At 44.0% G+C, this 72,089-nt stretch overlaps 1 protein-coding gene across 1 annotated transcript; it reads right to left on the reverse strand.

Annotated features, from left to right (window-relative positions):
- Positions 1 to 4,523: 4,523 nt before the first annotated feature.
- Positions 4,524 to 32,065, reverse strand: LOC142365605 (neuronal regeneration-related protein-like). The gene is made up of 4 exons (XM_075446530.1): positions 31,864 to 32,065; positions 30,350 to 30,412; positions 9,643 to 9,720; positions 4,524 to 6,116 (listed from the first exon to the last, which is right to left on the reverse strand). Exons 2-4 carry the CDS (start codon positions 30,350 to 30,352, stop codon positions 5,985 to 5,987), a joined length of 213 nt encoding a protein of 70 aa, XP_075302645.1. The 5' UTR covers positions 30,353 to 30,412; positions 31,864 to 32,065; the 3' UTR covers positions 4,524 to 5,984.
- Between the last annotated feature and the right edge of the window lie 40,024 nt (positions 32,066 to 72,089).

The following is a 72,089-nucleotide window of genomic DNA, read 5'->3' on the forward strand; positions in this document are numbered from 1 at the left end:
TATGGTGGCTACACCAAAAGCGCACTGGTACCCGTTTGGGTCCTTGAAATACCCTATCCTGAGGTAGTCTGTGCCAAGGATGCACAGAGCCTTGGGGCCAATCACAATGGCATGCTTTTGCCACTCCTTCCCAGTTAGGCTCTCTTCAGCCTCCAATAGCTGTTGGGACCCCCCTGTCACTCCAGAAATACAGATGGGTTCTGCCCCTTTGTAGCTTGATCGCATTAGGGTACATTGTGCACCAGTGTCTACTAGAGCCTTATACTCCTGGGGGTCTGATGTGTCAGGCCATCGAATCCACACAGTCCAGTAAACCCAGTTGTTCCTTTCCTCCACCTGGCTGGAGGCAGGGCCCCTCTATTACTGGTCATAGTATTTTTTACCGAGGAATGAGTTTGTGTGGCAAGCGTGGGTTTGAACCCCATCCTTGGTACTCACTTCTTGTAAATATCATTCAAAAGTTCCTCCCCTAGGATCAGGATTAAGATCAGCCCTTCTACTTTGTCTGGGGAACTGCCCACTGTAAACTGGAGCAACATTTTTCCTGTGAGAACCCTAATTTGTGATTGTTTTTCCTTGTAACTCACATACCCGTGCTTTTAGCATTGAGGTAGGTTTTCCATCCCACCTCCTCATGTCCTCTCCACGGTCACACAGGTAAAACCACGGGGTGCCTTGTGGTGTGTACCTTCTCTCTTGGACAGGGGAATGCTTACTCCTAGTAGCTTAGACACTGGCCCATACAAGCAGGGAAATGGACCTGTCAAATTTTTCAAACAGTTTTTCGAACAGGTTTTCGGATTTTTTGGACAGTCTTTCCACAGTCGAGACGCAGGCCGGTAGGGAAGAAGAGAGATTGTCTTCATATTGCCGGAGTTGGCCAGCCACTACAGTCACCATTGGTCCCTCTTCTTCTCTGCAGTCCATTGTTGCCAGTGAGTTGGCATACGACGATGGTGCACTCTGTACAAACTTCCGCCACGTGGGTTGCACACATTGGACTTCATCTGGATCTGTGGGTGACTGCGGGTTGTCCAAGTCATAATAAATCATCTCCCACAGAGCTAATTCCCTCAGGTACTGGATACCTCTCTCCATGGTGGTCCACTTGCCTGGGTGGCATGTAATATTTTCCTTGAAGGGATAGCTGTCTTTCACAGCTGGCAGGAGTCACTGCCAAAGGCTGAGGACTTGTGCCTCTCTTCCAATCGCCCTGTCAATGCCCCCTTCTGATTAAGCCAGTGCCACAGAGTACGGCAAAGTGATACCCTTAATCCAAGGCCCAGAGACAATAAACTGTGCATAAACACTGCCAAACGGCATATACGGCAAGTAAGGTGCTATACAACACCCCGAGCAGCGATAGCGGAACTCGTGGATTCTTGCCCCCCAGCCAACCCCCATTTATATACTGAGCATGACATCTATGGCATTGAATATTTCTGTTGGCCAGCTTGGGTTAGCTGCCTGGCTACGCTCCCTCCCAGCTCTTGTATACCTGCTCATTAGCCAAACATGGGAAACTGAAATAAGTCCGTGATTTCTTAGCAACAACTAAAAACATCAGTGTATTATCAACATTCTTCTCATACTGAATCCAAAACACAGCAGCTACTGGGAAGCACATTAACTCTATCCCAGCTGAAACCAGGACATCTAGTAATGGCTAAACACCTGCCTGCCAATGGGAAGTAGTGAATGAATTCCTTATTTGACTTTGCTTGTGTGTGCAGCATTTCCTTTAACTGTTTAGTTCTTTTTTTCTCAACTCACAGGTTTTTTAACTGATAATACTTGCAGTTCTCTCCTGCTTTTTACTTAAAATGCGGTGCTCAATGCTAACAATAACTAGATCCTAATTAGTGATTTTATCTGCCTAGCGTCCTTTAGGGTTAGCAACTCCTAAGATTAGAGGTTTTAGAGTTAATCTCCAAGGTCTTTAGGTTTAGGGGTATAGGGAGTGTGTAGAAAGGCACTTCCGATGTCAGTGGGGGAGTTCTGGTATGGAGATAGAAATTTCTGGTTGGCAGAAGAGTACTTCTGGCATCAGACAGCAACTTCTGGTGTATAGGCATCAACTTCCAGTGTCAGGGAGGTCACTTCTAGTGTTCAGGGAGCAACTTCCAGTGATGTCATCTTTGATCTTTTAAATTTGCTTTGCTGAGGAACAAAGACTGATTTGCCAGATCCTACATGATATGTTATTAGAAGGTTTGTGAGATAGAACCAAAGTTTCCCAAACTAATCTACTTGATAATAATGCCTTAAAAATACTCTCACTAGTCTTTCTATTGCACAAATAATTATTTAACAAGGTCATTAACAGGGGAGTTTGTCATGCTGTACTGCATCAACTATCTGTGAGACACATTCACTGCTTTTTTTCAATTGTTTTAATCAGTTTTCCCCTCACAGGAAGCCTTCTCGACAATCAGAGGAGCACTAATCTGCTCTGTTCCCCTCCCTTGCCCTACCACCACCTCCCTAGATCAGTTTTTATAGTGTTGATTCTCAGATCCAGCTCAAGGTCTCTTTTTGGCATTGGGAAAAAATAAATGTTACTATCCCAAGGATGAGAATAATACAACTTCTTTTGCCCTCATTCTTGATGCCACAAAGTTCAGTTGTGATGTAGCTGCATTGGGCATACAGCTGGGAGAGATAAGTGGCATTTTGGGTTGAGGGAGGGGAGAGATAATTGGGGCAGGCTTTTGGGAAAGCTGTATGATGGGCAAGTTTTGCATATGGAGATCTTCCTTCTCCACTAAACCTCCAAGCCCTCGACCCATCTGATTTTACTCAACAGTAAGGGCCTGTCCCTTGGGACTTCATTTGCAGTGGCTGCAAAGATGATTTTGAGTCCAGAGTCAGTTTTGTACAACAGACAGGAGCAAACATGATTCATGTAGATAATATCCCAGACAGTCCAAACTGGACAGTTTCTTTGCAACCATGTTTAATAATTATTTTATAGATCATCACAAGGAAGAAGACATATATGAAATCCTACATGCATTCCTTTAAATGACCATACTGTGGGGGATTTTTTTAAGGTATCGTCACTCTGTAACCCTTCCCCCCCTCCAAAATCTTGTGAAGCTGATGGTTCATACATGCTACAGCCACTATTGGTGATACAATAGTATAGGTGACCTTTGAATGGTTAGGAAGCCTCTATCAATCATAATTAATCATCCTTGGCAAATTTCAGTCTCTATAATTGTTGTGGTTTAACCCCTGCCAGCAAATAAGCACCACACAGCTGCTCGCTCATTTCCCCCCTGGTGGGATGGGGAAGAGAATTGGAAGGGTAAAAGTGAAAAAACTCGTGGGTTGTGATAAAGACAGTCTAATAGGTAAAGCAAAAGCTGCACACACAAGCAAAGCAAAATAAGGAATTCATTCACTACTTCCCATCGGCAGGCAGGTGTTTAGAGCCATCTCCAGGAAAGCAGGGCTTCATCATGTGTAATGGTTACTTGGGAAGACAAATGCCATCACACTGAATGTCCCCCCCCTTCCTTCTTCTTCCCCACAGCCTTTATTGCTGAGCATGATGTCATATGGTATTGGGATATCCCTTTGGTCAGATGGGGTCATCTGTCCCAGCTGTGTCCCTTTCCAACTTTTTGTACACCTCCAACCTACTCGCTGGCAGGGTGGTGTGAGAAGCAGAAAAGGCCTTGATGCTGTGTAAGCACTGCTCAGCAATAACTAAAACATCCCTGTATTACCAATACTGTTTCCAGCACAAATCCAAAACATAGCCCCATACCAACTAGTATGAAGAAATCTAACTCTATCCCAGCCAAAACCAGTACAGACACAACCAAAGTCATCAAGCTAAACTCAATCCCAGTGTAAATTCACTTAGTGGGATAAATACTCATGGCATATGTAATTGCATTCTTTTGGTCTCATGACTGGAAAACTTCAGGGGCAGACCTACATCTGCTGTTAATTGGTAGATCTCTGCTTGTGTTTTAAAAAGATGCTGCTAAATTTGTGTTCTATGCTAAAATGAAACCAATATACATTCTAATCCTAACGCATATAGATATTACTGATAAAACTGCTTTTGAGAAAGATGCATACATCAACATTCTCTAAAAATAGCTTACACATAATAGAAAATAGGTCTGTTAATTCAGTTTCTATTATCAGGGATGGAAAATGAAATGTATTGTACTTGCCATGCATACAACCCCACAGTCTCCTCCTAGGATTACTAAAAGTGGCATCAGGTATCACATCTCACCCAGCTACTAACAAATCTTAAAAGAGATAACTCTGGCAGCTATAATTTCCCAGATCCACATCCGGTATTTAGGTTATCTTAATAGCTATTGTTCAGCAGACAACAATTCAAAAGGAATCACCTTTCACATTATCACATATTTCTGAAACTCAGAAGTCACGTAAAGAACAGATGCAAAGATATAGTGAAGGAGATCTCCCTTTACAGTAAGAAAACAGACATCATGGCTACCTTTAGAGCTTGCATATTTATTGAACAAATCCTACTAAAATAGCTAAAATACATTGGGTACTTGTAGTGCATTATTAAAGACCACATTGTTACAAAAGCCTGCATTTTCAGTGGTATACAACTGCAATTATATATAAATGCTACAAATGCTGAATCTTATTTCTTGTTCTATATATAGCACAGTAGATGCATCTAAACTACTGGAAAATAAAATATACAAGAAGAGGGATATAGAAAGTGGAGAAAGAAAAGAAATCTAGGAAGTGCAGTGCATGCATTGGTATTTAAGTCGGAAGCTAAACCAGAACAAATCTTGTCCTGTAAAATGAAGAGATAAAAGACAAGAATTATCTAAAAAATTAAGATGGGCTTTCAGACTGTGTCTAGCACAACAACATTCCATGAGTAGATGATACTATTTAGCTTTGTGGTTTTTATTGTTTGGTATTGTTAGTTCTCTGGCAGCAAGAACAAAAAAGTAAAATCCACATGTTGACAGTACTTTGGAAATGTACCCTTTCCCCTCATTATCCTCTATTTTATGGATTTGAAGAAGACGTTAAAACTTGTCCTTTCTTTCAAAAAGGCTTTAAAAAAGACCAAAAAAAAACTAAAAGAAATTTTGAAAGTGATGAAAAATTATTGCTTGTCTTTCTCCAAGTTAAGTAGATAGAAATCAGAAAGGAAATTTTAAGTCAATTACAGTTTTGTGATTGCTCCCACTATAACTGCATGTTTGTGAGTGTACCCTGATAGGGAATCAGTTCCTTGCTTGTACACTTTAAGTAGTTACTCACCTACATCACTGAATAAGAAAGCCACACTGAAGACACAAGTAAACAAATCAGTCCAGTCTAAAGAACAACATTCAGAAAAGCAAAGTACCAACATCTTCTCAGAACATGGAAATAAAAAAAATAATACTATCAGAGCTACCTTGCCAAGGAGCATACTTAAAGTCCAAAATAGCACCATTCATCAGTGTCTCAAATCCTGTGGCAGCATCACAATCACTTACCACAAGGAAACCATGAGTTTCATGCTACTTCTATACATCAAAATAGTACGTGGATAAAATATAGAGATATACAGAAAACTGATGAAAATAAACTACTAGGATTGTTACATCTAAATGAAAAGGAGAGGGGGACTCTCAGCCTCTGCAAGCAGTTAGGGATGGTGGAAACAGAGAGGGACAGCAGTTTACCAGTTGCATGTGAGCCATGGAGTTTGAGTAGTGGAAGACGTTGCTGTGGTAGAACCAGGCCTGAAGGCCCACCTGTAATGTTTGTAAACATCGATTCACTGTGTGAAATTGAGAGCTTTCTCTTGAGTCAGAATGTTAAAATCTATTTTGATGATACACATTTATTCCATTATTATTCTCTAAAGCAAGGCTCAGAGTCCCATAGTTTCTTCTTACACTTGATGATTTACACAGAAACAATTCCTGATATATGACACCATGATCTCATATGTAATACAAATGGAAGAGTTATGACTGAAAAGAGTAGAGGTAACTGATTATGGTGAAATTGTTTCCATAGCCATTTACTGGAGTCAGGAATGCCACTTCAGCCTCACTTTTCTTCTTGTGATTTACTTCCTTTGAGATAGGAAGATATCCCTGCAGATAGGAAAAACAACATTAGCTGTGCTTCTACAAAATCTGTCTGATGGGATCCTCGTTCCTTTTTCACATCCTAAGGTTTTTATAGTCCTGTAACTGTAGTTTAGATGTAAATACCTACTAAACATAGCTTTATCAGCTGTAAATATTAGTGGCACAGGGAGGAAAAGATTGTTTAAAAACTAGGCAAGCCTTGGAACATCTGAGGAATGTCTTGTCTTTGAGCTGAACAAGTGTGCCCTGGCAGCCAAAATACAAAGGACAACAAGCCCCCTCCACAGCTGAGCTGGGGAATTCTGCCATTTGTTGCAGCTGGGTTAGACCCCAAAAATCCTATCAAAGCTACAGGGGAACAAGCTATGGAGTGACAACCCTTTCCACAGCTCACCATCAATTGTGCATGCTACACTATTCCTCAAAATTATGTTTCTTGGTACCACCAAGCCAAGCAATTTCTGTGCCCTTCACAAGAGCTGGAACAGCTCAGGCCTAAAACTGCACCTGCACATTTTGCAGGTGCAGTTTTTTTGGCATACAAATATGCATGATAACTATCAATCATCCATTTTGCACACATGAAGCACGTAACACAGTCACAGTGTCTCAATATCATGAATGCAAAACTCATGGCCACAAATCTACAGATGGCATTGAGCCCTTTAAAGACATAACTAATGTGAGTAGCCAAAAAATTAACACTAATGGTATTATCTACCAATGAATTACTCTGCTTAATTGCTTTTTTTATATACCAAGGTCCATTTTATGACTCCACTTGGCCTCCAACATGGATAGCATGTCTTAGTTATGAAAGATTGCCTCATTATTAAGAGAAGCTTTCAGAGCTTAGACCTCTCACTTTTTAAACACCTTACATCTTAAGCAGCTAGCATACACTAATAAGTGACTTTCCTATAACACTTCATTGAAAGGGGCATTTATCCTTTTCCTATTGGTACTCTAAAGGTACCGTAGTGTATTATCACGGTCTCTGGACAAGTAAAGAAATGGTGCCATGTTAGTTAGCTCTCAGTTTTTTGTTAACCATACTTAAACATTCTGCCCCATTGGCTGAAGTCTATGCTTATTTAGCAAAGCACTTAAATATATGATTTGGTTTAAGCATCAGCAGAAGGACTAAAGGCTAAGCATGTGATTAAAACACTTTGCTGATGATATGTCACAATGGGATCTTAAAAACTTTGTATTTAACTATTAATATATTGTAAGTTGTTGAAAAAAATTTAGTGACTGCACAAAGCATATTGTCTCACAGAACTCCAGAAAATTCCATCCTTGTGATAATATCTTTTGCTTTTTTGTTGACTAAATTTGCTACTTGTGTATCATTACAGGAAATGAGAAAAAAACTAGAAACTTACACATGCAAACAGGCACACCACACAGACTAAAGATCTGGGCAAATTTCAAAATGCAGTGTAAGGTAGTTCATTTTCAGCTGTGAAAACAATCTCAGTCCTGAAATTCTGCCATACAATCATAAGATTAAAATTCCCATACGACCCTTCTAGGTCTGGAAATAAGTTGTCTTTAATAAATGGTGAAACACTGAAATGGGTTTCCCAGGCAGGTAGTGGAGGCCCATCCCTAGAAACATTCAAGGTCGGGTTGGACAGGGCTCTGATCAACCTGATCTAGTTAAAGATGTCCCTGTTCACTGCAGGAGGGTTGGGCTAGATGACCTTTAAAGGTCCCTTCCAACCCAAAGCATTCTATGATTCTATGATAAATATATAATTTTCTACTTGTTGGTTGCATCTTTTATATAAAATTAAGAGTTTAAAAAAATCTATTATTTTATTTTGTTTTTTCAGTAGTTCAACCTGTTTAGGTTAGCAATGAGTATACAAAACTATCAAACTGAAGGACTGGGTTCTTTATGAAGTCTTCTTAAGCATTTTACCCTGATTTATTTTATAAACTTGGTGAAAAAGCAGACACACAGTTTCTGTTAAAGCTGGAAGCTGGATTGTGTGCAACTAATATTCAAGTTGCTTTTGAAACTCAATTACGAAATAAAATTTGGAGCTAGTTCTAACAACTGTTCCTCCTGAGCATATGCCAAATATCTTTTGAAAAATTACATAAAACCTAGAACAAATGTATGGAATTTAAAAAGCAGGAATCCAATCACTTTAAAGCAAAAATTTATATTTTTCTGACTATTTCAGAAACCATTATCCCTTTTGATATACTTTTTCAAAGCTATGTACGACACTAAAACCATGGCTATTCATGAATCCAATATGATGCAGCATTGTTACTATGCTGCACATAGTTCACAGCTTTATAGGAATAAATGTTTCAGAAACATCTGTATATAATGATGAATGACAACTCAGGAAAAACTGCTAAGTTAAAAAGCGTAAATAAAAATCAACTAGTTAACATACAGCTGATTAGGAAATCAATTTAATATAAGTGTGACCCTATATATCACATTCATCTTAATCTAGCATTGCTATCAGCCTATTTAGCTGAACTTCTGAAATATTTTAAATTTCAAGAATGACAGTACTGTCATATATGTTAGTTTAAAACTAAGCATGCTCATACGAGTCTGCAAATCTGATACACACAAATGTAGCCTAGCTATGAATTTTAGGGCTTCGTTTATGAAGAAAAAGTGTGGAAATTATAGTGTTATCCAGACTGAATAGCAAAATTTTGTTAACAGGGATCTGCAGTCTAGATAGTAAATGAAATTTAATCAAAACAGTTTTCCATGTACTCTTTCCTTTGCTTACTTGCCAATTTTTTTGCCAGATTTTGAGTCATTAATCAACAAGGATATGAGAATAAAATACACATGTTCTGTGGTTCTGAGTATCGGTTTTATTTTCCTATTCAAATTTCATGTCTGATTTGGGGTTTATGAAATCAGTTATGGTGACAGAACAAAAACTTATCAATCTTGTCTGATATGCCACATCTTCTGCATTTATATTGACAGGATACTTCTTATCAAACTCAAATGAAGACTGCCATCTTTGTATGCTTGCTACTCAAGCAGAAACAAACAACTTAACAAAAGAAAAAGAAAATAAAGAACAAATCACCCCTTCCTTCCTCCTGCATTATCACTGACTTTTTCCTCTACATTGCTACATGAGAATTACTAAAATCAAGCATTCAAAACTCAGATGTTAAGCTATTTAAAATCATGAGACAGGCTTAAGAATCATGAACTTTTGAAAATTAGTATGTTTTCTTTTTGGTATGTAAGCCAGAAAGAGTCCATGTTTTCTGCAAGCCTGAAGGCTAAAAACATCGTTTTAAAATGAAAGCTTTCTTTAAAAGCTTTTTTAAAATGAAACCTTTCAAGGCTTTAAGAAAAAACACAATATCATGAAACTCATGATGAAATCATGAAAGCTGGCTACTCTCTTGAAGCAGTCATAAAATAAAATCTAATGAACTTTCACAGTGGGTTTTTTTTAGAGAAAACTTTCATCTTAGTAAACTATTTGTTAGATGAAAGAAAATACATAAATATCTTTACCTTTGGAAATTCCCCATTCCCTGGGCTGGTTGGAAAGAGTTTCTGGCTAACCCAAATTGTTAACCTTGGTTGATAAACCTGTAGTGACATAAATACATATAATTTCTTACTAACAAAAAGGTATCCATTAAATGCAATCAAATGGTGTTCATGTGACAGATCACATTACTAAAATCAAGTCTAATGTCAGCTGAGTTTGGGTCAGAGACCTAGAACTGTGTTTTATGCTCAGTATACATTTTTTGAGTACCCATGACAACAAGATCTGTCCCTAGAGTATTTCAGCTATATCGTATATGGCAATCTGCATTCAATAGGCTTTTTTAAAGAATATAGGATGTATCTTTTTGTAATATGGCTTTTAGAATCTCTTTAAGAAAATCTGTAATATGGCAGAATTTACACATATAAAAGGACGTCTGATATTGTTAAACTTATTTTAGTTTTTGTGAGACCACATGCATGCCCATTGTCTTCGGCCTCCAATTCCTGTTACACAACATCCCTTGTAAAGGACATTACAGACTTCTGTCTTATTGAGCTTCTGGAGGAAGAAAAACACAGATGATAAGGTTTTCTCCTTCTCACAGATGATAAGGTTTTCTCCTTCCCCTCTACACTGCCCTAGTGAGGCCCCATCTGGAGTACTCTGTCCAGTTCTGGGCTCCCCAGTTCAAGAAAGAGGAGGAGCTACTGGAGAGAGTCCAGCAGAAGGCTACAAGGATGATGAGGGGACTGGAACATCTCTCCTACGAGGAGAGGCTGAGGGAGCTGGGCTTGTTCAGCCTGGAGAAGAGAAGGCTGCGAGGGGAACTAATAAATGCTTATAAATATCTGAAGGGTGGGTGTCAGGAGGATGGGGCCAGGCTCTTTTCAGTGGTGCCCAGCGACAGGACAAGGGGCTATGGGCACAAATTGAAGCACAGGAAGTTCCGTCTGAACATGAGGAAGAACTTCTTCCCTCTGAGGGTGACAGAGCACTGGAACAGGCTGCCCAGGGAGGTTGTGGTTTCTCCTTCTCTGGAGATATTCAAGACCCGCCTGGACAAGGTCCTGTGCAGCCTGCTGTAGGTGACCCTGCTTCGGCAGGGGGGTTGGACTAGATGACCCACAGAGGTCCCTTCCAACCCCTAACATTCTGTGATTCTGTGATTCTGCGATTCTGTGAACAACTCCCACAATACACTCCTGAAACAGCTGTGCACAGCACCACTAGCAGACATAATTCACTGGAAAAACTAATGAAGATTATTAACTGTGCTGAAGACTGCAGGAGACAAGGGGAACACGCCTTTGATATTCCTTTCACAGTGAACTATGAACCGGAACTTACTACTTTCTGAGGTCATTGAAGATAGTTATAATCCTGTGTTAGTACATTATTTTTTTAGACATTAAAGGAATTCCAAAACATTATAAAGGACATGATAAAATAGCTGGCAGCAGGATTTAATGGTTATGGTACTGGCCTACAACTGCTTTATGACAAAATGTACTATGCAACCACAGGAGAGATGATCTGGGCTGATACATTCTACCTGAGACACTAAGGAAAGAGCCCACTTTCCCTAGGTCTACTCTGCAATCAAGAGGCACTCACCCATCAGAAAAATGGGTGAGATCCAAAGCAGGCCACTGACTGCAATGGGAACCTAGAGTGAATAAATGCCAGTTATGATGAATCTGAGCTGCAGATCTCCTGTGCTTCAGTTTCTCAGCTTCAGGATGGGGACTGGAGCATTTCCCCATCTCACTCTCAATAAACACTGGAGTGCTCAGGTACAAGTTGCATATGACACTGAAGATCTTAAATTTATTTTCCTGCTGGGTCTGCCTACTGGGCCTTTGGTTTGTGAATTAAACTCTTTCTACACAGTGGCTGAATGTCAAACTGTTTCAAGCTGAACTACTTTATGTTACACCCTGCAAACTTGTTTGTACTTTGGGACTCAAAATTTACCTTGTCACTTAAATTCCTGGTGAATTGGCTTTTATTCACGTGCTTGCCATTGTATCTACATTGAAACCAGAGAAATGTTTTGATTTTTGTGGAGTTACATGTTGACAATTACTAGTCACAACTGGACTAGATGCATCTTGGAGAAATTATTAGAGGATTATTTAAATAGCCTTTCCAAAGAAAATCCTGAACTGTACTGTAAAATAGGAAATAGAGGAGAGAAATTTAAAACACAGAGCCTAAGGTAGTGCCTATTCTGATTAACTCTCCTATGATTTTCCACAGTACAAAATGCAGCACTATCTACTGATCAAAGCATCAAATTTTATTTTATATTTTAGCTTACTACGTGATTTCAGGCAGGTCACCTAAGCTCTCTGGGTATGGCTGACATAGGGATAACTACTACACAGCACAGGATACTCTGTGAATTCATCAGTTAATGTTCAAATTGAATCTTTGAGACACTCAAATAAAAGATATCAAGTGAATCCTAAGCTCTCTTGTTATTTATAATTACTGATTAGCCATCCTGCAATTATGCCTTGATTTTGTTGTTTAGTCATACCCTTTGTATGAAAATGCATGATATGAATCAGCAATAATGGTTCAGCTCTACCACAGGACATGCTCAAACCTGCAAGCATACAAAAAGGCATATTTTCCTATAGAAGGAATGAATTAGCAACAGAATACAGTATTACTCATCATAATGAATATGAGCTTCTACATTTTCTGTGAAGTCTGACATGGATTCAAGTTATCCTATACACCTTGTCACCCCTATTAATAATTCAGTAGGAATAAAATAAACACCTGCAGTTAAATGACAAAAAGGAGCATCTAGACTTGAATTCATAAGAACTTAGAGGGACTACAGTTTGAGAATGGGTTTTTAGGGTGAGGTAAGGAAAAGGTGTAAACAACAAGATATACCAACAACTGTGTTGTTAAACAACAAAATATTCAGTTAGTGTCCTACTTTTTTCATACCTTCTTCAAAAACATCTACTGTGGCCACCATTGGGTGATAATCACATAGACCCACTTCACATGTAGTATCTGCTGTGCTAGAACTGTATCAAAGTCCTTAACCAGGCAGCCAAAGGACTGTAATTACCTGCCTATTGTACAACACTGAAAGGCTGGGTCATCATAGCTTGGATTTTGGCTAAATGAAGGAAGATTCTGGAATGGAAAAAAGATGCCAGTGTAGAAAAGTCCACTCAGGACTAGCTACAGTCCACAAGGAAAAATTAAAAAAAAAAAAAAGACGTCTTGCCATGCTACATCCTCTTTAAAATGCTGAAACTACTTAGATGTTCAGATATGCTGGTTACTAGGGTGTTATAAAGACATAGTGAGAACTTTTAGTCAGTTACAGCAGCTCAGAACAACTGATATTAATGGTTCAAGATGAGCCATATGGAGCGAAAAATTGTGAATGTTCCATTACAGAGTAGGATGTAGGGCTTAAAATATTCCAGCTGTTAGAATGAAGCAAACACTTCTAGATAAATGCTTTCATTGATACACACCATATTTTCTTAGTACTTCCTGTATGATTACTATGAAAGTACAGGCTTGGATAATAACAATTAACAAAAATAACAATATTGGAAAATAACAACAAATAACAAAAATAATCAGGATTCAAAAAAGAATTGGACAGATGGACTGAAAACTAAAGTACTTGCAAGTCTAGATAATGTATGAGCAGTATGCTGACTCAAACTGATAGCCTCAGTGTTTGATAATCATTAGTAAAAAAACAAGTTAGTAAACTTCATCCATAAGCTATTGAAGTGGATCACTCCTAAACATCTGACTAAAAAAATTATATGCCTTGGAAGCATTATTTTCTGGGAGAACATGTGATACACAAAAACATTCACTCCCATTTTAATGTCAGGGGAAAAGAAACCCACTGATCTGGCAAGTGCTGTGTGAGACTGTTCTGCAACAAAGCAGTTCTGCCTGAGAAATTGAGGCCAACTTCAAATAGGGAAGATGGTTTTAGCTTTTTTAGCCTCTGTTTTCTTAAAAGATTAAAAAAAAAATTAGGAATAAAAATCAGGAAAAACAAAAGTAGAGGAAAATAAATGCCCAGTTGATTTACCAGCTATTACAGCATCAGGACTGCAAAACTACTTACTGCTACTTTGTTCAAGATCAGAAGTATTTCTGAGAGTGTGATCTTCTTTTCTCTGTTCAACAAACTGAGAATCCTCTTTTTGCTATTGCAAGGGCTCTGTTTAACCAGCGTTTCAAAGCCCTAACACTTATTGCAGTCTACAACTTCCTCAAGGGGGTCAGCAGAGGGGGAGGTGCTGATCTCCTGTCTCTGGTGACCAGTGATAGGACATGAGGAAATGGAATGAAGCTGCATCAAGGGAAGTTTAGATTGGACATTAGGAAAAGGTTCTTCACTAAGAGGATGCTTGGTCACTGGAACAGGCTCCTCAGGGAAGTGGTCATGGCACCAAACCTATCACAGCTCAAGGAGTGTCTGGACGACACTCCTAGTCATATGGTTTAGTTTTAGGTAGTCCTGCGAGGAGCAGGGAGTTAGACTCAATGATCCTTATGGGTCCCTTCCAACTTGAGATATTCTACGATTCTATTCTTGCCTTTTGAGCTACTGGTCCTCTTATAAAGTTTCTTCCTCTTTATGAGCAATACAAAGGGAGCACAAATTTTTTCTCATCTTCAAAACTGATATGTAAAATAATTGTAAAAGAGCTGGACTAAATCTACTGTATCAGTCACAACAAAATACTAAAATTAGTTTATTGCTCCCTGTTCTTCATTTGTACACATCAAGAGCATCTTTCAAACACTCAGATATATCTATCATCGGGAAAAAGAACAGACTTAAGATATCACAAATGTAGGTTTTTAGTACAATGAGCACACTCCTGTTAAGCATTTCGAAGGGTTTTATATTTAAGAAACAAACAAGGAAACCCCCCACAGTTACTTTTTCTATCTTTTTTCTTTTCTTTTCTTGACTGAATTTATGTTCATCAAGTCTGTTTCTGATATGCAGGAGCTCAATTCCACTGTAGTCTGGAATTCTGACCTATGAGCTTGACAAAGGAAACCAGCTGTTCCAATTACAACAGAAATCACCTTTTGACAAGTTTCAGATAAGTTGTTTATCATGTAAACCAGTTCTCTTCAAAACAAAGAAACAAAAAACTGATGAAAAGTTCTCAAGAAATTCCTAGTTCCAAAATAAAAGGTCACCAACTCCAGTAATTCTTCACTAGCCTAATTAGAAAAAAAGAAAAAAAAGACAAGTTTTACTAGATGGATTAGTAGCTTAATAGCAGACACAAATGGCCATGTGCTGAGGAACAGAGGAGTAAAATGATACATGTATGTGTTGAAGAGAAGGAAAGAAAGTGGCAGCACACTTCTTTCATGGTATGCTCTTCCCCTCTGCAGTGCACTAAAACTTCACTGATGCAGTTTTGAGGACTAGGGGCCCTGTGCTTCTGTAGCAGCACATAATCCAGCATGGAGAGAAGCTGTCCTTGTAACCACAGTGATGGAATTAGTTAATCATAAAGCACGAACAATACTGCTATGTCCCTTGTACAGCCCTGCCCATCTGGACATTAGGTCTGGGAACAGAGGGTTTAGTCCCTAGGTAATCATTAACGTTAAACAATAATGGTGAAGGGGATTTTTTTAGAAATAGTGCTATTAAATGACTGCAAGTGTATTTGTGGTACCTATCTATTGTGTGAATTAACTGAAGCAAAAAGTCATACATCTCCCCCCCAAAGAAGGTAGTTTCAATTGAAATGAGCAGGTGCCTAGAACTGGTCAAGACGACCCGTGCCGCAGGGACAAGAGCCAGAAGAGGACTGAGTTTGCGCAGAAACTGTGATGAAGAGGATGAGCCTTCATCTTGGGACCCCTGACGACCACCAGTAGGAGGCACTGCGCAAGCGTGGGTGGGAGGAGTGTATGAAAATGGACTGATTTGACTATGAAAGAAAGGGCTTATGTAATCAGATGAATATGTATATTTTGATCTATATAAACTGCACGGAAAGGGTATGGGGTATGCACGTTCGGCGGAATTATCCCCCGTGCATCCGACGTCGCAATAAAGAATGCCTGCCTTTTAACACTACATTGGTGTTACGAGGTTTTATTCCCGGATTTTCGGTGACATCCTCATACCATGCTCCTGTGGGGACAAACCATATAGCCAGAAAGGAACACCACTCCTCATTTCTGTATCTGCATTCCTTTCAAGTAGTTAAAGAGGATTTTTTCATCACCTTTCCTTGTGTTGCAATGACGCAAATCAATGGTATTGAAGCTCCTGGAGAAAAGGTTGTAGATTTTTTCCTTTTTGGCTGGTCTCAGCATCACTGAAAGTGTCTAGCAGATTTTCTTTCCCAGTTAAATTGAGTCCTGATGAATTTTCTTGTGCAAAAAAATGTAGCATAGTTGCCTGCTAAGTGGAAATAGTTCCTTCTTTGCAATATGTTAAGTTTCTTTGTTACCAGCTGGTTTGAGCTGCAATGACTTTTTCCAGCATATAGTATCATCCACTTTTCAATCTCCCAAATGCATCCTACTACAGTAAAAAGTTCTATTTAAAACCAAGAGCCCACCATCACCATCCAGATGCGTAAACAGAGCCCTTACTAAAAATCTTGTTACATTGCTACTTGAATATCAGATAAATCACTCTCTTAAAAAAACTAATTAATTTTAAACAAAATTGGAAGAAAAACTTGTGCTAGGATCAACGCATGTTTTATCATTAACTTCAGTGAAAGAGGTAAACTAGTGCTCCCATCTACAGTAGTTTATTTTTAACATTGTGAGAGGAACATTATGAAAGCATATGATTAACATCCACCATGTTCCAAACCTAGTGTGCAAGATTTAATACATATAGCAACTGTCAGCTGAATAGTTGCTGCTTCTCAGAGTTTAGTTGGATCGCAGTCTGCTCTCAGTCAACTTTCGCCTTCTGAATCTTCTGGAGAAAGAAACACTAGTATAACATCAAGAGCGCTCATCATTACTCCTTATTTCAAAGACTAAGTCACTGAAGTTTTGATTCTTTATTATATTTAAGAAGCTGTAGTCACAGTCAAGTGGGATGTTGCTGTCTTGAAAGGCTGATTTAGAAACAGGCTCAGTGAGGAGGCTTTCCCTATTAAACTACCAAAACCCACAAGTTTCCCAAGTTAAAATGCAAACTTAATAAACCATTTAAAAACAATGTGAACAACTGGTTTAGCAGGTATGAGGTCTCCCAACTTTGCCAACTTGATTGTGTGGCTCTGCATCACAAGTCTGAGCCTCTGCTTGAGGTACAGCAAGTTATCTCAAAATAACCTGTCTTCACATTTTAAATACGCTGTTAATATTTATGCCAATAATTTAGCACTTGGTTTCTTCCACACAGCAGACAGATGTAGATAAATGGTTTGAGAGAACTGATGTACAATAATGCAATTGTTCTCTTCCTTTCTGGGATTGTTCCAAGTAGCCTACCTTTTTGGCTAGACTATACCTGCCATTACAGTAAGAATTAATGCATGGCAGTATATTGGCAAGACATGGCAGGAAAATTGCACACCTGAACTTCCACAGAATCAAATAATCACAAAGAATGGTTGAGGTTGGAAGGAACCTCTGGAGGTCATCTGGTCCACCCCCCCTACTCAAGCAGGGCCACCTAGAGCCAGTTGCCCAGGACTATGTCGGACAGTTTTGAATATCTCTAAGGAGGGAGACTCCACAACTTCTCTGGGCAACCTGTTTATGTTCAGACTGAATCTCCTGTTTGTGCCCATTGCCTCTTGTCCTGTCATCAGACACCACTGAAAAGAGCCTGGCTCCGTCTTCTTTGCACTCACCCTTCAGGTATTTATATACATTGATGAGATGCCCCTGATCCTTCTCTAGGCTAAACAGTCCCAGCTCTCTTAGCCTTTCCTCATATGTGAGGTGCTCCAGTCTCTTAACCATCTTTGTGGCACTTTTCTGGACTCTTTCCAGTAGGTCTATGTCTCTCTTGTACAGGGGAGCCCAGAACTGGACACAGTACTCCAGTTGTGGCCTCACCAGTGCTAAATAAAGGGGAAGGATTACCTCCCTTGATCTGCTGGCAATACTTTGTCTAACGCAGCCAACTGTCTAATGCAAACAACTGTGAACTACTTTATTCCACCAATAAATTTCAGTGTATGGACTCTGAAACTGTAAAACATTACAAAAATCAAAATACAAATAAGCCAAACTCAAAAACCAGTACAACCCAACACCTTTTTGTCTTAATTTTGTTTGCCTGTGTACTACAATGGCAGCTTTTCTTATTTTACTTAAGATATTAACATATGCACACGGAAAAACAATTATAACAGGCCTGAGTACTAAAATAATATTTAAGTCTTCAGTCAATTACTTGTGAGTTCATCATTCGCTCTTCAAGCATAAGCAGGTAATGAAATGTTTAATTAGTAACTATTTGTATTTACACAGATGCAGATGCAGAACCAAGTCTCTTGTTACAAATTTAGGTGAACACAGTATGGCAGCAAAATTCAGGATGAAAGGCTGCATGCTCAAGTTCTTAGGTAGTTTCATACTCAAGACTGACAAATTACTGGGTGCAACAGAGGAGGAAGAAAAAGCACTGTCAGAGTAACCATAGGCTGACCAAAAGTCTATTAACTCAGTATTCTCACTCCACTAATTTTGTTCCTAAGGGAAAGACCGGCAAGAACAGTGGTCAGTAATGGAATCCCAAAGAAAGAGTAAGAACAGAGAAAACGAAGACTAACGCTTCTCCTGTATGCTCTCCCAGTTCCCTACTTCCAGACTTGGGGTATACAAAACATATACACCAAGCTAAATCCCAAAGTAAGTTTCATTTTTTTCTGGTTTATTTCCTATAAATTTTCTAAATTAATAGACTGGATATTGTAGAAAGGCAACGAGGCTGGTGAGGGGTCTAGAGAACAGGTCTTACGAGGAGAGGCTGAGGGAACTGGGGCTGTTTAGTCTGGAGGAGGCTGAGGGGGGACCTTCTCGCTCTCTACAACTACCTGAAAGGAAGTTGTAGTGAGGCAGGTGTTGGTCTCTTCTCCCAGGTAACTAGCGATAGGATGAGAGGCAATGGCCTCAAGTTGTATCAGGGGAGGTTTAGATTGAATATTAGGAAAAATTTCTTTACTGAAAGAGTGGTCAGGCATTGGAACAGGCTGGCCAGGGAAGTGGTGGAGTCACTGTCCCTGGAGGTGTTCAAAAAACATGTAGATATGGCACTTGGGGATATGGTTCAGTAGGCATGGTGGTGTTGGTTGGATGGTTGGACTTGATGATCTTAGAGGTCTTTTCCAACCTATGATTCTATGATTCTTGTAACTTACAGAAGAATTCATACACTGTTTTTGATTAAAACTTTTGTGGTTTTATTTTAATTTTGTTTAAATTTCTCACACATACCAAAGATGACTAGAAATCCACACTGATGTTGTTCTTTAAGTGGCAGCAATCACACTGCCTCTGATGACTACTTTCCTGCAGAGCCCAGCAGTTAGTCTTACCCTTCATGGGATACCAACCTCTTGCCCAATCAGTATATTTCAGGCAAGTATTAAAGGCCCTAGTGGTACTCTTGGAAATGAGAGACGGAACCACAGCCAGTACTTACCACATTAAAAGAGACGTAATGGCCACAGCTGATGATACTGTAATGGGTGCTTGAAAGCATTATGACACATTTACCTGCACAGTCACCATATTACCATCATTTAATGCATACTGCTTTACTGTTACTCTAAATATAAAAGCACAATCTAAACGTTATCATATATATTATGTGTGTTGTAAATAATAAAATACTTATGGATTCTGGAATTTATCTAATCAGGTGACATAAAGGAAAATAACTTTACCTAGCAAGTATTATTTTGTTTCTGTTCTTGTTGCTTTATTTAATTACTTAGCTGAGAAATTAAGGGTAAGAAAATTTACTAATATTTCTGGAGGCTTTTTTTCTGCCAGCAGTAATAGACTTATTTACCCTTTAATGGTGGTAGATTTGTCATAGATATATTCTTGTCAAAATAAAGAAAGATTTGTTCCCCTCTAACTTAATCTTTCTGTGTAGCTGTATGATGCCAATGTGTGTTTTCTAAACATCAACATTTTAAGAATTTAAGAATTCTTTCTGATAATGTGCATATTAAGCCAAGGTTTATACTACCTTCAGTGAGAATATACAAATTTCTTTGAACTTTTTTTAACATATATCCCACAAAGATGTGCTCTGCAAGTAGAGAGACAAGAAGGTTACAGGTAACAAAACTAATCCAGAAACATTTCTTCTTGCAGGATGAAAAAAATGTTACATATTCTGAAGATGTTTTTTTAATGCAGTATTTACAGAAGGAAACATCAGCAACTCACACAGGAACATGTACATAGGGATTCATTCATTAGTGCTACAGTGAATTTGCCGGATCAGAAGCCTAAATAGAATTTCATGTAATATTCAAACAATGATTTGTAGTATCATTCCACATTAAATATTCGAAAACAACATTTTTTTGCACCTTTACAGATTGCACCCTCAACCAATATGGTTTAATAAAGCATAAGAGTGAAAAAAATCTTTTTAATAAAAGGAAAAGATAAACATTTTAAAATATTTTATTAAAATATCCTGTCCCAGTCAATGATACTAACTGAATTATTTTTATGAAGTTGTTCTAGGACTGTTAGGTGTAATCTCTCTCTCTTTAGGCATACACTCAATGCTCAGAACTCAGGTGTGGGGCATTAGCATTATGATGCAACAAATTTGTTTATTGGTGAAAGCTTTTGCTCTCAACACTTGAAAAGCAGTGTCATGACTGCATACTATTACAAGTTGTATATAAATTATTATTTCTGATTTTTTAAGATTTCAGCCTTTGTGAAAAAGGTTCAATAAAGATTTGTCTTGGAAAAAGATAAAGTATTATTTAAACCTCCAATTCCATGTGTCAGCACTGTCCTGTTCAGATACAGATGCAGAATTATAAAATGTTAGCATCTGGAGTGTGCATGTTTGTGACTGTGTACATATAGCTACTTTACTTTTAAATGTGCATATGAATTCCACCACAGAAATACCCACAATATCTGCTTTGGACAATGACTTTTTTTTTAAACTCTACTTCAAATTGTTCTAGCCATAATCAAGTAAAGGTGCTTTTTCTGCACAACTGAACAGCTGAATTAGCAAAAGTATTGCAAAAAGTGAGCGTTTATTTCTTCTTATTTATTCTGTAAGTTGGGAAGGCCTTAATTCTCCCCAAGTTTTCAGTAATCAAGTATTGTAGGACAAATTGCATCAAATGTATTCTTCATGTACGATACATAAGCACACTAAAAAAGCACAATATACACATTCAGGCGGCCAAAACTGCTTAACTGTCACACCTCTCAGTAACTTCTCTTGACCAAATTCTGCCCATGGCTACATATAAACAGAAAAGGATCTGATATATTCCTAAAGCTCCTATGCAGTTCTGAACTACTATAAAGGAGAATTCAATTCCAGTTCCAGACTCAGTAATAACCAACAAAGTATATAAGTTTTCTCATGCCAGAACCAGAAGTTACATTTGTCCAGTGTTTATCTAGTATTAGGTTGGACTTAATGCCTCATCCTAGTATTGCATTCTTCTTATTTCTCAGAGCATATAAAAGGTATATAACAATGTTTGCCTCTGTCAGACCAATCCCAGGCTCCAGTTTCCATAGATTATCCTAAAGCTATGAACAGTTGTTCCAACTAAAATGAATTAATTCTATATACACAGAAAATTACAGAATGTGTAAAAGTATCTGCAGATAATCCACTGGAAAAAGATTCTTAAATGAGTAAGTTGGGATGAAATCTTAAATATAAGCTTTCTCATATACATACTTTCAATTAACTTAAATGATGTTATATATTTCCTTATGAACGGCAAACACGAAATGGGGTGGTGATTTTTTCCCTATATCCAAATGCAGGTTGTCATTTCTTTCTCTGACTTAATGAAAAAAAAGCTTTCCCCCAATTGACTTTCTCTTCAAGAGGCCACCATCCCATTTTTTTCTTTTTTTCCAAGTAAGATTACAAAATGCAGAGAATGCAAATGATAAAATAACTTCATAACTGATCCAGTTCAGACAAGGATACACTACAGGAAATGTTCAACCCAAATGACAGAATCACAGAATCACAGAATAGTAGGGGTTGGAAGGGACCTCTGTGGGTCATCTAGTCCAACCCTCCTGCTGAAGCAGGGTCACCTACAGCAGGCTGCACAGGACCTTGTCCGGGCGGGTCTTGAATATCTCCAGAGAAGGAGACTCCACAACCTCCCTGGGCAGCCTGTTCCAGTGCTCCGTCACCCTCAGAGGGAAGAAGTTCTTCCTCATGTTCAGACAGAACTTCCTGTGCTTCAGTTTGTGCCCATTGCCCCTTGTCCTGTCTCTGGGCACCACTGAAAAGAGCTTGGCCCCATCCTCCTGACACCCACCCTTCAGATATTTATAAGCATTTGTTAGGTCCCCTCGCAGCCTTCTCTTCTTCAGGCTGAACAAGCCCAGCTCCCTCAGCCTCTCCTCGTAGGGGAGATGCTCCAGTCCCCTCACCATCCTTGTAGCCCTCCGCTGGACTCTCTCCAGTAGCTCTTCATCTTTCTTGAACTGGGGAGCCCAGAACTGGACACAGTACTCCAGATGGGGCCTCACTAGGGCAGAGTAGAGGGGAAGGAGAACCTCCCTCGTCCTGCTGGCCACACTCTTCTTGATGCACCCCAGGATTCCATTGGCTTTCTTGGCAGCCAGGGCACACTGCTGGCTCATGGTCAACCTGTTGTCCACCAGGACACCCAGGTCCCTCTCCGCAGAGCTGCTCTCCAGCAGGTCCGCCCCAAGCCTGTACTGGTGCATGAGGTTGTTCCTCCCCAGGTGCAGGACCCTGCATTTGCCTTTGTTGAACCTCATCAGGTTCCTCTCTGCCCAGCTTTCCAGCCTATCCAGGTCTCGCTGAATGGCAGCACAGCCTTCCGGTGTGTCTACCACACCTCCCAGTTTGGTGTCATCAGCAAACTTGCTGAGGGTACATTCTAACTCTTCATCCAGGTCGTTGATGAAGAAGTTAAACAAGACTGGGCCCAGTACTGACCCCTGGGGGACACCACTTGTTACCAGCCTCCAACTAGACTCAGAGCCGCTGATGACAACCCTCTGAGTTCTGCCATTCAGCCAGTTCTCAATCCACTTCACCGACCACTCATCCAGCCCACACTTCCTGAGAGATTCCCTAGGAGGATATCATGGGAGACTGTGTCAAAAGCCTTGCTGAAGTCAAGGTAGACAACATCCACGGCTCTCCGTTCGTCTACCCAGCCAGTAATGTCATCGTAGAAGGCTATTAGATTGGTCAGGCATGATTTCCCCTTGGTGAATCCATGCTGACTACTGCTGATAACCTTCTTTTCTTCCACTTGCTTGATGATGGCCTCCAGGATAAGCTGCTCCATCACTTTTCCCGGGATGGAGGTGAGGCTGGCCGGCCTGTAGTTCCCTGGGACCTCCTTCTCGCCCTTTTTGAAGATTGGAGTGACACTGGCCTTTCTCCAGTCCTCGGGCACCTCTCCTGTCCTCCAGGACCTCTCAAAGATGATGGGGAGTTGCTCAGCAACGACATCCGCCAGCTCCCTCAGCACTCGTGCGTGCATTCCATCAGGGCCCATGGATTTGTGGACATCCAGACCGCTTAAGCGATCCCTCACACAGTCCTCCTCGACCAAGGGAAAGTCATCCTCTCTGTAGGCTTCTTCTCTTACTTCCGGGGCCTGAGATTCCTGAGGGCCAGTCTTAGCACTGAAGACTGAAGCAAAGAAAACATTCAGTAGCTCTGCCTTCTCCGCATCCTCCGTCACCAGGACACCCGCCTCATTCAGCAGCGGCCCCACATTGTCCCTAGCCTTCCTTTTGCTGCTGATGTAGTTGAAGAAGCCCTTCTTGTTGTTTTTGACATCCCTTGCCAGCTTCAATTCCAGGTGGGCCTTGGCCTTCCTCGTCGCATCCCTGCATGCTCTCACCACGTTTCTGTACTCTTCCCAAGTGGCCTGCCCCTCTTTCCACATTCCATGGACCTTTCTCTTCTGTCTGATCTCTGCTAGAAGCTCCTTGTTTAACCATGCAGGTCTCCTGCCTCCTTTGCTCGATTTCTTTCTCAGGGGGATGCATTGCTCCTGTGCATGGAAGAAGTGTTGTTTAAAGAGCGACCAGCACTCATGGACCCCCCTGCCTTCGAGAGCCCTGGCCCACGGGATTCCTCCCAGTAGCTCCTTGAAGAGGCCAAAGTCAGCCCTCCTGAGGTCCAGGGTTTTGATCCTGCTTATCGCCCTGCTTCCTCCACGCAGGATCCTGAACTCGACCATTTCATGGTCACTGCAGCCAAGTCTACCTCCGACCTTCACATCCTCCACCAGTCCCTCCTTGTTTGTTAACACGAGGTCCAGCAGCACGCCTTTCCTTGTTGGCTCCTCCACCACTTGCATCAGAAAGTTATCATCGATGCTCTGTAGGAACCTCCTGGATTGCGCCTGCCTAGCTGTATGGTCTTCCCAGCTGATGTCAAGGTGGTTGAAGTCCCCCATGAGAACAAGGGCCTGTGACTGTGAGGCTGCTTGCAGCTGCCTGTAGAAGGCCTCATCAACCTCCTCCTCCTGGTCAGGTGGCCTGTAGTATACACCCACCGTAATGTCACCCGTGTGAGCCTGTCCCTTAATTCTAACCCACAAGCTTTCAACTCGTTCCTCATTTGCCCCCAGGCCAAGCTCAATGCATTCCAGTTGCTCCCTCACATATAGAGCAACTCCACCACCTCTCCTTGTTGGCCTGTCTTTCCTAAAGAGTCTGTAGCCATCCATGACAGCATGCCAGTCATGCGAGTTGTCCCACCACGTTTCTGTGATGGCGACCAAGTCGTAGCCGTCCTGCTGTATAATGGCTTCCAGCTCCTCCTGTTTATTGCCCATGCTACATGCATTGGTGTAGACACACTTGAGCTGGGCTGTCAATCTCACCCCTGGCCTTGGCACACCAAGCCTAGGCTCATCCCTAGTGAGCTGGGCAATATCCCCTTCCCCCTTCGAACCTAGTTTAAAGCCCTCTCAATGAGCCCCGCCAGCTCATGGCCAAGAATTCTTTTTCCCCTTTGAGATAGCTGAGTTCCACTTGTTGCCAGCAGGCCCGGAGCTGTGTACACCTCCCCATGATCAAAGAAGCCAAAATTTGACCGATGGCACCAGTCCCTGAGCCACCTGTTAACCAGGTGAGTTTTCCTGCCCCTTTCAGTGCTGTCCCCTGCCACTGATGGGATGGAGGAAAACACCACCTGCGCCCCTGATCCCTCAACCAGTCGCCCCAGTGCCCTGAAGTCCCTTTTGATGGCCTTGGGACTTCTTTCTGCGATCTCGTCCCCGCCAACCTGCATTACCAAGAGAGGGTAGTAATCAGTAGGCCGCACCAGACCAGGGAGTTTCTTCGCAACATCCCTTACCCGGGCCCCAGGGAGGCAGCAGACTTCCCTGTGGGATGGGTCCGGTCAGCAGATCAGGCCCTCTGTTCCCCTCAGAAGAGAATCACCTATGACAATGACCCTCCTTTTTTTCTTAGTTGAGGCAGTTGTAATACGCGGGGCTGTCTGACTCATCCTAGGCAACCCCCTGGATTGAGCCTTACCTTCACCCACATCCTTTGTGGCCGGTCCCTCACATTCCAGAGCCACATATCTGTTGCTTAAGGGCAACTGAGCAGGTGAGAGAGGCCGGGGGGAGATTCGCTTGTCCCCCCCGAGCAGGGACCCGTTTCCGTTCCCCCCCATCTCTTAGGCCCCCTCTTTCTGCTCGGTGGCAAGAGGGTAGGGGGTTCTCTGCTTTCTGTGGAGCTGCCTCCTGCTGCCTCTGCCTCAGGGAGGGCAGGGTGCTGCCCCACCAGTCGATCTCTCTCTCACACTCCCAGATGCTCCTCAGCCTCTCCACTTCCTCTTTCAGCTCTGCCACCAGGCTGAGCAGATCATTCACCTGCTCGCACCAAACACAGCCGTTGTCTCTGCTGTCCGCCGGTACGAGCGCCAGGCTCAGGCACTCCCTGCAGCCAGAGACCTGGACACCTGTGTTCTTTCATGGGGCCTACGTCTGGGTCCCCACACTCCTTCGAGCAACAGCTTTACCACGGGTGGTAACCATGGCTAGAATATCTCCTGGAAGAGCGATGCCCACTACTTGAGTTGCCAGAAGGGGCGGCTGTACCCTGCCAGTCGCCTTCCCCGCTCGCCCTGCCTGCGCCAACTGCCGCGCGAACTGCCGCGCGAACTGCCGCGCCGCTCCCGGGCTGCTGCGCCGCCTCTGTTTGCCGGCTCTGTTCGCCCGCGCTCCTGGTCGACCGCGCTCCCTGGGGCTGCTCTTATCCGTGAGGGGGTTTGGCCGCTGTCACACTCGACTCCGCCCCCGCTGAGTCAGAGCTGCCGCTCGTTGGCACCTCCCGCTTTCCCGCTCGGGGTGGGGCTGAGGTCTCCTCTCTCTCTCTCGGCGCTTTTTGCCGCCTCGCCGCTGCGGTTTTGCCACTGGAGAAAGGGTCCCTCGGCGCGAGCCTCCCTTTAGGGTCTTCTGCTTTGGGATGATGTAGCTATACTGTACAATACCTAGCTTCTGAGATTCCACAGCACTAGTTCTTTAGGAGAAAGCCATCTAATGATGGTAAGTCAGAAGTAAAATGGTGAGCTCCTCTAGAATATTTTTTTTTCTTTATTTTCAGGTAGGTCAAAATTAAATTATAAGGGATGTATCTGTTTACTGATATATACTTTTATTAGTGATAAACCTGCCATTTAAATTCTTTAGCACCTGCACTGTAAACTCTCAGTATTAAACTTGAAGTCCAGAAATGAACTGCAATGGGAACAGGGGGAAAAGAACACACTGGAGTGCTTTAAAAGAAAACAAACAAATCACTTTGTTTTTTCAAAAAAGAAATCAAACAGGCCTTTTATACAGTTCACAAAGTGTTTATCTTAAAAAAAAAAAAAAGTCTTTCCTGGTTTTGCTAAAGGTCTTCTTGCAGATAACAGAAAACTGACTGGAGGTCAAACAAAACTTTGTATATTACGACATAGAGCACTTTCCAGGAAGGTGGTACACTGAAATTCTAACATTTTAAATAATAATTTAAAAAAAATTAAAAATCATCTCAGGACTTTATAGATTTCAAAGAAATATAAAGGGTTTTTTCTTTCTTCAGGGGTCACTTTGTAAGCAATTAAATTTTACACAATTAAGAACAGATCCTTAAATGTCAGATCTTCTTATGGAAGATGGCTCAAAATATCCATGAGTTAAAGTTGTCAGAACAATACAAAGTACACTCTTTTGCCTTTTTATTTGTCTTTAAATTATTTATTATGTTAATATTATACAGCTCCAAGAAAGATTTATTAACCAGGTATGAGAAATTCATAATTCTAAGTCTAGGAAAAAGAGAAGCAGCACTGAAAACTAACCTTCTATGGTGCTCGTTTTTACTTGTAAGGAGTTTAAGAAATACTTTGTGGAATAAAAACATTAAGAAACTGAGAGGTTAAAACAGTGGAGTTAAACCAAGCATTAATTTGTTCTCACTCAACAAGCTTATTCTAGCCACTTTTAATTTTACTGTAAGTGTAACTAAATAATTAACGTACCTTCAGTTTAGCAAAGGAAATAGTTTGATTACTTTGATTTTTTCCCTTTATAAAGTCTAGTTCAGTCTGCTGAAATGTAACAGCTAAATTCTCAATGACCAGTGAAAGCAGAATACAGCCTTTGCGTATGCTGTTATATTTTAAAAAAGTAAAAACTTTGACAATTATGTATTTCAGTGTAGAAAGTGTTGACTACTTAAATATGCAAAGAAGAATTTTTCCCACAAATTAGAATGGCTAAGGAGACACTTGGAATAAATACAAGAACTATGCCAAAGACAAGTGTGTCCACTACTGCAAAGAAAGTATGTCAGTGGTCTGACTTCATTATATTTAGTATTATTGTGCCAAAAATGGTGGTAGGGGAAGAGAGCCTGCCAAGTCTCATATTTTAAGCAACCTTGTAAACTTGGGGAAAATCTAGTCTTTCTTAGACTGAAATTCTGATCACCCAATCACATTTGGATAGTTTGAAGTTGTATTTTACATTCTGGCCTGGAGGCTGACTTTACAAAACTGATTTCACCGACTGCTACAGGAAAATTGCTTTTGGAAAGCCAGCCTCCAGGCCAGAACGTAAAATACAACTTCAAACTATCCAAATACAGAAAATCAAATGTAATTACCCATTTATTTAGTTTTACTATTGTTAGTTCTGCAGTGTAACATAAATTAAAATTTCATTTGGCTGTTTTTGGAAAGTTTTCTATTTGTTGTGAAAATCCCTAATTCCACTTTTTTGTGATTGTTGATCAGATTTTCAATCTAAGAACCATCTGCTGGTAAAAATCAATGTCTATTTCATGCCTAACAAAACCTGAAATAATATTTAATTCCATAGATTGTCATATCCTGGCTGGGCAATTGGTAGTAGACACCCACTACAACATCCCCTTTGTTTTTCATCCCCCTAATCCTCACCAAGAGGCTCCCAACCACATCATCCCTAACCGTAAGGGCTGTACAGTATAACCTCTCCCTTACATATAGCACAACTTCTCCACTTCACCTGCCCCATCTGTCCCTCCTGAACAACCTGTAGCACTCCATCCCAGCACTCTAGTCATGGGACTCATTCCACCAAGTCTCACTAATACCAAAGACATCATAGCCCTGGGAACTGACCAAAACTTCTAGTTCATCCTGTTTGTTTCTCATAATGCGTGCATTTGTGTACAGGCATTTGTGATGTACTCCTAAACATAACAGTCTACATACCATCTCAAAATGTGGACTCATTGTCACTTTGGTGTTGGTAGGAAAAGTTTCCTTATCTAATATTCCACAGTTGTATGAACAGAATATATTTTAATATGTTTTCTATTCACAGTGAATAGAAAATCAGAATCAGAAATTCAGAATAGAAAATTTAAGTGAATTGTTTCCCTTTTAATTCCCCACCCCCAACTATTCATTTATATATGGATGAGCAAAGCATTTTGGTAAAAGTAGATGCCAAAATAGACTAAAACTCCAGACTTTGCAAGTTTATTTTTGCAGATAGGAATGCTATAAAACAATGAGCCAAACAGAAAAAAGCTATATAACAAATTATATATTTTTTTATTTTAAACATTCTTTGCTTCATCCTCCTCCCTCAAGTCAAAACAACTCCGAAGACTGAGACAATTACAATAATTTATGTAATTAATTTAGCCCCATCTTTATAAGACTATGTCCTTGAGAGCCTCACACTTTGGAAAATATTTTGTGCTAAAGCACACCCTATGAAATGCTACTTCAGACAAACTGTTGCCTGTGTGGAAATTAGCAGATTTTTGACTATGAAAGTAGTATGATGTAGCACCCAAAATATGTCACATTTATGTCCATATATGTATTCAGACATACTTCACAGAATCACAGAATCACAGAATAGTAGGGGTTGGAAGGGACCTCTGTGGGTCACCCAGTCCAACCCTCCTGCCAAAGCAGGGTCACCTACAGCAAGCTGCACAGGACCTTGTCCAGGTGGGTCTTGAATATCTCCAGAGAAGGAGACTCCACAACCTCCCTGGGCAGCCTGTTCCAGTGCTCCATCACCCTCAGAGGGAAGAAGTTCTTCCTCATGTTCAGATGGAACTTCAGTAATAGTTGTATCTTCAGTCAAGAATGTTTTATGACTACAGAGCATCTAATCTACCTAATTTTGCTTACCTTATATAACCTTTTCGTAAAAAATTATTTTCTTTGTTCTGCTTGACTGAGATATATAACCATTCTTGAAAAGTACCATAGAGAAAATTTAGATGGATAATATGTTTCATCGCTAAAATTAGGTATTCAACAGCAGCAGTAGCTCACAGTATAAAAAATGGACCAGCAAACCAGTAAAAATATAAACATAATTAGTAGTGAAGGAAATTAATAACTGCTGCAATACTATTCAATTTTCAATTCAAAGTTGTTTATTCCAACTAAGTGTTTATAAGTTCAGTTAGGCTGAGGCCTATACTTTTTTTCTGGAATAGATTCCTAACACAAAGAAAGGCTATCCGTTGGAAAATTTATTAAATAATAAAAAATTAGTTGGCATCTTATTTACTTCCCTGACAGAATAACATTAAATCCGTTTCATTTACTAAATGCAATGATTTATTTCTTCTTTTTTTGGTGGGGGAGGTGGAGGTGAAATTATTGGATATTGCTTTGTCTGTATGTATTCCTATATGTGTTATGTCTATTATTCATACTTTGCTAAACACTTTTAATTTTTTAAATAACCTACTTAAATAAGCCGTATTGCACAAAGAAGGATTTCATTTTTTTATTCAAAAAACCCATGAAAATAAAAGATCCAACATACAGAGGTTTCCAGAGTACATCAATCATTGTATGGCAAATCCCTATAATCTGAAAAAGTATGTCTTATGTGGGTCATATTTATAAATGTGTGTTGGGAATGGGGAAAGAAGGTTTGTATTTATATAAAAAATTGCTGATTCTCTGCTAAAGCAACTAGCTCTTACCATTTTAAGATTCTGTTAAGTCTTTGGATTGCAGTTTCTCTCAATTACCACAAGGAGAACAATCTGAAAACAATTAAAAAAAAAAAAAAAGAGGAAAAAACCCATATAATTCCAAGTGTCACAACATTTTAAAGGCTTTTTGCCAGTATAATAGTGAATGAGCCAAGTATAAACTTCAGCGATTAAGATTAAAGTCATGCAAATTATTCTAACCAGATCTTCTGTCATGCTTATCTGCACTTCAGTGGTCTGTAGGCTTAAATATAGGACAAAGGAATCCCTGGTACCCGGATTTACAAACCCCTATGCTATTCTTAGCAGTTTGTACCTCTCTGAAGAGCACTATACCTACTGGTTAACACACTTAAAAATCATCCAAGTGGACAAAAATTCATCATCCTATGCTTACTGTAAAGGTGGTCCATTGTTCCCAGGCATACTACAAAGTGTTGGAGGTTTCGCAATTAAGAAACAATAGTGTCAGGCTTTCACAATGCAATGGCCCAAAGAGTAGGCATTTTTGGAAATGACACTGCATTACATAACCTACAGTTTTCTCTCCATTTATTCCACACATACAGACTCCTACTTTAAATAGGGAGGGGAAAAAAAAAGAGTAGGTACTATCTCATTTAAATGGCACCTTAAATTACTACTCTCTTAATTGACTGTATTTGTAGCATAACTCCTTTATCAGTTTTCATATAGTGACAAAAAATAAAGTTCTCTTCTATTGATTATATATTTCTTACCTATAGCGTGTATGTATGAAATGTAATTAGATATGAGTCATATATTTACGTACAAACACATACATACAGATTGGATATAAAATTGCAAACTTATATCTATAGGTGTAGACAGAAACATTTGGAAGACAGCACATCACTAGATGTACACCAAAATGCGTTTGTTTTGTTGTTTGGTGGGGGTTTTTTTCCAAAAGAACCACCCAAAATTTAACTGCTGCATATGAAAAAATGCAGAAGGCTGTTGCAAAAATGACTGCTTTCTAAAAATAAGCCCCAGCAGCCTGAGAGGAATCCAGTGACAGGGCGAAGAAGTGGGAGATTCGTTTTACAAGAGAGAAGAGATGGAAAACCAATCTGGGAGCCTTTCATGCATACTAAAAAAGCAAAGTGCATTATGTTCAAAAATGCATTTTAGTGTTTTTGAAGTGCAAGAGCAGAAAAAAAAAGTCCCAACAGATTTAGAAAACCACTTCACATCTTCCCTTGAATACGTGCAGAAAAATCCCCAGCCTAGAAATATAGCCTTAAAAGATGAAGACAAACAGTTAAATATATATACTGCACATTTCTCATCTTCTCTAAGAAACCCTATTCGAAAATGTGCACTGAAAGGGGAGGGAAGTCAAGCTGTAGCAAATTCCAGCTAAGAGTGACAGGAAAGGAAAAGAAACAAAAGAGAAAATTAATTTTAAAAAAATCAAAAACAAACACAAACACAAAAAAACCCAAACACAACTGTGGATTGGAATTGCATATACTTACAGACAAAAGCCCCAGCTCCCTGCTCACTTTCTGTCCTTTCTATATGACCTGAAACGAATGGAATTTATAGTTGGAGGAGTGGAGAGAGGGTAGGGGGTGTGGGAAGAATGACTGCACCTCTTCCAAAGTGCAGCCTTCAAGAAAAAACGAAAGGGGTGGGGGTGACTGAGAGAATGTCTCTCTCCCTCTCTCTCAGGATGGGTTTTGGCTGTCAGTGCTGGTTATACTGAACAATGAGCTAATTCTGATGGTAGCTGGCTGGCTGTCAGCTCACCCCCCTCTCCTCCCATCCCCTCCTTACACATACACACTCCCCCTACTTGCCCGCCCGCCTGCTTCCCCCCGCCCGCTGCTGCTGAGCCAGACTGCTTAGTCTCCAATAATCCGCAGCCCCACGTTCCCCAGCTGCCTGGGAGCCAGGGCAGCGCTCGCCCTGCCGCGGGCCGTGCTCCGCCGGTCGCCGCAGCCGCGGGCAGGGCTGGGGCCGGAGCCGGGGCCGGGCCAGGGCGACGTTAGCGCCCCCCAAGGCACAGAGCTGGTACCGCCTGCAGCGCTGAGGGACGAGGGGAAGTCGTTAGCGCGACCGTCTGTTGGCGTGCCGGCCGTTAGGGTCCCCCCGCGCAGGCGGGGCCCGGTGCTCCCCTCACAGCAGGGACTTGGGTGGCGGCCAGGCGTGGATAGAGACCAAGACGCTGCACAGCCACGGAACAGTGGGCAGCGGAGCAGCGTGGGGGGGGAGGTAGCAGCCATATACTGTAATAATAACCCTGCAGCAGAGGCAGCAAAGGGCATCTGAGGAGAAGGGGAGAGAGATAGAGGCAGTTGCCTGCTGCTTCGTCTCATGGCTCCTCGCCTCACCTCACCTGAGAGGAGCGAAAATGGTGGGCGGGAAGGACAGGATGCCGAGCCATGGCACAGAGACGCAGGGGCTGCAGTGGGGACCGGCCTCCTAGCCCCCTCAGCAGCATGGGCAGACACTGAGAAGGCTGCCCAGGGAATTGGGGTAGCAGGGCGGACAGGGTGATGGGTCCCCTGGCAAACTGCTCTCTGGGGAGGTGGGTGCCACAGGGAACCTGAGACTGCTGGGCACAGTCAGCCTTCAAGGGAAGGTGCGCACCCACGGAAAAAGCCTAGCTGCGATGCCAGCTAGGGAAAGGCACACATCCAGGCGCAGAGAAGTTCAACAGAACCAGGGAGAGAGACCAGAGAGGCCTGCAGCCACCCAAAAGTGCAGGTCCAGCGCACACAGAGGTGAACAGAAAGTGCCAGCAGCCCCAAAGAGCTCAGAGGGATGCACAGCACAATCACACAGGTACACTAAGCCCCAGGCAAAACTGCCCAAAAGCTGAGACAGGGAGAGACATCCAGGGGCCTGATGGGATCCACCTGTCCTGATAGGGGAAACACTTCTTTGCTCATAAACTGGCAGGAGTGATTGAGAGGGCTTTAAATTAGGATCGATGGGGGAAGGGGATACCATCAGAAGAGCTGAAGGTAAGCCAAGGCTTGGCATGGCACAACCTGAGGGTGGCAATGCTAATGGGAGCATTTACACTGCTCCAGGGCTTGCCCAGCCATGATGTTACCATTGATGAGTTATTCTGTAGGCAATTAGGAGAAATCTCTGGATTGGTAGACCTTGTCCTTAAGGGAGATTTCAGCTTCCCAGATATCAGTCATTTTAGTAACGCTTCTGATACTCTCCCTCACAGCATCCTTCTGGACAAGATGTCTAACTGTGAGATGAGCAGGTACATGGTGTAGTGGGTGAAGAACTGGCTGAACGGCAGGGCTCAAAGGGTTGTAGCGAATGGGGCTACATCTGGCTGGCAACCAGTCATCAGCGGTGTTTTTCAGGGCTCTATTATAGGGCCAGTTCTGTTCAATATTTTTATCAATGGTCTGGATGCAGGAGCTAAATGCACCATTAGCAAGTTTGCTGATGATACCAAACTGGGAGGTGCTGTTGACTCTCTTGAGGGACAAGAGGCCTTGCAGAGGGATCTTAGATAGATTGGAGCATTGCGCAATCATAAATGGCGTGAAGTTTAACAAGAACAAATGCCGGATTCTGCATCTGGGATGAAGTAATGTGGGAAACCATATAACTTGAGACAGAACAGCACTGTCTCATGACCCTGAAGGATCGGCGCGTCCTGTGCCTCCTTTCTCTGTTCTCAGAAGATAAGCTGTTTTCACACATTCAGCTGCAAAAGATCCTGGAAAACAGCAACCATGAACTGGTATTCGCAAAGCCACGAAACCAAAGCTGATTGCCTCTAGTAACTATTGTACTAGTATATAAGGTATTCACTTGAGCAATAAAATGATTCTGATCGAGCACAAGATTGGGGTCCGTGAAGTCATTCACCACAAATGGCACCCGAACGTGGGTTTTCGAACATGAAGATACTCAGACATAAAGATATTTGGATTTAAAGATATTTGGACTTAAAGATATTTGGACATGAAGACTTTCAGAGTTGGAGATCATTACTGGTGGTGAACCGCAGCTGGGACCAAGAGGAGAGACATATACACGTGTGTGCACACACAAGGGGAGACATCACCCTTCGCTGGAACAATTGAGGTGAGCAGCTGCAGATTTATAAGATGGGACAGTCAGCTACAAAGGACCAAAAGCTCCATAAAGAGATTTTACAGAGAATTTTGAAAGAACAAGGGTTTGCAGTATCAGTTACAAAGTTGGTTAAATTGTTAGTTTGGATAAGAGACTATTGCTCGTGGTACCCTTCCTCAGGTTCATATGATAGCTCGTTGTGGGCAAAGGTGGGGGAGGAATTGCAGACAAAAAAGGACTTGCAGCTTGAAGTCCCCGAGGAAATCATTATGACTTGGAAAACAGTGTATACAGCTTTAAATGCTCTAAAACCTGCAGAAACTATCTTACAAGCATTGGCTGCCCCTCCTCCGTTCTCGCAAAAGCAGGAACAGACCGAGCTGCAGTCTTTTGAAATATTTAGTCCTGCATATGATGAAACCCCTAACTCAACACAGGGAATGCGGGGGGTAGATCCACCAGAATCTGATGATCCTTTTGATCCCGGGGAAATAGACACCGAGGACGGACCTGATTTATACCCACCGCTAACTCCGGTGAAGGTTACAGCAACTCCCGCCCCCACAGCAGATGAAATTTTACAGGCACAATGACAAAAATCAATATCGCGCATGTCACTTATTAAACCCCCCCCCCTTTTGCTCCTAAACCGCTCCTTTCTGCTCCTACAACGCCCCTTTGGCTCCTTCACAGCCTCTGACTCGTACGGGACCACTGAATGTTGTCGGACAGTCAAACATATTGTTAGATAAATGTAGGATTGATGCACTCTGCAAAGGAGATGTTTCTATCCTTCAACCTATGCCTGTAGTATATAAGCCTAAGCAAGCCCCAGAGTATGCTTATTTACCATACGAGGTTATTAAGGAAGTTTGGAAATCCATACGAGAATATGGTCTCCAGGCTTCGTTTAGTATGAACCTTATACAGGCTATAGGAGAATCTTATGTCATGACCCCTTGTAATCCATGGCCTTGCTGGACCTGTCAAATGCAAGACGAAAGACAAACTCGGACTGAGGTATCTCTCGACTGAGGTGTCAAGAGCTGAAGAGATTACCAAGGAAGTAAATAACTGGTGCTTATCTTATCAGACAAAAGTAAGGGGGGATAGCCCATCACTGTAAACTCAGTGATCTGTGGGGCGTGGCGGAGGCTGCGCAGCCAGAGATTGCTTCAGAGATTGCTTTGGATAAAGCACAGATGGCCCCCAGAATCACATACCAAGATGCCCGCTCTGAAGGCGTGTCACACTGCTGAGTCCCGCTTCTGACGACACGACATTCCATGCCAAGAGCCAATCGATACACAATAACTGACTTAGTCCCACCTCGCCAAAAGATTTCCAAACATATAAAAATTGGCACTTGAAAACTCTCTTTGGGAGGAGGAGCCAAGCGAGAACTTCACCTTACGGATGGGTCGACAGGCCTGAACCTCTCTTCCCTCCCCAAGAAGGGACGCCTTTTTAGTAAGAGTCGCGCCTCTGACTTTGTCAGACGTATCCCCGGGAACACGTTAACTAAAGCGCTAAACTATTACCTTGAGCTCAACTTTTGTAGACAGTGCATTTATCAGTGGCAATTCCGAATCTGTGATACCTGTCGCTTGAATAAATTACCTATTGTTTCAACTTTGCGAAACTGTTTCAGTGAAAGTCCTTGGAAGGGCTCTGGCAGGCAAGTTGAATCTGAGACGTGGCTACACACTTAACCCTTTAGACATAAACGGTTGACCAAGTCTGGGCCTAGGAGTTGATCCAGCCGCACCTAGACTCTCCTCTGAGACAGTTTAGAAAGCAAGGGGATCTTCTCTGAACCTTGTGACTCAATGGGAGGGCTCTCCTTTTTCCACTTATCAGACTCCCCTTACCCCCCTTTTAACGTGACACCCCTTCTGACTGGCGATCAGTATGTAGCATGGTTCTATCATCTGCACAATATACCGTCTGGGCATCAGAATATAAGGAACTTGTAATTGTGCAAGTTATGGAGAATATTTCTGCTGGATTAGGTATTGGAGAAAGCGACTTGCTGGGTCAAGAAAATTACGCCACAGGGGCAGCACAAGCGACACTGCCAAGACCGGTATTTATGCAAGCCGCGGATTTAACTCTCAAGGCCTTGCGAAAGGTGCCAGATTTTGGCCGGCAAGAAGCGTCTTTCATATCAATTCGACAGGGATCTCAGGAAGCCTATGTTCAGTTTTTAGATCGGCTACACACTGCTATTATGAGGCAAGTTGAACAGGAGGAAGTCGCTGACTTTTTGCTGTTTCAGCTTGCAATTGAAAATGCAAATATAGACTGTAAAAGAGCAATTGATCCTGTACGTAATTCAGCAAAAACGATTGCTGATCTTGTAAGGGCCTGTCAAAATGTTGGATGGGAACAACATAAAGCAGAAATGCTCACCACTGCCCTAGCTCAGCAGCTGATAGTGGCACAGGACACATTTAAATGCTTTCAGTGTGGCCAAGAGGGGCATATAAAGCAGGATTGTCCCCAGAATAATAAACAGAACCAAAATATGAGACGACCACCTACACAGCTGTGCCCAAAGTGCAAAAGGGAGTATCACTGGACAAATCGATGTCACTCAAAATTTGATAAGCAAGGAAATCTGATCCAGGGAAACAGGAAGTGGGGTGCGAGACCCGGTGCCCCGAAAAAGTACAACAAGGTCCCTCTAAAACAGTCGGTGTACCCAACCTGAGATCAAAGCAGGGTGAATTCCAGCCTAAAACCGCGCAGTCCCTCCAACGCAGCACAGCCCGCAGCGCCAGCAGCCACCACACCAGAGGGGTCAGCAAACCTTACAACTGCTGAGGCATTCGGCCCTCTCGCGCACTGCCCCTTCCCGCTGAGCTGGTGGGCTCCCCTCGATCGGCAAACACTGGGGTGGCACGGCACGGCCCCCCCGTACCCGACCCCGGCGCGTCCGCCCAGCCCAGCCCAGCCCAACACAGAAGCGGCACGACAAGAACCGTTTTCCTTATGTTCAAGCCCTTGATTGGAAAAAGTGTGTGCAATTCAATTACTGCAGTAGAATTCCTTGTGGACAAGCAGCTGGCATTAGGTCACCTAGTACCATCTACTAGTCCATGGAACACCCCTATATTCGTCATTCCAAAAAAGTCTGGTAAATGGAGATTATTACAAGGCTGGAATTGAAGCTGGCAAGGGATGTCAAAAACAACAAGAAGGGCTTCTTCAACTACATCAGCAGCAAAAGGAAGGCTAGGGACAATGTGGGGCCGCTGCTGAATGAGGCAGGTGTCCTGGTGACGGATGTCATTGCTGAGCCACTCTCCATCATCTTTGAGAGGTCCTGGAGGACAGGAGAGGTGCGCGAGTGTGGAGTCCTGGCTGGACGAGAGGGGACATAGTTTGGTGCGCTGAGCAACCCAGGTTCTGATCCGGAGGTGAGCCTTGGGAGCGGCTGACACGGAACCCTGCTGGGAAGGCAGAGCGACGAGCTCGGGACACTGGAGCAGGGGGAACGTCACCGTTTCCTGCCACACTGTCACTTCCTTCCTGCCACGTTGCTGTTTCCTGCCACAGTACTGTTTTCACTTCGAGATGCAGCTCTGCACCAATCACAACGAGTTGCAGTAGTTTTGCCTATATATGGGTTGGGGTTTTAACCATTCAGATGCTGTAATAGTTTTGCTATATAAACCTTGTTTTGCTGACTAATAAAGCTGTACGATCATACTCATATTGGGGTCACATCGTTACAACGGTCCGTTACCCACGCCTACATTTGGTAGCAGAGGATGGACGGTTTCCCTGCAGGAGGCCCTCGGTCTGCGGTGAGCAGTTAGAGAGGGGGGCGTGGGAGTAACGGCTGGGAGGGTCCTGCCTGGGTGCGAACGCGCAGGGCAGACATGGACGGCCGACTCCCAGGGATTTTTGAGCCACACTGGGGCTGCCTGGCGCAGCTAAATTTTAACGTGGAGGCCGTGGTCGCAGGCATGGAGGTGGATGCTGCGGCAACGTTGCTAGTCGGTATTCTCTCTAAGAGAGGAATAGACGCAACGGCAAACCAACTCATGAAGTTGATTAAACTGGGGCAACGATGGGGTCACTTTGCGGATACCCCGGTACTGATTTCCGTCTCGGAATGGCAAGAGTCAGGAGAGATGATGTGGGAAAGGACAATAACGGGGAAGGACAAGGAGGAAAAGGAGATAAAAGCCGTCCGCGAGCTCTGGCGAACAGTATTACACACTTTAAAAGCCATGAAAGCTGAACGAGAGGTGGCGTGTGCTGCAGCTCAGATGCTAGCTCCGGAGCCTGGGAAGGATCACGCGCCTAAGCCTGGGACATTAGCACGGGTTTTCGGGCTACCTGCCGTTAGAGGGATGACTGGGATCACTTGTAACACAATTGCCGAGATTCGAGCAAGTGCAGCGTGCGGTTCCAGTCTCAGCGTAGAGGGGGGTGGCCCACCGGCAGTTGCTGCCAGAGACATCAACTCGAAATGCGAGCCGTACGCGGTAGTACGACCGCTCCCAGGGAGCGGGGAGGAGTCGGGCGCGGAACTGCGACTGTCTTTCGGAAGAGGGGAGGAGCGGCTAGTACCACCCCCAGAGGGGGAGGGAGAAGGGGTGCGGCTTACGACATCGGCCCCTCCTGGGGCGCGGCCTGCAACATCGGCCCCTCCTCTCTATCCACCCTTGCCACATTCCAGCGAGGCGTCTCCACTCCCGACGCCCTCTGATGCCGGCCAGAACGAATTACTCAAAAAAAAAAAAAAAAAAAACCAAAAAAAAAACCCCAAAAACCGTGTGATCTGTTGCAGTCAGTTTTGCAGCATCTTCAAGACAAGAGCTCGCAGTTCCAGCATATGTCAATCGTTACCAACCCCCCCCACCGGGAAAATGAGGCTGCTTCTCCGAGATGTTTAGCTGGGCCTCTGGCACGGATCACACCTACCCGCTGGAGCGGTGTTACAAGAGATGCCATCCTAGATGGACAGTGGAACGTTGCCACCATTATCTGAGGTACACAAGCCTCAGCCTGTCCTGTGGAACAGGTTAATGGATGACAATCGTAAGTACAGGTGTTTGGCCGGAGGAGTGGCCACTAAGTTACCACCTGAAGAAAGCCGTGAGCAGGGGCTGGGTCTAACAGACCCTGAGCAGGAATCAGGTCTGTTTTCCCCACCCCCCCCCCCCCCCCCCCCCCCCCGGCTCGCTGGAGAATGGGACAGTCACTGAGAAAAGGAGCGAAGGCTCCATTAAAGAATTTTTTTACAGTGAAGTTTGAAAGAACAAAGTCTTGCAGTTTAAAATACCTGAGGAAATCATTACTTGGAAATCAGTGCATACAGCTTTAAATGCTCTAAAACTTACAGAGACTATCTCAGAAGCAGCTGCTATACCTCTGTCCTTATCTCAAAAGCAAGGACAGAGCAGCAGTCTGCTGAAATTTAACCCTACGTACGACGAAATTCCTACTGAACATGAGAAGTGCGGGAAGTAAATCTGCCAAAACCTGACGATCCTTTGAATCCAGAGAAACGGGAAGTGGGGTGTAAAAATCCGGCATCCCGAAAGTGTACAACAGGGTCTCTCGACAGCAATTGGCGTACCCGACCTGAGATCAAAACGAGGTGAATTCCAACATAAAACTGCACAGTCCCTCAGACGCTGTACAGTCGCCGTGCCAGCAGTCACCGCATCGAATGGGTCAGCAAACCTTACACCTGGTGGGGCACATGGCTCCCCCCGGGCAACCGGCGGCACGGTTCCTCCCCCACCCCTCCCCTTTCCCCCCCCCCCCCCCTTCCCTCGATCCCAGCGCGCCGGCCCGTTCCGGCCAGCCCAGAAGCGGCGCGGCGAGAACCATCTTTTCTAACATTCAAGGACTTGGTTACAAAAAATGTATACAATTCAATTACTGCAGTAGAATTCCTTGTGAACAAACAGCTGGACTTTATTATCTTTCCAAGGTTCAGATAGTCTACCTAGATGATGTTATTCACTCTGCTGAAAAGTGAAGATATTGACTTTACAGCTGAAGATTTGTCCCCTCTATTTACTTTGTCAAAAAGGACTCAGATTTATTATTTTCCCGAAGATCAATGCCAAAAGCAAAAACTGTTTTACAAAAGATTTCAGATAGAATTGCAATTGCCTTTACCTTCAGAATTAATGTCGAATTGCCAACAAATTTGTATATCATTTATGAAGGTTTTGTTTTACAGCCTTACCCTCTTTTCGATCAGTGGTGTGTTAACACGCAGAAGTTGAAGACTCTGGAATGAATCTTTTTGTCTCATACGCCCATGAAAACATTGACTTCAAAGGTACACATCATAGTGTCCTTAATAGCACAAGGTTGGAATCACTGTCAGCAAGTTGATACTATTTGCCTGCTGCTGGCTAAAGATGACTTTGTGGCTTTAAACAGTGAATCCTTATCACTGCAAGCCGCTCTAGCTGATTATTTAAATAACATACATTATACCCTTCCACAACATAAGCTGTTACATTCCCTCTCTCAAATTTCATTGCAGCCAAAAAACCAATGTGTTTCTGTTCCTATTAAAGGAGCATGAACAGTGTTTCAGAAACAAACAAATTCATCAGATTAGCAATCATCTATTTTAGTCGTTGAAGGATCCACACAAATTTTTAAGCTATCAGCGGCCTTGCACGTTTTTTGAATTGTTTTCGACTGAACCACTCAATGTTGTCACAGATTCTGCATGTTGTGAATATTGTTCAACGCATTGCAGATGCAATTGCTATTGAAATTAGAAAATCGTGTACATGTATATTTTATAATGCATATATAGTTACATACTACTCTACTAAAACCAATAACTGAAGAAAAAGTTGTAGCAGATCAATTGACAATGGCAGCAGTACTGCCACACCGTTTCAAGCAAGCCCGATTATCTCATGACTTCTTTCATCAAAATGCTTCTTCCTTGCATAAACAATTTGCTTTGCCCCAGGGGCAAGCCACAAAAAATGTTCATGCATGCCCTGATTGTCAATGTATTACACCCGTACCATCGTGTGCAGGAGGGAACCCTCGTGGTTTACGAGCTGATGAGTTGTGGCAAAGTGATGTTACACATATATCAACATTTGGTCGACTGCATTGTGTACATGTTAATGTGTATACTTTCTCAGGATTTCTGGTAGCCACGGCACATACGGGAGAAAAGGAACGTTTCACGGACAATTTCTGTTTTCCTACAGGACTGGGGTATACAACATGTTACAGGTATACCACATTCTTCTACTGCACAAGCCATTGTCGAAAGTGTCCACGGGACCCTCAAAGCTATGCTAAATAAACAAAAAAGAGGGAATCCTATGGGCAGTGTTACCCCACAGGAACAGTTAATGTACTTAATTTTTAAAATCGTTCTGATGATCAATTATTTACAATAGCAGCTGACCGTCAATTCGGGATGGTCCCTCCATTTGTGGTTCGACCAAAAGTATGGTATAAAGAATTTGGGGAATCACAATGGACAAGTCCTATAGAACTAATAACGTGGGGAAGAGGGTATGCGTGTGTTCTTCTTTCAACAGGCCCTTGATGGTTACCAGCAAAATATGTGAAGCTATATCATGAGCTGAAAGAAAGTAACGCAGAATCCGATGCCAGAGGTGACCACACTCACTCTCAGGGAGCAACCTCTGACATGGAAGCAGAAGAGACCCACTCTGGATGATCCTATTACACAGGGAACACTGAAAAAATTACAGCAAACGCAAGTACTCTGATGACTGCAGTGGGTGCACCACCCACACCAATTAATACATTCCTTGCATATTTGGCAATTATCTCCCACAACAGCTTTTGTATAACGAAGCAATCTTGGAGGACACGGTATACGCGATTTTAGAACTGCGTCTGCACAAGAGCAAAGGTCAACTAGCAGACACCGTGAGGAAAAGTATGAACCTTCACCTGAGGGCTCCTGACAACTGCCTAGAGGTGCCAATATGCATGTACAAAAGACATTAATATAAAAAAAAAAAAAAAAAAAAAAGAAAAAAGGGGGGGGAATGGAGAATGATAAGTACTTTGCAGAAATGTAATGATTATGTATGTTAACATGGCATAAATATCTAGTAAGAGTGTCTTTTCGGTACACACATTTGAGTAGAACTATTCCCTGTGCGTTCAGTACTGCAGTAAAGAATGCCTGCTTTCTAGAACTCCAACATTAAGTTTTAGGAAGTTAATTATTTTGCTGCTTTCTAGTAATAGATTTTGGGTACCCAGGTAGGACGCTGCTCTTGAACTTCAATGGTCCGAGGGATCGCAGGACCTCCAGCCGGCACCGAGGGATTCTCGGGGAGAACCTCTGATCACTGGACCAAAAAGTTCTGAGCGTGAACCATTAATAAGGCAAAGGCATTCTTCCAGTATTGTTTTTTGTTGCCTATTTGTTAGTCATAGTAAAAGCTTCACAGCATTGAGCTATATCCCTGATGAGAAGGGAAAGTGTCCTTTCTAATCCTGAATTGAAAAGAGAGTACTCTTCCTGAAACTGAAGCTTGGGAATTTGTCTGTTAAATGTTGAATATTATTGTAAGTCCTGTCTTTGCAATATTTGGATTTACGCTAAAAACTTGTTGTGCCTGTGTGTGTGTGTGGTCGCGACCATGAACGTGTGATTTTATGTTACCGTGTTTGTATTTCTGTGATCTGATGGATTTATTTGGTTTCTGTGATCTAACGGATTTGTCTGGACTAAGTAACTGTTTTGTGTCTTTTGGTTTGGTAAGTTCTGCAGGTATTGACTATTTCTGGTTTTTGACTTTAGATTGTTGTATTTGGACTCTGATTTATCAAAACTTCGGAAGCATTTGATGCAGCAGGGAATAGATGTGGTGATGTTTGCAGCTTTATGCTTTTATGTACATTAATTTTAGCCTATATAGTTAATGAGTCATAGTTCTAGGTACATTGATCTTAACCTAGGTAATTAATATCGATAGCCAATACTAAATGTTATGGATGTTTGTATATATGATAAGTATACCTATAACCCAAGTGCAAATTTACTGAGCTCATATTATTGATACACTGCTATTTCGATGCCAAACGCAGTGAGATGCATTCCCTCCCATTGACGATAATGATATGTTGTGGTCAAGCGGTACTTTAGTCCCACCATCCACACAGGAAGAAAATTGGATACAAGTAAATCCAGCAAGAAAATTGAATACAAGTAAATCAATCTACACCAATATGCTAGGTAACAGATTTACCATCAGTATGTATCATTCTCAAGTTAATTTAATCTTTCTTTATATCCAGCAGGTTGTGGTATGCACTTCACATCTCTATGTCTTCAATTAGCATTTGTGTTCTTATACTGTTAGTATTGCAGTTTGTGTGGGCCTCTGAAAGAGTGGTAGCAAGCTGAAGACCAAAATTAGTGTCAGCTCTCATCATCATCAACAACCTCATCAACTATACCTGGCTTGCTCAAAAAACAAAAAGGGGGAATTGTGGAGTCCTGGCTGGATGAGAGGGGACATAGTTTGGTGCTGTTGAGCAACCCAGGCTTGGTAATGGAGATAGACCTTGAAAGTTGCGAACACGGAACACTGCTACAGAAGTAGATTGGTGAACACGGAACGCTGGGCAGAGAAGCAAGCCAGTGTTACCACAAAAGTCTTGCAATCCCTGCTAGAAGATCAAAGTAGTCTACGACATGCAGTATTGCAAAATAGAGCCGCAATTGATTTTTTACTGCTGGCCCAGGGACATGGTTGTGAGGATTTCGAAGGCATGTGCTGTATGAACTTGTCCGATCATAGTAAGTCCATCCACAAGCAATTATAATGGCTTGAACAGCACGCCAATCAAATACAACAAAGCCAGGGATTTTTTGATGGATTTCTCACCTCGCTCTTTGGTAATCTGCCCGCTTGGCTTAACGGTTTAATTATAGAAATTTTGCGCATATGTATCGTGTTACTTGCTGTTGGAGTTATAATATGTATTTGCTTTAGCTGTCTTAAAAAGGCTCTCTCCAAGATGATGAAGCAAACCTGGCTTGCTCAAAAAGGGGGAATTGTGGAGTCCTGGCTGGATGAGAGGGGACATAGTTTGGTGCTGTTGAGCAACCCAGGCTTGGTAATGGAGATAGACCTTGAAAGTTGCGAACACGGAACACTGCTACAGAAGTAGATTGGTGAACACGGAACGCTGGGCAGAGAAGCAAGCCAGTGTTACCACAAAAGTCTTGCAATCCCTGCTAGAAGATCAAAGTAGTCTACGACATGCAGTATTGCAAAATAGAGCCGCAATTGATTTTTTACTGCTGGCCCAGGGACATGGTTGTGAGGATTTCGAAGGCATGTGCTGTATGAACTTGTCCGATCATAGTAAGTCCATCCACAAGCAATTATAATGGCTTGAACAGCACGCCAATCAAATACAACAAAGCCAGGGATTTTTTGATGGATTTCTCACCTCGCTCTTTGGTAATCTGCCCGCTTGGCTTAACGGTTTAATTATAGAAATTTTGCGCATATGTATCGTGTTACTTGCTGTTGGAGTTATAATATGTATTTGCTTTAGCTGTCTTAAAAAGGCTCTCTCCAAGATGATGAAGCAAACCTGGCTTGCTCAAAAAGGGGGAATTGTGGAGTCCTGGCTGGAAGAGAGGGGACATAGTTTGGTGCGCTGAGCAACCCAGGTTCTGATCCGGAGGTGAGCCTTGGGAGCGGCTGACACGGAACCCTGCTGGGAAGGCAGAGCGACGAGCTCGGGACACTGGAGCAGGGGGAACATCACCGTTTCCTGCCACACTGTCACTTCCTTCCTGCCACGTTGCTGTTTCCTGCCACAGTACTGTTTTCACTTCGAGATGCAGCTCTGCACCAATCACAACGAGTTGCAGTAGTTTTGCCTATATATGGGTTGGGGTTTTAACCATTCAGATGCTGTAATAGTTTTGCTATATAAACCTTGTTTTGCTGACTAATAAAGCTGTACGATCATACTCATATTGGGGTCACATCGTTACAACGGTCCGTTACCCACGCCTACACGCGAGGACTGGAGAAAGGCCAATGTCACTCCAATCTTCAAAAAGGGCAAGAAGGAGGACCCAGGGAACTACAGGCCGGTCAGCCTCACCTCCATCCCGGGAAAGGTGATGGAGCAGCTTATCCTGGAGGCCATCATCAAGCAAGTGGAAGAAAAGAAGGTTATCAGGAGTAGTCAGCATGGATTCACCAAGGGGAAATCATGCCTGACCAATCTAATAGCCTTCTACGATGACATTACTGGCTGGGTAGACGAAGGGAGAGCCGTGGATGTTGTCTACCTCGACTTCAGCAAGGCTTTTGACGCAGTCTCCCATGATATCCTCCTAGGGAATCTCTCAGGAAGTGTGGGCTGGATGAGTGGTCGGTGAAGTGGATAGAGAACTGGCTGAATGGCAGAACTCAGAGGGTTGTCATCAGCGGCGCTGAGTCTATTTGGAGGCCGGTAACTAGTGGTGTCCCTCAGGGGTCAGTACTGGGCCCAGTCTTGTTTAACTTCTTCATCAACGACCTGGATGAAGAGTTAGAATGTACCCTCAGCAAGTTTGCTGATGACACCAAACTGGGAGGTGTGGTAGACACACCGGAAGGCTGTGCTGCCATTCAGCATGACCTGTATAGGCTGGAAAGTTGGGCAGAGAGGAACCTGATGAGGTTCAACAAACGCAAATGCAGGGTTCTGCACCTGGGGAGGAACAACCCCATGCAGCAGTACAGGCTTGGGGTGGACCTGCTGGAGAGCAGCTTTGTGGAGAGGGACCTGGGTGTCCTGGTGGACGACAGGTTAACCATGAGCCAGCAGTGTGCCCTGGCTGCCAAGAAGGCCAATGGCATTCTGGGGTGCATCAAGAAGAGTGTGGCCAGCAGGACGAGGGAGGTTCTTCTTCCTCTCTACACTGCCCTGGTGAGGCCTCATCTGGAGTACTGTGTCCAGTTCTGGGCTCCCCAGTTCAAGAAAGATGAAGAGCTACTGGAGAGAGTCCAGCGGAGGGCTACAAGGATGGTGAGGGGACTGGAACATCTCCCCTACGAGGAGAGGCTGAGGGAACTGGGCTTGTTCAACCTGAAGAAGAGAAGGGTGCGAGGGGACCTAATAAATGCTTACAAATATCTGAAGGGTGGGTGTCAGGAGGATGGGGCCAAGCTCTTTTCAGTGGTGCCCAGTGACAGGACAAGGGGCAATGGGCACAAACCGAGGCACAGGAAGTTCTGTCTGAACATGAGGAAGAACTTCTTCCCTCTGAGGGTGACGGAGCACTGGAACAGGCTGCCCAGGGAGGTTGTGGAGTCTCCTTCTCTGGAGATATTCAAGACCCGCCTGGACAAGGTGCTGTGCAGCCTGCTGTAGGTGACCCTGCTTCGGCAGGGAGGTTGGACTAGATGACCCACAGAGGTCCCTTCCAACCCCTACCATTCTGTGATTCTGTGATTCTGTGATCTGCAGCCTATAAATGCAGTAACGAGCCCAATGGGGCCACTACAACTTGGTGTCCCTAACCCAGCTATGATTCCAGAAGATTGGCCTCTTTTTTTTGTTGATTTATAGGACGGTTTTTTTACAATTTTTTTTACACCCTGATGATTGTGCTCATTCTGCATTTTCTGTGCCTTCAATTAACAACAGTAAACCTATGCAGCGATACCATTGGGTCGTTGTGCCACAGGGCATGATGAATAGCCTCACGATTTGCCAGAGTTGTGGATGCAGCACTGGAAGAAGTACGGCAATCCTTCAATCAGATCTACTTATATCACTGTATGGACGACATCCCCCTTGCTGCTGAAACACAAAATGTGCTGCTCACTGCTTTCACTTAATTAGAATCGTCATTAAAGATCTTCGGGTTGCAGATAGCCCCAGAAAAGGTGCAGACAGAGCAGCCCTGGAAGTATCTAGGATGGAAACTCTTTACTTCACAAGTGTTCCCACAACCATCGTGTATTATTGATCAGGTCACCACTCTTCATGATCTACAAAAGTTATTAGGAATAATTAATTGGGTACGACCGCTTTTAGGCATCACAACTGAAGAGTTGTCTCCTCTGTTTACCTTGTTGAAAGGGGACTCAGATTTGTTGTCTTCCAGGAGATTGATGCCAGAAGCAAAAACTGTCTTGCAGAAAGTTTCAGATAAATTCGCAACTTCCTTTGCCTCCAGAATCAATGTCAAGTTACCAATAGATTTGTGTATAATTTATGCTTTTTTCCAGCCTTATGCTCTTTTAGGTCAGTGGTGTGCTAACGCGCAGGAGTTGAAGACTCTGGAATGGATCTTTTTGTCTCATACGCCCATGAAAACATTAATCACAAGAGCAGACACGATAGTGTCCTTAATAGCACAAGGTCGGAATCGCTGTCAGCAATTGACAGGACGTGATCCTGATGCTATTTACCTGCCGCTGGCTAATGACGACTTTGTGGTATTAAACAGGGAATCCTTATCGCTAAAAGCAGCTCTAGCTGATTATTTAAATGACATATGTTATACCCTTCCACAACATAAGCTGTCACATTCCCTCTCTCAAATTCCATTGCAGCCAAAAAAACAATGTGTTCCTGTTCCTATTAAAGGAACACGAACAGTGTTTCTGGACGGATCAGGGAAAACACACAAAGCTGTAGCTGTGTGGAAACAAACAGATTCGTCAGATTGGCAATCATCTATTTTAATCGTTGAAGGATCCACACAAATTGTTGAACTATCAGTGGCCTTGCACGCCTTTGAATTGTTTTCGACTGAACCACTCCATGTTGTCACAGATTCTGCATATGTTGTGGGTATTGTTCAACGCATTGAAGATGCAATGATAAAAGAGGTCAATAACAAACAACTTTTTTCCTTGCTATTGAAATTAGCTACACTACTTAAAAATCATGTACATGTATATTTCATAATGCATATACGGTCACATACTACTCTACCAGGACCATTAATTGAAGAAAATGCTGTAGCAGATAAATTGACAATGGCAGCAGTACTGCGGCTCAGTTTTGAGCAAGCTCGATTATCTCACGACTTCTTTCATCAAAATGCCTCTTCCTTGCGTAAACAATTTGCTTTGTCCTGAGGTCAAGCCACAGAAATTGTTCGTGCATGCCCTGATTGTCAATGTATTACACACGTATCATCATATACAGGAGTAGAATTTGGGAAATCGCAATGGAGAGGTCCTGTAGAACTAATAACGTGGGGAAGAGGGTATGCGTGTGTTCTTCTTTCAACGGGCCCTCGACGGTTACCAGCAAAATATGTGAAACCATATCATGAGCTGAAAGAACGTAACACAGAATCTGATGCAAGAGATGACCATGCTGACTCTCAGGGAGCAACCTCTGACATGGAAGCAGAAGAGATCCACTCCGGATGATCCTATTACACAGGGAAAACTGAAAAAATTACAGCAAACGCAAGTACTCTGATGACTGCAGTGGGTGCACCACCCACTCCGATTAATACATTCCTTGCATATTTGGCAATTATCTCCCACAACAGCTTTTGTATAAGGAAGCAATCTTGGAGGACAAGGTATACGTGATTTTAGAACTGAGTCTGCACAAGAGCAAAGGTCAACCAGCAGACACCATGAGGAAAAGTATGAACCTTCATCTGAGGGCTCCCGACAACTGCCCAGTGGTGCAAATAGACATGTACAAAGGACATTAATATATATATAATTTAAAAAAAAAGGGGAAAATGGTAAGCACTTCTCAGAAATGTAATGATTATGTATGTTAACATGGCATAAATATCTAGTAGTTGTGTCTTTTTGGTACGCACATTTGGGTGGAGCTATCCCCTGTGCCTCCAGTACTGCAGTAAAGAATGCCTGCTTTCTAGAACTCCAAAATTAAGTTTTAGAGAATGAATTATTTTGCTGCTTTCCGATAACAGATTTTGGCACCCCAGATGGGACCCTGCTTCTGAACCTTAACGATCTGAGCGATTGCAGGACCTCCAGCCGGCACCGAGGGATTCTCGGGGAGAACCTCCGATCCCTGGACCGAGAAGTTCTGAGCAAGGACCATCAATAAGGTAAAGGCATTCTTCTAGTATTATTTCTTGTTGCTTGCCTGTTAGTTTTAATGAAAGCTTCACAGCATTGGGCTATATTGCTGGGGAGGAGGGAAAGTACCCTTCCTAAATCAAACTAAAAAGAGAGTACTCTTCCTGAAACCGAGGCTCGGGAATTTGTCTGTTAAATGTTGAATATTATTGTAAGTCTCTGTCTATTTGTAATATTTAGATTTATGTTGAAAACTTGGTGTGCTTGTACGTGTGCGGTCGCGACTATGATTGTGTGGTTTTATGTGTTAGTTGTCATAGTGTTTGTATTTCTGTGTTCTGATGGATTTATTTGGTTTCTGTGATCTAACGGATTTGTCTGGACTAAGTAACTGCCTTTGCGTCTTTGGTTTGGTGAGTTCTGCAGGTATTGATTATTTCTGTTTTTTGGCTTTGGATTGTTGTATCTGGATTCTGATTTCTCGGGGCTGCGGAAGCATTTGATGCAACAGGGAATAGATGGGCTGAAGTTTGCAGATTTATGCTTTTATGTACATTGATTTTAGCTTATATAGTTAATGAGTTATACCCTTAGATACATTGATCTTAGCCTAGGTGATTAATATGGATAGCCAATAGTAAATGTTATGGATGTTTGTGTGTGTGATGAGTATACCTATAAACCAAGTGCAAATTTACTGAGCTTATATCATTGATCCACCATTATTTCGACTCCTGACATAGTGGGATGCATCCCCTCCAATTGGCAGTAATGATATGTTGTGGTCAGGCGGTGCTTGGATCCCACCATCCACGCAGAAAGAACATTGGATGCAAGTAAATCAATCTACACCCATATGATAGGTTACAGATTTGCCATCAATATGTATCATTCTCAGGCTAGTTTGATCTTTCTTTACACCCAGCAGGTTATGGCATGCACTTCACAGTTCTATGTCTTTTATTAGCATTTGTGTTCTTATGTTTGTTTTCAGTGTTGCAGTTTGTGTGGGCCTCTGAGAAAGTAGTAGAAAGCTGAAGGCCGAATTATGTCAGCTTTTATCATCAACAGTGTCTGGCTAAACAAAAAAGGGGGAGATGTGGGAAACCATATAACTTGAGACAGAACAGCACTGTCTCATGACCCTGAAGGATCAGCGCGTCCTGTGCCTCCCTTCTCTGTTCTCATGAGATAAGCTGTTTTCACATATCCAGCTGCAAAAGATCCTGGAAAACAGCAACCGTGAACTGGCATTTGCAAAGCCACAAATCCAAAGCTGATTGGCTCTAGTAACTATTGTACTAGTATATAAGGTATTCACTTGAGCAATAAAATGATTCTGATCAAGCACAAGATTGGGGTCCGTGAAGTCATTCACCACAGTTGCTGATCACGCGCTGTCCATGCGCTGGCTGACAGTACACAACAGCTGTTTTTTAACTCCTTATCATGTACTTGGCTCCTTCAGCACATCCACAAGTCCTGTTTACTTCAGCATTGTTATCTTCTGTTTATTACAGCAATCTGCTTTTGTCCCCATCCTCTACAAAACAGTGTTTTCTTTGAACACCATCGCATACTTGTTTGTAGGTTTTTGGTATATTTATCTCTATGTGATAAACAGGGTGTCCGGGTTTCAGCTGGGATAGCTATTTTCCATCTCAGTAGCTGCTGTGTTTTGGATTTAGTACAAGAAGAATGTTGATAACACCGATGTTTTTAATGAAATCAAGGACTTTTTCCAGTCTCCCATGTTCAGCTAATGAGCAGGTGTGCAGGAAGTGAGAGGGAGCACAGCCAGGCAGATAGCCAAGCTGGCCAATGGAAATATTCCATACCATAAACATCATGCTCACTTTGCCAATAGGGTTGGCAGGGGTCAGGCATCCATTTTTAATTGCTTTTTCTTTTCTCATTTTGAGTTTGAATCCTCTCTTGTCCGGGAATTTGAACTTTTCCAGGTGTTCGGCCTTTTTTGGGAATTTTGTGCAAATCCGGGGGGGGTCTGTGATCTCTGCTTGGGGACTGACTGTGAATCGGTCATTGGGTGGTGAGAAAAGTGTATTGTATATAGCTTGTTTTGCAAATTCATTATTATAATTATTATTATTATTAGTAGTAGTAGTAGTATTTATTTTGTTGTCTTATTAAACTTTCTTTTTCTCAACCCACGAGTTTTACTTTCTGTCCGTTTCTCCTCCCCATCCTGCTGGGGGGGAAGTGGAGGGGTGAGTGAGCAGCTATCTAGTGCTTAGTTTCCCGCTGCCGGGTTAAACTACGACACAGATATACAAGAAGTAGCCTCCATTTCTGTCTTACTGCCTAAATGCAGTTGAAAATTGTTTTAAACAGGGAAAAAAATCAGACTAATAAAATTCTTGTGCAGTTAATTCTCTGGTTCCCTTATTAAAATGTAGTAACCACATTCAAACAGCATGTTTTGATTATATAGTACAATGGAGAAATGTTTACAAGAATTAGATGATTCATTTTAATAATACAGGAAATGAAAACATCATTCGTAATTACACCATATTACTGATTTAAGGCTACAATTTTTGTGTTGGAACAACAATTTGATCTTGCAGTTTCTAATTTAAAAAACACTGCAGCTATGACACATGACAATATCAATTGGATACATCATATTCCTCATCCCAATATAGCTAGTCTGGAAAGGAGCATTGAGAATATGCACTACAAATTATTTAGAGCAGAAATTCTGTACAATACCATCTGTTGCAAAAATCATTCTGAATGCCTGCAGATTTACAGTCCTCTTGCAGCATGCTTATAATAAATTGTTTTGGTTTAGTTTTTCTCCCTGTATCTCTCAAGAAGATGATACATGATGTTTAATTGCTTCAGTGTGTCAAGAGTTTTAAACTTGTCCTGGGTTTGGCCAGGACAGGGTTAATTTTCACTGGAATCCAGGAAGGGACACAGCCGGGCCAAACAGAGCAAGGTATTCCATACCATGTGCCATCATGCTGGGTTCCGGGTTGGGGGGGAGCTGGGCGGCAGGAACTCACTCACGGCTCAGGAGCATTCGGCGTGGGTGGTGAGAGCGGCTCTCTCTGTTCTGTTTTGTTTTGTGTATTCCCCTTATCTGTATCGTTGTTGTTACTGTTCCCTTTGTTTGCTGTTCTGTTAAACTGCCCTTATCCCGATCGACCGGTTTCGGCCTGTTTCTTTCCATTCTCCTCCGCACCCCGGCGGGGGGAGGGGCGGCCGCGTGGCGCTTCTGTTGCCGGCCGCAGCCAAACCATAACAAAACTGAACATGACCTGTGAAAGAAGTCGTTTCATTACATTAAACACAACTACTAATTGACAAGAGAACAGGCAGTATCTCCAGGTTCAGGTTCACTTCAGTATTTTGCATTTAAACTGCATGGATCAGTAATTTGATTCATTTACCGATAAAGACAGAATAATATTGCAGAGTTAAAAAGGTGCTTCATCAGATTTGATTAAATCAGAATACATTCATATAAAAACATATATGTGAAACAGAGACATGATTTGTGCACATTCAATTCTTTTTTTATGCCATATTCCATTCTGATAAAACCCATTTTAAATTCTAACCCAGGGTTCCTCCATTCGAAGGAGTGTGGGGACCCAGACGGAGGCCCCACGCAAGAACGCGGGTGTCCAGGTCTCTGGCTGCAGGGAGTGCCTGAGCTTGGCGCTCGTACCGGAGGACAGCAGAGACAACGGCTGTGTTCGGTGCGAGCAGGTGAATGACCTGCTCAGCCTGGTGGCAGAGCTGAAGGAGGAAGTGGAGAGGTTGAGGAGCACCCGGGAGTGTGAGAGGGAGATCGACTGGTGGGGCAGCACCCTGCCCTCCCTGAGGCAGAGGCAGCAGGAAGCGGCTCCACAGAAAGCAGAGAACCCCCTACCCTCTTGCCACCGAGCAGAAAGAGGGGGCCTAAGAGATGGGGGGGAATGGAAACGGGTCCCTGCTCGGGGGGGACAAGCGAATCTCCCCCCGGCCTCCCTCACCTGCTCAGTTGCCCTTAAGCAACAGATACGGGGCTCTGGAATGTGAGGGACCGGCCACAGAGGAAGTGGGTGAAGGTGAATCTCCATCCAGGGGGTTGCCTAGAACGAGTCAGACAGCTGCAAGAATTACGACTGCCTCAACTAAGAAAAAAAGGAGGGTCATTGTCATAGGTGATTCCCTTCTGAGGGGAACAGAGGGCCCGATCTGACGACCGGACCCATCCCACAGGGAAGTCTGCTGCCTCCCTGGGGCCCGGGTTAGGGATGTTGCTAAGGAACTCCCTGGTCTGGTGCGGCCTACTGATTACTACCCCCTCTTGGTAATGCAGGTTGGCAGGGACGAGATCGCAGAAAGAAGTCCCAAGGCCATCAAAAGGGACTTCAGGGCACTGGGGCGACTGGTTGAGGGATCAGGGGCGCAGGTGGTGTTTTCCTCCATCCCATCAGTGGCAGGGAACAGCACTGAAAGGGGCAGGAAAACTCACCTGGGTTAACAGGTGACTCAGGGACTGGTGCCATCAGTCAAATTTTGGCTTCTTTGATCATGGGGAGGTGTACACAGCACCGGGCCTGCTGGCAACAGGTGGATCACAGCTATCTCAAAGGGAAAAAAGAATTCTTGGCCACGAGCTGGCGGGGCTCATTGAGAGGGCTTTAAACTAGGTTCGAAGGGGGAAGGGGATAATGCCCAGCTCACTAGGGATGAGCCTAGGCTTGGCGTGCCAAGGCCAGGGGTGAGATCGACAGCCCAGCTCAAGTGTGTTTACACCAATGCACGTAGCATGGGCAATAAACAGGAGGAGCTGGAAGCCATTATACAGCAGGACGGCTACGACTTGGTCGCCATCACAGAAACGTGGTGGGACAACTCGCATGACTGGCATGCTGCCATAGATGGCTACAGACTCTTTAGGAAAGACAGGCCAACAAGGAGAGGTGGTGGAGTTGCTCTATATGTGAGGGAGCAACTGGAATGCATTGAGCTTGGCCTGGGGGCAAATGAGGAACGAGTTGAAAGCTTGTGGGTTAGAATTAAGGGACAGGCTCATAAGGGTGACATTACGGTGGGTGTGTACTACAGGCCACCTGACCAGGAGGAGGAGGTTGATGAGGCCGTCTACAGGCAGCTGCAAGCAGCCTCACAGTCACAGGCCCTGGTTCTCATGGGGGACTTCAACCACCTTGACATCAGCTGGGAAGACCATACAGCTAGGCAGGTGCAATCCAGGAGGTTCCTACAGAGCATCGATGATAACTTTCTGATGCAAGTGGTGGAGGAACCAACAAGGAAAGGCGTGCTGCTGGACCTCGTGTTAACAAACAAGGAGGGACTGGTGGAGGATGTGAAGGTCGGAGGTAGACTCGGCTGCAGTGACCATGAAATGGTCGAGTTCAGGATCCTGCGTGGAGGAAGCAGGGCGATAAGCAGGATCAAAGCCTTGGACCTCAGGAGGGCTGACTTTGCCCTCTTCAAGGAGCTACTGGGAGGAATCCCGTGGGCCAGGGCTCTCGAAGGCAGGGGGGTCCATGAGTGCTGGTCGCTCTTTAAACAACACTTCTTCCATGCACAGGAGCAATGCATCCCCCTGAGAAAGAAATCGAGCAAAGGAGGCAGGAGACCTGCATGGTTAAACAAGGAGCTTCTAGCGGAGATCAGGCAGAAGAGAAAGGTCCATGGAATGTGGAAAGAGGGGCAGGCCACTTGGGAAGAGTATAGAAACGTGGTGAGAGCATGCAGGGATGCGACGAGGAAGGCCAAGGCTCACCTGGAATTGAAGCTGGCAAGGGATGTCAAAAACAACAAGAAGGGCTTCTTCAACTACATCAGCAGCAAAAGAAAGGCTAGGGACAACGTGGGGCCGCTGCTGAATGAGGCGGGTGTCCTGGTGACGGAGGATGCAGAGAAGGCAGAGCTACTGAATGCCTTCTTTGCTTCAGTCTTCAGTGCTAAGACTGGCCCTCAGGAATCCCAGGCCCCGGAGGTAAGAGAAGAAGCCTACAAAGAGGACGACTTTCCCTTGGTCGAGGAGGACTGTGTGAGGGATCGCTTAAGTGATCTGGATGTCCACAAATCCATGGGCCCCGATGGAATGCACGCACGAGTGCTGAGGGAGCTGGCGGATGTCATTGCTGAGCCACTCTCCATCATCTTTGAGAGGTCCTGGAGGACAGGAGAGGTGCCCGAGGACTGGAGAAAGGCCAATGTCACTCCAATCTTCAAAAAGGGCAAGAAGGAGGACCCAGGGAACTACAGGCCGGTCAGCCTCACCTCCATCCTGGGAAAGGTGATGGAGCAGCTTATCCTGGAGGCCATCATCAAGCAAGTGGAAGAAAAGAAGGTTATCAGGAGTAGTCAGCATGGATTCACCAAGGGGAAATCATGCCTGACCAATCTAATAGGTTTCTACGATGGCATGACTGGCTGGGTAGACGAAGGGAGAGCCGTGGATGTTGTCTACCTCGACTTCAGCAAGGCTTTTGACGCAGTCTCCCATGATATCCTCCTAGGGAAGCTCAGGAAAGTGGGCTGGATGAGTGGTCGGTGAAGTGGATAGAGAACTGGCTGAATGGCAGAACTCAGAGGGTTGTCATCAGCGGCGCTGAGTCTAGTTGGAGGCTGGTAACTAGTGGTGTCCCCCAGGGGTCAGTAGTGGGCCCAGTCTTGTTTAACTTCTTCATCAAAGACCTGGATGAAGAGTTAGAATGTACCCTCAGCAAGTTTGCTGATGACACCAAACTGGGAGGTGTGGTAGACACACCGGAAGGCTGTGCTGCCATTCAGCATGACCTGTATAGGCTGGAAAGCTGGGCAGAGAGGAACCTGATGAGGTTCAACAAACGCAAATGCAGCGTTCTGCACCTGGGGGGGAACAACCCCATGCATCAGTACAGGCTTGGGGCGGACCTGCTGGAGAGCAGCTTTGTGGAGAGGGACCTGGGTGTCCTGGTAGACGACAGGTTAACCATGAGCCAGCAGTGTGCCCTGGCTACCAAGAAGGCCAACGGCATTCTGGGGTGCATCAAGAAGAGTGTGGCCAGCAGGACGAGGGAGGTTCTCCTTCCCCTCTACACTGCCCTGGTGAGGCCCCATCTGGAGTACTGTGTCCAGTTCTGGGCTCCCCAGTCCAAGAAAGATGAAGAGCTACTGGAGAGAGTCCAGCGGAGGGCTATGAGGGTGGTGAGGGGACTGGAACATCTCTCCTATGAGGAAAGGCTGAGGGAGCTGGGCTTGTTCAGCCTGAAGAAGAGAAGGCTGCGAGGGGACCTAATAAATGCTTACAAATATCTGAAGGGTGGGTGTCAGGAGGATGGGGCCAAACTCTTTTCAGTAGTGCCCAGTGACAGGACAAGGGGCAATGGGCACAAACCGAGGCACAGGAAGTTCCGTCTGAACATGAGGAAGAACTTCTTCCCTCTGAGGGTGACGGAGCACTGGAACAGGCTGCCCAGGGAGGTTGTGGAGTCTCCTTCTCTGGAGATATTCAAGACCCGCCTGGACAGGGTCCTGTGCAGCCTGCTGTAGGTGACCCTGCTTCGGCAGGAGGGATGGACTAGATGACCCACAGAGGTCCCTTCCAACCCCTACCATTCTGTGATTCTGTGAACAACAGGGGTTTAGCATGAGTGAGTTGAAATGATTAGGCCCCCAAAACCACAGAGAAATTTAAGCTACAGTTATATTTTAAAAACTCAAATTACAGTACAAGTTGCAAGATTTTTTGTCACATTAATAGGGTTTCAGGAGTCTGATAAGTGGCAAGGAGAAAGCCTTCCCATTGAGTCAGAAGGTTCAGAGCTGAATCCCCTTGCTTTCTAAACTCCTTCTCAGAGAGGAGCCTAGGTGCGGCTGGCTCCTAGTCCCAGACTTGGTCAACGGTTTATGTCTAAGGGGTGAAGTATGTAGCCACTTACCAGGTTTAACTTGCTTGTCAGAGCCCCTCCCAGGGACTTTCACTGAGACAGTTTCACAAAGTTGAAACAATAGGTAATTTATTCAAGCAACAGGTATCACAGATTCGGAATTGCTGTTGATAAATGCACTGTCTACAAAAGTTGAGCTCAAAGTAGTAGTTTAGCGCTTTAGTTAACAATGTGTTCCCAGGCATACGTCTGGCAAAGTCAGAGGTGCGACTCTTACCAAAAAGGCATCCCTTCTTGGGGAGGGAAGAGAGGTTCAGACCTGTCGACCTGTCCATCAGGTAAGGTTTTCATTTGGCTCCTCCTCCCAAGAGGGTTTTCAAGTGCCAATTTTTATATGTTTGAAAATCTTTTGGCGAGGTGGGACTAAGTCAATTATTATGTGTCAATTGGCTCTTGGCATGGTATGTTGTGTGGTCAGAAGTGGGACTCAGCAGTTTGGCATGCCCTTGGGGCAGGGAGCTTTGTACATTTCTTTGGGGGTCCTTCTGTTTTTATCTGAAGCATCATCTGGCTGTGAGACCTTTGCCCAGGTGAAGTGGTGGGCCATCACCCGTTACTTAAGATAAACGGAGCTCATTTTTCAAGTCCAACTGCTCCCTTTGTTAACTCTTAGGTTCTTGACCCACAAGTCAAGCAAGTGTTCCTCTTGCATTGATAAGTCCAGCAAGGCCATCAACCCACATATTTTAAACAAACTCTATAAAGCAAACAAATTTTGGAAGCTTTTAAAATATCACAGTGTTAAAAGAAAACAAACTGTCAGACTTAGCAAACTGAAAATTAATATAAAACAAAGAACAGATATAAAAAAGTAATTTCTAAGTATGTTCTTTGATTTTTATTGGTATTTACTTTACGAAGTATGACATGCTTTTTCTAGTCCCATGCCACATTTTCTGTCTCTACATTTCTGTCTCTCAAGCACAGACATAAAATTATTTTGGGTATTCACAAAACTAGAATATAAGGTCTTTTGATAAATTGCTATCCTATTTATTCAGATTTTAATAAATCTCTTAAAGATTATGTCACCAAAAATCCAGGAATAAAACCTCGTAACACCAATGCAGTGTTAAAAGGCAGGCATTCTTTATTGCAGCACTGGATGCACGGGGGATAATTCCACCGAACATGCATACCTCATACCTTTTCCATGCAGTTTATATAGATCAAAAATATACATATTTATTTTATTCATACATATTCAATATTATTCTCTTTGGTGATTGGTGTAAACTTTTCTCACTTCTTATGTAAATTTTTGCGCAGACTCAGTTACCCTCTTCTATTGTTCCTTTTTGAGTAGGTGGTATTACTTGAGTAGGGGGCCAGTGAGTCGGTGGTCGCGATCTCCCCCTGCCAGAATTACCTTTTACCTACTAGGCTCGCAATCTTGGCAATCCTGGTCAGTTTCTTCAGTCCGCTTCACAGAACCACACTCCATCATTTCTCTTGACAGAAACACAATTACCTACTATGGTTAGCATTAATGGTTACCTAGAGACTGGACCCTCCATTCCCAGACCTAATGTCCAGGTGGGTAGGGCTGTACCAGGAACATAGCAGCATTGTTCATGTTTATGGTTAACTGATTCTATCACCCTGGTTACATTTTCCCCCTTTGGAAGTTTTGAAATAATAATCTTTTCAATATTTCCATCCTAAATTAAATTATATTTTAGTTACACACTGATTCAATACTCTACTGTCAATAATGATTAAAAGTCATAATAATTTAATTATTCACTATTCGTTATATGATGGTGGGAGTGTCATAACCGAATCACTTAGATTTTGTTTTTTGGCTACTGCCTGAATGATTATTCGATTGAAAGCTGTTTTGTTGGTGGCTTCCTTTTTAAAACAATAATAAATGAGTAATATCACTAAAAATACGATTAACAAATGTAGCCCACTACTGATTAAGGATTTTACTCAGGAACTCAGATTCCACCCCAATCCACTGAAAATTTTGTCAAACCAATTTTCTTCCAGAGTTCTTGGGAAGTATATGAACTGTTCTGCTTTTATTGACAGCCGATCCTTACTTCTTGTTTTCACTTTTAATACTTTAAACAATGCTCCCATCATCATCAGTCTCCAGGTCAGAAATCATTTTTGCCATATTTTACAATGATAGCCCTCCCTTTCAGACATATTTTTAAATTAGTTTTGCAGTCTCTGGATCTCTATTGATGATTCTCCATGAAGGGGCCTTCTTCACTCGAGTGTAGTGTATCCACAGTTCCACTCCTTCCACTTTGATAGCAGTGTAAGTTGTTAACATATCTGGAAAGGTCCCTTCCACTTCTCCTGCAGTGGTTCAGAGTTCCAAGTCCTTATGCACACGAAATCACCTGGTTGATATTGATGCACAGGTGTATCCAAAGCAAGCGATCTGGTCAGCACAACGTATTTTCGGAGTGCTTTGAGGGTTCTTTCTAAATAAATCAAATACATTTTTAAATCTGTTTCCCCTGCTATTTTTATATCCCCTGGGATTAGAGGAGATTGATAAGGTCTGCCATACAAGATTTCGTATGGACTTATACCATCTGTAGATCTTGGTTGGATTCTGATTCTCAGGAGTGCTAATGGGAAGGTTCGTGGCTATTTTAAAGATACTTCTTGACAAATCTTACTTATTTGTCTTTTTAATGTTTGGTTCATTCTTTTAATTTTCCCACTTGATTGCGGCCTCCAGGGGGTATGTAAATCCCAATTTATTTGTAAGATTTTACGTACTTGTTGAACTATTTCTGCTACAAAATGTGATCCCCTATCAGAAGACATGCCTATTGGTACCCCAAACCTTGGAATTATTTCTTTTAGCAATATTTTAACCACTTCTCTTGCTTTGTTGGTGCGATAAGGAAAGGCTTTCGGCCATCCAGAAAATGTATCAATCAATACTAATAAATACTTAAATCCATTTTGCCTAGGTAATTCAGAAAAATCAACCTGCCAATAGTCTCCTGGGGAGTTACCCTGTTTTGTTACCCCTAGGGCTGCCTTTTTCCGATTTAAGGGATTATTTTTGAGACGAATTGGACACTTGGCCACTATTGATTTAATTATTCCTGTCATTCCTACGCACACTACAGATGATTTTAAACTCGAGACCATAGCATCTACACCCCAATGTGTCTGCGCATGCTTTTCTTTCGCAAGTTCTAACATAACTTGCGGGGTTACTATTACCTGCTTTTCTGGCGTTACCCACCACCCTACTGTATTTTGTGATGCTTTTAATTGTTCTGCCAATTGCTCATCCAATTTACTATATTTTGGTTTTAGATTTGGGATTTTTATCTGTTTTACTGGTACTAGTGCAAGGATACCTCGTTCCGCAACCTCCTTTGCCGTTTTGTCTGCCAATCGATTACCTATGTTTACAGCTGTCTGACCAAATTGATGAGCCTTGCAATGCATTACTGCCACTTCCTTTGGCTTCTGCACCTCTTCTAGGAGCTGGAGGATTTCTTCTTTGTGTTTTATCGATGATCCTTGGGCTGAGAGCAGTCCTCTTTCTTTCCAGATAGCCCCATGAGCATGAATCACGCCAAATGCATATTTGGAATCAGTCCATATATTTACCCTCTTTCCTTCTGCCATTCGCAAGGTTTGCTTCAACGCCACCAGTTCTGCTTTCTGTGCCGAGGTATTTGCAGGTAGCGTTCCTGACTCCAGTGCCTCGGTGGTGGTGACAACAGCATATCCGGCTGTTCGTCTTCCTTCTTTCACAAAGCTGCTCCCATCTATAAATAACTCCAAATCAGGATTTTCCAGAAGTTCATCTTTCAGGTCCAATCTGCTGGAATAGACTTGTTCAACAGTTAGCAGGCAGTCATGTTCTAGACTTTCTGTCGGATTTTCTGTCGACAGCAACATTGCTGGATTTACGATGGTTGTGGTTTTTAATTCCATGTCATCTTGTTCCAGCAAGACAACCTGATATTTCAGCATTCTGCTGGGGGATAGCAAATGACCCCCCTTTTGTTCTAAAACAGTTACCACCATGTGTGGTACATATAGCACCATCTTTTGGCCCATACTCAATTTTCAAGCTTCCTGAATCAGCAATACCGCTGCTGCCACAGTGCGCAAACATCCTGGCCATCCTTTACTCACGTTGTCAAGTTGTTTATAGAAGTATCCTACTGGTCGCATTCAGGATCCCAGACGTTGTGCCAGCACTCCAAGGGCCAGATGTTGCTTCTCATGTACAAACAGCTCAAAAGGTTTGGTTAGATCAGGTAAACCCAAGGCAGGGGCCATCATCAATGCCTTTTAAAGTTCAACAGTGTTCCCTTTTCCTGGTTCTGTTTCTTCCATATTTCTAATTCTTTTGCCAACTGATTCCCAAATATTGTGGCGCTATTTTTGAATCCTTGTGAAAGTACAGTCCATGTCAATTGCATCTTTTGTCCTGTTGCAGGGCTCTCCCATTCAAAAGCAAATATGCTTTGACTTTGTATATCCAGAGGTATGCAAAAGAAGGCATCCTTTAAATCTAGTACAGTAAACCATTTATGTTCCTCTTTAAGAGATGTCAGTGAAGTATAGGGATTGGCTACTACTGGGTGTATATCTTGAACTATCTGAGTTGAAAGCTTGTGGGTTAGAATTAAGGGACAGGCTCATAAGGGTGACATTATGGTGGGTGTATACTACAGGCCACCTGACCAGGAGGAGGAGGTTGATGAGGCCTTCTACAGGCAGCTGCAAGCAGCCTCACAGTCACAGGCCCTGGTTCTCATGGGGGACTTCAACCACCCTGACATCAGCTGGGAAGACCATACAGCTAGGCAGGCGCAATCCAGGAGGTTCCTACAGAGCATCGATGATAACTTTCTGATGCAAGTGGTGGAGGAACCAACAAGGAAAGGTGAGCTGCTGGACCTCGTGTTAACAAACAAGGAGGGACTGGTGGAGGATGTGAAGGTTGGAGGCAGACTCGGCTGCAGTGACCATGAAATGGTTGAGTTCAGGATCCTGCGTGGAGGAAGCAGGGCGATAAGCAGGATCAAAACCCTGGACCTCAGGAGGGCTGACTTTGCCCTCTTCAAGGAGCTACTGGGAGGAATCCCGTGGGCCAGGGCTCTCGAAGGCAGGGGGGTCCATGAGTGCTGGTCGCTCTTTAAACAACACTTCTTCCATGCACAGGAGCAATGCATCCCCCTGAGAAAGAAATCGAGCAAAGGAGGCAGGAGACCTGCATGGTTAAACAAGGAGCTTCTAGCGGAGATCAGGCAGAAGAGAAAGGTCCATGGAATGTGGAAAGAGGGACAGGCCACTTGGGAAGAGTATAGAAACGTGGTGAGAGCATGCAGGGATGCGACGAGGAAGGCCAAGGCTCACCTGGAATTGAAGCTGGCAAGGGATGTCAAAAACAACAAGAAGGGCTTCTTCAACTACATCAGCAGCAAAAGGAAGGCTAGGGACAACGTGGGGCCGCTGCTGAATGAGGCGGGTGTCCTGGTGACGGAGGATGCGGAGAAGGCAGAGCTACTGAATGCCTTCTTTGCTTCAGTCTTCAGTGCTAAGACTGGCCCTCAGGAATCCCAGGCCCCGGAGGTAAGAGAAGAAGCCTACAAAGAGGACGACTTTCCCTTGGTCGAGGAGGACTGTGTGAGGGATCGCTTAAGCAATCTGGATGTCCACAAATCCATGGGCCCCGATGGAATGCACGCACGAGTGCTGAGGGAGCTGGCGGATGTCATTGCTGAGCCACTCTCCATCATCTTTGAGAGGTCTTGGAGGACAGGAGAGGTGCCCGAGGACTGGAGAAAGGCCAATGTCACTCCAATCTTCAAAAAGGGCAAGAAGGAGGACCCAGGGAACTACAGGCCGGTCAGCCTCACCTTCATCCCGGGAAAGGTGATGGAGCAGCTTATCCTGGAGGCCATCATCAAGCAAGTGGAAGAAAAGAAGGTTATCAGGAGTAGTCAGCATGGATTCACCAAGGGGAAATCATGCCTGACCAATCTAATAGCCTTCTACGATGACATTACTGGCTGGGTAGATGAGGGGAGAGCCGTGGATGTTGTCTACCTTGACTTCAGCAAGGCTTTCGATACGGTCTCCCATGATATCCTCCTAGGGAAGCTGAGGAAGTGTGGGCTGGATGAGTGGTCGGTGAAGTGGATTGAGAACTGGCTGAATGGCAGAACTCAGAGGGTTGTCATCAGCGGCGCTGAGTCTAGTTGGAGGCTGGTGACAAGTGGTGTCCCCCAGGGGTCAGTAGTGGGCCCAGTCTTGTTTAACTTCTTCATCAACGACCTGGATGAAGAGTTAGAATGTACCCTCAGCAAGTTTGCTGACGACACCAAACTGGGAGGTGTGGTAGATACACCAGAAGGCTGTGCTGCCATTCAGCGTGACCTGGATAGGCTGGAAAGCTGGGCAGAGAGGAACCTGATGAGGTTCAACAACGGCAAGTGCAGGGTCCTGCACCTGGGGAGGAACAACCTCATGCAGCAGTACAGGCTTGGGGCGGACCTGCTGGAGAGCAGCTCTGTGGAGAGGGACCTGGGCGTCCTGGTGGACGACAGGTTAACCATGAGCCAGCAGTGTGCCCTGGCTGCCAAGAAAGCCAATGGGATCCTGGGGTGCATCAAGAAGAGTGTGGCCAGCAGGACGAGGGAGGTTCTTCTTCCTCTCTACACTGCCCTGGTGAGGCCTCATCTGGAGTACTGTGTCCAGTTCTGGGCTCCCCAGTTCAAGAAAGATGAAGAGCTACTGGAGAGAGTCCAGCGGAGGGCTACAAGGATGGTGAGGGGACTGGAACATCTCTCCTACGAGGAGAGGTTGAGGGAGCTGGGCTTGTTCAGCCTGAAGAAGAGAAGGCTGCGAGGGGACCTTATAAATGCCTACAAATATCTGAAGGGTGGGTGTCAGGAGGATGGGGCCAAGCTCTTTTCAGTGGTGCCCAGAGACAGGACAAGGGGCAATGGGCACAAACTGAGGCACAGGAAGTTCCGTCTGAACATGAGGAAGAACTTCTTCCCTCTGAGGGTGACGGAGCACTGGAACAGGCTGCCCAGGGAGGTTGTGGAGTCTCCTTCTCTGGAGATATTCAAGACCCGCCTGGACAGGGTCCTGTGCAGCCTGCTGTAGGTGACCCTGATTCGGCAGAGGGTTGGACTAGATGACCCACAGAGGTCCCTTCCAACCCCTACTATTCTGTGATTCTGTGATTCTGTGATTCTGTGTTTCTGTGATTCTGTGATTTATAGCTCTTAAATCCTGGACTAGTCGATATTCCTTGCCTCCAAATTTCCTTACCGGTAATATAGGTGTGTTATATTCTGACTCGCATTCTACCAAAAGTCCATATTCCAAAAATTTCGTGATTAACCCCTCCAATCCTTTTCGAGCCTCCCACTTAATAGGATATTGTTTTTGTCTTACCGGTTTGGATCCAGGTTTCAAAGTCACTTTTACCGGTTCTGCTAATTTGGACTGTCCTGGCACTTCATTTGCCCAAACCAAGGGAATTACTGCATTTTCCACCTCTTCTGGAATTTGTTCCTCCTTAAAATAATCCTGTAACATAAACACTCTTGCCTCTACGGCTTTTGATTCTGGTATCAATAATTCAATTTCCCCATTTTTAAAAGTTATTTGTGCCTCTAATTTGCTTAATAGATCTCGTCCTAACAAAGGCAACAGACATTCAGGCATATATAGAAACTGGTGAGTTACCCACTGTTTTCCCAGTCTAAATTTCAATGGCTCTAAAAAAAGGTCTGTTTTCTCTTTGCCCTGTTGCACCAACAATATCTACTGATTTACAACTGCATTTCCCTTTACATGTGTTCAATACCGAATAAGAGACTCCTGTATCTACTAAAAATTCTACTTCCTCATTCCCTAGCTTCTCAGAGAGGGGCTTGGAGGGGAGCGGGTTCAGCCACCCCCCCGCCCCGTTCTTTCCCATGTCCTTCCCGAAACCGGGCTGAATCCCCCTGCCCCCCCCCCCTCCCATAGGAGAAGCAGAAGGATTATCAGCCTCCAAATTTTGATCCTCTTGATCATCTCCCCATCTCCGGTGAGGCACAACCATTAATTTAACATCATCTACCTCAAGTCCATATTTTAAACACCTTTTACCAATACTACAAGGAGAACAACACTTTTAAAAATCCTCTTCAGATTTCCCTTTCTTTAAAACCATCACCCTAGGATTTTGTGGATGTATCCTGCACTGCTTCTGCCACTCCGGATGATTTCTCAGTGTGAAAAACAGGTCTGCATATATTATCTCCTTTACCTTCCCTTTTACAAAACAACATTAATTGCAAGATGGTGTTATAACGCAGTGTCCAATTCCCTGGTCATTTTTCCCCACTTTCCAAGGTATACTTTGGCCACCGATGATTGCAATACTCAATCAATTGCTTCTGAGTCAAAGGATCACCCCCCAGATCTTTCCAATGTTTCAGAATACATCCCAAAGGTGTACCCCGTGGGATGGGCTTTTTACTCGGAAATGTATCCATCTCCCAAACGACCAGTGGTTGTGATTGTGCACTATCACAGGCACTAGTCAGAGGGACTCCAACCCTTATTGGAGCTCCCTCTGGGACTCCAGCCCCCTGCTGGAGATCCCAACCTTGGAGACTTCAACCCCCCCGTCGAAGACTCCCCCTTTGGGCCCCACTCCACAGGCTTTCGCCTAGCAGAGACTTACCAACCGAGGTACCTCTTTAGCCCAACCCTGCGTGACTTTCGCCGCACCTTACGAGCAGGCTTCAGTGGGACTCTAACCCACCTCCAGTGGGACTCTAACCCACGTCCTACCAGGAGCTCCGTTACTTGTTAAAAGAATGCCTTAATTAAATTCCAGGGGACTTACTTGGAATCCTTCGGTCCGGGGATCAGAGGTTGTCCTCGAGAATCCCTCGATGCCGGCTGGAGGTCCCTTGACCCCATGGATCCATCGGTATTCACAAGCGGGGTCCCATCTGAGTCGCCAGAAACTGCCACTGAAAATCCAGGAATAAAACCTCGTAACACCAATGTAGTGTTAAAAGGCAGGCATTCTTTATTGCAGCGCTGGATGCACGGGGGATAATTCCACCGAACGTGCATACCTCATACCTTTTCCATGCAGTTTATATAGATAAAAAATATACATATTTATTTTATTCATACATATTCAATATTATTCTCTTTGGTGATTGGTGTAAACATTTCTCGCTTCTTACGTAAATTGTTGTGCAGACTCAGTTACCCTCTTCTATTGTTCCTTTTTGAGTAGGTGGTATTACTTGAGTAGGGGGCCAGTGAGTCGGTGGTCGCGATCTCCCCCTGCCAGAATTACCTTTTACCTATTAGGCTCGCAATCTTGGCAATCCTGGTCAGTTTCTTCAGTCCGCTTCACAGAACCACACTCCATCATTTCTCTTGACAGAAACCGGACAGGAGAGGTGCCCGAGGACTGGAGAAAGGCCAATGTCACTCCAATCTTCAAAAAGGGCGAGAAGGAGGACCCAGGGAACTACAGGCCGGCAAGCCTCACCTCCATCCCGGGAAAGGTGATGGAGCAGCTCATTCTAGAGGCCATCATCAAGCAAGTGGAAGAAAAGAAGGTTATCAGGAGTAGTCAGCATGGATTCACCAAGGGGAAATCATGCCTGACCAATCTAATAGCTTTCTACGATGACATGACTGGCTGGGTAGACGAAGGGAGAGCCGTGGATGTTGTCTACCTTGACTTCAGCAAGGCTTTCGACACAGTCTCCCATGATATCCTCCTAGGGAAGCTCAGGAAAGTGGGCTGGATGAGTGGTCGGTGAAGTGGATAGAGAACTGGCTGAATGGCAGAACTCAGAGGGTTGTCATCAGCGGCGATGAGTCTAGTTGGAGGCCGGTAACTAGTGGTGTCCCTCAGGGGTCAGTACTGGGCCCAGTCTTGTTTAACTTCTTCATCAATGACCTGGATGAAGAGTTAGAGTGTACCCTCAGCAAGTTTGCTGACGACACCAAACTGGGAGGTGTGGTAGACACACCGGAAGGCTGTGCTGCCATTCAGCGTGACCTGGATAGGCTGGAAAGCTGGGCAGAGAGGAACCTGATGAGGTTCAACAAAGGCAAATGCAGGGTTCTGCACCTGGGGAGGAACAACCCCATGCATCAGTACAGGCTTGGGGCGGACCTGCTGGAGAGCAGCTCTGTGGAGAGGGACCTGGGTGTCCTAGTGGACGACAGGTTAACCATGAGCCAGCAGTGTGCCCTGGCTGCCAAGAAGGCCAATGGCATTCTGGGGTGCATCAAGAAGAGTGTGGCCAGCAGGACGAGGGAGGTTCTCCTTCCCCTCTACACTGCCTTGGTGAGGCCCCATCTGGAGTACTGTGTCCAGTTCTGGGCTCCCCAGTCCAAGAAAGTTGAAGAGCTACTGGAGAGAGTCCAGCGGAGGGCTACGAGGATGGTGAGGGGACAGGAACATCTCTCCTACGAGGAGAGGTTGAGGGAGCTGGGCTTGTTCAGCCTGAAGAAGAGAAGGCTGCGAGGGGACCTAATATATACTTACAAATATCTGAAGGGTGGGTGTCAGGAGGATGGGGCCAAGCTCTTTTCAGTGGTGCCCAGTGACAGGACAAGGGGCAATGGGCACAAATTGAAGCACAGGAAGTTCTGTCTGAACATGAGGAAGAACTTCTTCCCTCTGAGGGTGACGGAGCCCTGGAACAGGCTGCCCAGGGAGGTGGTGGAGTCTCCTTCTCTGGAGATATTCAAGACCCACCTGGACAAGGTCCTGTGCAGCTTGCTGTAGGTGACCCTGCTTCGGCAGGAGGGTTGGACTAGATGACCCACAGAGGTCCCTTCCAACCCCTACCATTCTGTGATTCTGTGATTCTGTGAAACATAATTACCTACTATTGTGAGCATTAATGGTTACCTAGAGACTGGACCCTCCATTCCCAGACCTAATGTCCAGGTGGGTAGGACAAATGGTGGGACTGTGTTTCCACCCCTGGGGCAGTCGATTCCAGGTGTACTGGATGCCCCTCAAGGTGAAAGCAAACTATGGCCTGCACTCTGCTGCCAAAGGGATGGAGAAGAATGCATTAGCGATGTCGATTGTAGCATACCACTTCATTCAGGCCACGGTAGTCTATTGTCAGTCTCCACTCTCCAGTAGATTTTCTCACTGGCCATATGGGACTATTAAAGGGTGAGTGAGTTTTGCTGATCACGCCTTGACTCTCCAGCTGGCGGATCAGCTGAAGAATGGGGAGAAGGGAGTCTCGGTTAGTGCGATATTGTCACCGGTACACCGTTGTCATTGCGATTGGCACCTGTTGCTCTTCAACCCTCAGCAGCCCCACAATGGAAGGATCCTCCGAGAGACCAGGCAAAATGGACAGCTGTTTAATTTCTTCCGTCTCCACAGCAGCCATACCAAAAGCCCACCGATACCCCTTTGGGTCCTTGAAATACCCTCTTCTGAGGTAGTCTATACAAAGGATGCACGGAGCCTCGGGGCGAGTCACAATGGGGTGCTTCTGCCACTCCTGCCCAGTGAGGCTCACTTCAGCCTCCAATACAGTCAGTTCTTGGGATCCCCCTGTCACTCCTGAAATACAAATGGACTCTGACCCTTTGAACTCTGATGGCATTAAAGTACACTGTGCACCAGTGTCCACTAGAGCTTTATACTCTTGTGGATCTGACGTGCCAGGCCACCGAATCCACACCGTCCAATAAACACGGTTGTCTCTTTCCTCCACCTGGCTGGAGGCAGGGCCCCTCTAATCCTGGTCAGAGAATTTGCTGCTCACTTGCTGTAAGAATGACTTGGAGGTCCCTTCAAGAGAATCGGAATCAAGATCAAACTGTCTACCTGGTCTAGAAAGCTGGCTTCTGGAAACTGGAGCTGCATTTTTCCTAACAGAATCCCCTTTGGTGACTATTTTACCTCGCAACTCACGCAGTCGTGCCTCTAGACTTGAGGTGGGTTTTCCATCCCACTTCCTCATGTCCCCTCTGTGGTCACGCAGGTAAAACCACAGGGTGCCCCGTGGTGTGTAGCCTCTATATTCTCTCTCCTGAGCAGAGGAACGCCTGCCCCTAATAGCTGAGATGCTGGCCCGTACAGGTGGGGAGTAGGATATATTCTCTTTCATTTGTCGGACCTCCCGGGCCAGTTTCTCCACAGCTGAGACAAGGGAGGAAGAGAGACTTTCCTCATATTGCCGGAGTCGGAGAGCCACCTCATCCACTGTTGGTGCCTGTAGGCGTGGGTAACGGACCGTTGTAACGATGTGACCCCAAAATGGGTGTGATCGTACACCTTTATTACTCAGCAAAACAAGGTTTATATAGCAAAACTATTACAGCATCTGAATGGTTAAAACCCCAACCCATATATAGGCAAAACTACTGCAACTCGTTGTGATTGGTGCAGAGCTGCATCTCGAAGTGAAAACAGTACTGTGGCAGGAAACAGCAACGTGGCAGGAAGGAAGTGACAGTGTGGCAGGAAACGGTGACGTTCCCCCTGCTCCAGTGTCCCGAGCTCGTCGCTCTGCCTTCCCAGCAGGGTTCCGTGTCAGCCGCTCCCAAGGCTCACCTCCGGATCAGAACCTGGGTTGCTCAACAGCACCAAACTATGTCCCCTCTCGTCCAGCCAGGACTCCACAATTCCCCCTTTTTGTTTTTTGAGCAAGCCAGGTATAGTTGATGAGGTTGTTGATGATGATGAGAGCTGACATTAATTTTGGTCTTCAGCTTGCTACCACTCTTTCAGAGGCCCACACAAACTACAATACTAACAGTATAAGAACACAAATGCTAGTTGAAGACATAGAGATGTGAAGTGCATACCACAACCTGCTGGATATAAAGAAAGATTAAATTAACTTGAGAATGATACATACTGATGGTAAATCTGTTACCTAGCATATGGGTGTAGATTGATTTACTTGTATTCAATTTTCTTGCTGGATTTACTTGTATCCAATTTTCTTCCTGTGTGGATGGTGGGACTAAAGTACCGCTTGACCACAACATATCATTATTGTCAATGGGAGGGAATGCATCTCACCACGTCAGGCATCGAAATAGCAGTGTATCAATAATATGAGCTCAGTAAATTTGCACTTGGGTTATAGGTATACTTATCATATATACAAACATCCATAACATTTAGTATTGGCTATCGATATTAATTACCTAGGTTAAGATCAGTGTACCTAGAACTATGACTCATTAACTATATAGGCTAAAATTAATGTACATAAAAGCATAAAGCTGCAAACATCACCACATCTATTCCCTGCTGCATCAAATGCTTCCGAAGTCTTGATAAATCAGAGTCCAAATACAACAATCTAAAGTCAAAAACCAGAAATAGTCAATACCTGCAGAACTTACCAAACCAAAAGACACAAAACAGTTACTTAGTCCAGACAAATCCGTTAGATCACAGAAACCAAATAAATCCATCAGATCACAGAAATACAAACACGGTAACATAAAATCACACGTTCATGGTCGCGACCACACACACACACAGAGGCACACCAAGTTTTCAGCATAAATCCAAATATTGCAAAGACAGGACTTACAATAATATTCAACATTTAACAGACAAATTCCCAAGCTTCAGTTTCAGGAAGAGTACTCTCTTTTCAATTCAGGATTAGAAAGGACACTTTCCCTTCTCGTCAGGGATATAGCTCAATGCTGTGAAGCTTTTACTATGACTAACAAATAGGTAACAAAAAACAATACTGGAAGAATGCCTTTGCCTTATTAATGGTTCACGCTCAGAACTTTTTGGTCCAGTGATCAGAGGTTCTCCCCGAGAATCCCTCGGTGCCGGCTGGAGGTCCTGCGATCCCTCGGACCATTGAAGTTCAAGAGCAGCGTCCTACCTGGGTACCCAAAATCTATTACTAGAAAGCAGCAAAATAATTCACTCTCTAAAACTTAATGTTGGAGTTCTAGAAAGCAGGCATTCTTTACTGCAGTACTGAACGCACAGGGAATAGTTCTACTCAAATGTGTGTACCGAAAAGACACTCTTACTAGATATTTATGCCATGTTAACATACATAATCATTACATTTCTGCAAAGTACTTATCATTCTCCATTTCTCCCCCCCTTTTCTTTTTTTTTTTTTTTTTTTTTTTTTTTTTATGAGTAATTCGTTCTGGCCGGCATCAGAGGGCGTCGGGAGTGGAGACGCCTCGCTGGAATGTGGCAGGGGTGGATAGAGAGGAGGGGCTGATGTTGCAGGCCGCGCTGGGGCCGATGTCGTAAGCCGCACCCCTTCTCCCTCCCCCTCTGGGGGTGGTACTAGCCGCTCCTCCCCTCTTCCGAAAGACAGTCGCAGTTCCGCGCCCGACTCCTCCCCGCTCCCTGGGGGCGGTCGTACTACCGCGTCCGGCTCGCATTTCGAGTTGATGTCTCTGGCAGCAACTTCCGGTGGGCCACCCCCCTCTGCGCCGAGACCGGAACCGCACGCTGCACTCGCTCGAATCTCGGCAATTGTGTTACAAGTGATCCCAGTCATCCCTCTAACAGCAGGTAGCCCGAAAACCCGTGCTAATGTCCCAGGCTTAGGCGCGTGATCTTTCCCGGGCTCCGGAGCTAGCATCTGAGCTGCAGGACACGCCACCTCTCGTTCAGCTTTCATGGCTTTTAAAGTGTGTAATACT

This window comes from Opisthocomus hoazin, chromosome W (assembly GCF_030867145.1).
Source record: "Opisthocomus hoazin isolate bOpiHoa1 chromosome W, bOpiHoa1.hap1, whole genome shotgun sequence".
Classification (NCBI taxonomy): domain Eukaryota; kingdom Metazoa; phylum Chordata; class Aves; order Opisthocomiformes; family Opisthocomidae; genus Opisthocomus; species Opisthocomus hoazin.

Bases quoted from the DNA above. Each gene is read 5' to 3' on its own strand.
- LOC142365605 (XM_075446530.1), bottom strand. The intron at 6,117-9,642 runs GTAAAGATATTT...TCCTATCTGCAG, and splicing joins GGAATGGGGAATTTCCAAAG to GGATATCTTCCTATCTCAAA.